This window comes from Pelobates fuscus, chromosome 4 (genome assembly GCF_036172605.1).
Source record: "Pelobates fuscus isolate aPelFus1 chromosome 4, aPelFus1.pri, whole genome shotgun sequence".
Lineage (NCBI taxonomy): Eukaryota > Metazoa > Chordata > Amphibia > Anura > Pelobatidae > Pelobates > Pelobates fuscus.
This window is the reverse complement of record NC_086320.1, coordinates 107,267,043-107,339,131: the sequence shown is the minus strand read 5'-3', so window position 1 is coordinate 107,339,131 and position 72,089 is coordinate 107,267,043.

Here is a 72,089-nt window from a genome sequence, read left to right as displayed (position 1 = left end):
TCATTATTTCACCTAAAGAGTTTATTGTCGTAGTTCCTTACATGCCTTTACCTTAACCGTTTATGTATTATGTTATTCACTAGTCTCATCTCATGGGGTGACTCACACTTGATTTATAACTAGTGGTGGAGCTGCTGATATAAATACACAGTTGATAACGTGCAAGCTACACCCTAAACATGACAGCCATCTTTCACAACAATGTACTGCTATATACTCATACCCTCAGTGCAACTAGCCATGATATACGCACGTTCAGCCTAGCATGCTCAAATATAACACACTTCTGTCTAAAAAAAATAAATGAAAATAATAAAAAAAAAAAGAATGCAGCATCCGAATGAATCTAAAATGGATGCTGGGAGGGAGGTCGGAGGGTCTGGGAGGGAGGGTCTGCTGCTGATTGGCTGGAATGTGTCTGCTGACTGTGAGGTACAGGGTCAAAGTTTACTCAATGATGACGAATAGGGGGTGGACCGAACATCGCATATGTTCGCCATCCATGGCGAACCTGAACAAGCTATGTTCGCCAGGAACTATTCGCCAGCGAACTGTCCGGGACATCTCTAATGGAATGGAATTCTTCAGTGCATCAAATGTTGTGTCTACTGTTGCAGTGAAGGACTGCTGATACATCTCAGGTTAACCTACATGACCTCAATCTGATAATGCATAAAACTCCTTTTTTATTTGTCCCTTTGGGCATATTGTAATGCTTGCTGTATGTCCATGTGCAATTCCTAGAAACAAACTCATGACATGTATTATGACTCTCTTTAGTACATTGTGCACTTTTATACAGTGCTGCAACATTTCTCTATCTAGAATGGTCTTTGATTTTGCATCTACTTATTGATAGCCAGAACTGCTGAATGCTGCTGGAGAAAGTCTCAGTCCTCATCTGTTTTCTTCCACTGTAAACTTTTGCTACGCTCATACAGTTTGATTCTTTTCTCTTCTAAAACTAATTTGATACAATCATAACCACACTATGCCAAGAACAAAAACACCTCTTGCACACATTAAACACTCTTTGCCATGTTTCCACTCCTCCTCCTACTAACTTGACTGATCTAAACATTTGCAACTAACTTTATTGAGAAGATTGCTGCAATCTGCAGGCAAGGAATCTCAAATTTCTTTCCTACCCATACCAACATTTCCTCTAGTCTCACTTTCTCGTCCTATGCTCATTTACACCCAGTGCACAAAAAGAGGTTTCTGCTCTGCTTCACACCTCCCACCCCTCTGCATGTTTCCTCAGTACTATTCCCTCACATCTTAATCTCACTCTATCTCCTTATCGTGCTCTGCCTTGCACTTAAATATTGAGGCTATACCTCTCATCTGTTTGTTTTCCTGCATACTTCAAGCATGCAACCATTACTATGATTCTAAAAATGGTCCACCTTTACCAAAACTCCCTTTTTAATTACTGCTCTATCTCCATTTGCCTCCAAGATCCCTGAGAGAGTTGTGTACACAAGACTGACCAATTTCCTGGAATCTAACTCTCTACCTGACGTGCTTCAGTCTGGATTCCACACGCATCACTCAGAAACAACCCTTACTAAAGTATCCAATGACTTAAGTGCTGCAAATATTAGTGGTTACTACTCCCTTCTTATTTTCCTTGACCACTCTAATGCTTTTGACAATGTTGAGCACATTGGCGTGCGCAGTCTATTTCATTAGGGTGTGCAACCTAAAGCACAAACACACGCCGCATGTATGTATGTATATATATATATATATATATATATATATATATATATACACACACACACACATGCACTGCTGTTTGTGTGTGTGTGCTGTTAGTGTGCTGTGTGAGGGTGCTGTGTGTGTAAGAGTGCTGTTAGTGTGATTTGTGTGTGAGGGTGCTGGTAGTGTGCTATGTGGGTGAGGGTGCTGTTAGTGTGCTGTGTGTGAGGGTGCGGTTTGTGTGTGAGGGTGCGGTTTGTGTGCTGTTTGTGAGGGTGCTGTGTGTGTGGGTGCTGTTTGTGTGCTGTGAGTGAGGGTGTTTGTGTGCTGTGTGTGAGGGTCCTGTTAGTGTGCTGTGTGAGGGTGCTGTGTGTGTAAAGGTGCTGTTTGTGTGATGTGTGTGTGTAAGGGTGCTGTTTGTGTCGTGTATTTGTGAGGGTGCTGTTAGTGTGCTGTGTGTGAGTGTGCTGTTTGCGTGAGGGTGCTGTGTGTGTTTGTGAGGGTGCTGTTAGTGTGCTGTGTGTGAGGGTGTTGTGTGTTTGTAAGGGTGCTGTGTGTGTGTGTCTTTGTGAGGGTGCTGTTAGTGTACTGTGTGTGTGAGCGTGCTGTGTGTGTGAGGATGCTGTATGTGCGAAGGTGCTGTATGTGTGCTGTGTGTGTGTGGGTGCTGTATGTGTGTGGGTGCTGTTTGTGTGCTGTGTGTGTGAGGGTGCTGTGTGGGTGCTGTGTGTGAGGGTGCTGTTTGTGTGCTGTGTGTGTGAGGGTGCTGTTAGTGCGCGCTGTTTGCGTGTAGGTGCTGTGTGTGTGTGTGGGTGCTGTATGTTTGGAGGGATTGTGAAGGTGGGGGCAGATTACTAAATATCCCCCCTCCCTTCTTACCTTATGAAGGGAGGGGGGATCCTTGCTGCCATGTGCCATCCCTGGTGGTCCAGTGGAGAGTGAACACTCAGATCTCGCAAGAGGAACCTGGCGGAGCTTCTGTCTAGAGCTCCCCGGGTCCTCTCCTGCCTCCCTCCATGCTGCTGTGGGGCGGCCCATGGAGGCTTAGAGCAGAGCCAGCACTCAGATAGCGCCGACTCAGCATGAGCCGACAGGGGAGATCCGGAGATCTCCCCTGCCGGCAGGGGTCAAGTCCTGGGGAATAAAGGGTGGGAACTCTCCCAAGATTCCCACCCCCCAAAAAAATATATATACACTCGTGTATATATATATATATATATGTGCACACACACACTTATACAGACCTACACATATACATACACGCGTACACACAGATACACTCACAAACACACACAGACACACACACACACACACATTCACAAATATTTTTTTTTAATTAAAAAATGTCCATCCAGCCTCCCTACCTGGAGTGCTGGAGTGGACTTGTCCCTGGGGTCCAGTGGGTCGGGCGCCTGTCTCCATCTCAGACGCGGTGAGGGAGCTGTGTGCTCTCTGCTCCCTCTCGCTGTGCGCCGTTTGCTAATGCTACAGCAGACAGCCCGTGCGGCGAGAGGGAGCAGAGAGCACACAGCTCCCTCGCTGCATCTGAGATGGACGGGCTGTCCCCACCCCCCAATGACAGGGGGAACACGGGGGTGGAGGAGGGCATTTGGGGGTGGCAGAGTGCCTACAGGAACAGCGGGAACACCGTTCCCACGCATTCCTGCAGGACTCACCGGTGTGTCGCATCTATGAGATAATGCTCTTTCTTGCAACTTCTCCTACATCTTCCAGTGCTCTTTCACTGTGTCTTTTTTTGGTTCTTCCTCTGCTCGGTTACCATTTTCAGCTGGTGTTCTGCAAGGTTCTGTCATTGGTTCCATACTGTTCTCAATCTATACTGCCTTTCTTGGTAAAATAATCAGTTCCTTTGGCTTCATCACTTTTACACTGATGACATACAATTATATCTGTCTTCTCCTTTCCACTTGATATCCACTCAATCTCGTCCTTTCCATCTCAAAAACATAGTTCGCATTTACCCCTACGTAACACTGGATGCAGCTAACGTGCTAGTCTTACTCACAGCCAGCTTTCCCCGCTAAGTCTATAATGAATGTTGCAGCCAGGTACATCTTCCTGTTCCTCCCACACCTCCCATGCCTCCCACCTCTGTCAGTACTTATATTGGCTTACCCTAAAATATAGGGCCCAATGCAAAATGTTGATAGCTTGGGGGACAGGGCACTCAAATAGCAGATGAAATTTGATGTAGATAAATGCAAAGTTGTGCACTTTAGGGTGAACAGTGCAAAAGCAATGTGCACTCTAAATGGCAGTTAATTAGGCATAACAAAAATTAGAAGGAATTTTTGATTTGTTATAGACAACAAATTAGGCAACAATGTGCAATGTCAATCATCAGTTGCTAAGGCCAGTAAGGTATCGTCATGCATAAAAAGGGGCATAAATTCTCATGATGAAAATATAAATCTGTCTCTTTATAAATCAATGATAAGACCACAACTTGAACATGCTGTGCAATTTTGAGTACTTGTTCTAAAGAAGGATATTGTGGCACTAGAAAAGGATTTTAGATATGATGAAAAGTTAACAAATTTAGATCTGTTTAGTTGAGGAAAATAGCTCCATGAGAGGATGTTATTGCATTACACAAATATATTCAGGTCCAATATAAACCATTGCCTAGAAATATATAGAAATATATCCATAGACAGGACTGTACATAGAACATGAGGTTAACCATTTAGATTGGAAAAAAGAGAGATTTAGTCTAAGACAAAGGGAAGAGCTTTTTTTACAGAAAGAGCAATACAAATGTGGAATTACCTGCCTAAGGAGGATTTTATCAGAGTCTGTACAGATATTTAAACAGCACCTGGATAAATACTTAGGGATAAAGTTTTTAATATATAGGGTAACAAGTTTCTTGATCCAAGTGCCATTCTTGGGTCGAGAAGGATTTTTTTAAACTTAGTTTGTTGCAAAACTGGAAAGCACTTCAAACGTGTCATCTTTTGGATCAACAGCTAAAACTGAGATAAGATTGGATGAACTTGATAGATGCCATTTTCAGCCTATATGACTACGTAACTATGAAGCTGTTAATCCAGGGGACGAGGGAGTAAGGAGAGGCACAAAATGGAGTAAAGACACAATTACCAGTTGGGAAATATGTTTTCAATTATAGACAGCATTATGTAGAAAGATCATACTCTACTTTCATGAGAATCTGTCTGTCCACTCCTTAAGTCATTAAAGGGACACTGAAGGAACTATAACCATTTCATCTTATTGAATTGGATTTGGTGTTTAGTTTTCCTTTGAACATCCCCCCTTAATTTTATTTTAATTATGTGGGTATTTCAGTTATTAATAACAGTAATAATAATTACCATAACAATTCTAGTTTTATACGATTTGATCTGATTATTATCAGCATAGAAAATATAGCCATGATTGATAACCATAAGGGAGGATATGCTATAGGATTGTTGAATGCATGAATGTATGGATGGACTAATGGACTAACAGGACTGCAAAGAACATATAACACTTTGTAAATTGTTTATAAAATACTTTACTTTAATAAAATCACTTTAAAAGTGAATATCTTTCAATAAACAATTTGTTCTCTATTATTTATGTACTTTTTTTCTAAGCAATCATCTTTCTTTCTAAAATTTGCCTTGACTTTAATCACTCCATGTGAGGTAGTTTCTTAGAAACTTATAAAAACAATAAATATGAGCAGAATCTCATTTCAAAGCTAAGACATTAATTCACAAGCACAAAGAATCTGCTGGCAAGAATACCCGTTGCTTCATCTTGAGATTCATGGTCATTTTATTTTGAAAGAAGACAGGATTTTGTTCCACTGCCAATGGCTTAAGTGACACAATATACCATAGGTTGTGTTGTTAATTGAAGTCTTTGATCTCTCTTTGTACAGCACAAAAGGTAATGAAGTACCAACAGGAATGCTGAGTGGATGAGTAATTGCATTTAAGACTTTAGATGGTATTCAACTAATGAGATCTGCCTCCTGAAGATCATCTTAATTGGAAACTGAACTCCTGAAGAGTTTAGATTTTTATGGTTCCACTAACTGCTGTGATGATGAAGGACTGGGAGATATTGGGATGATAGAGGTTGATGAACATGTTGATAATATCCACATTTTCTAAACTATTTACCAAATTTGTAGCTAAGTATAATGTGTTCACAGGGAAAAGATAAACACAAAATACATATTATTTCCCTTGTATAAGATACAATAATATTATATTGGTATGAATATTTAAGAGTGATGATTAGAAGTTGGACTTATGTTTATGTTTAAAAGGGCACTATTGTCACCAGAACAACTAAAGCTTATTGTATTTGTGCTGGTGAGTATAGCCAGTTCCTGCAGGCTTTTTGCAGTAAACACGGTCTTTTCAGAGAAAAAACTGTGTTTACATTACAACTTAGGGATACCTTCACTGGACACTCTTCATATGGCTGCTAGAGGTGCTTCCTGGGGCAGTGCTACACAATGTGTATTTACCCTCTGCATAGAGACAGTGACATTTCCTCATAGAGATGCATTGATTCAATGCATCTTTGTGAAAAGATGCTGATTGGCCAGGGCTGTGTTTGGCTTGTGCTGACTGAAATAATCACTTTTGACTATGTCAGCCAAGTAGGCAGTTCAGGAGCAGAGCCAGCAGCAGCTGCCTGGCCAGAAGGTAAGTTTTACTATATTTAGGAGGGCAAGGGGGGAGCAAAGTGGGCTAGATAATGTTTTTACACTATAGGGTCAAGGAGCACTATAGGGTCAGGAACATAAACATGTGTTCGAGACTCTATAGGGTTAAAACCACCATCTACCCCGCTGCTCCCTCATGCCTCCCTAAATATAGTAAACATCTTACTTGTATTCAAGTCTGCAGCTGCTTACTTTGACCCTGTTTACTTTAGACCTGCCCACTGCATGCTGACATCAGCAGAAGTGGTAGCCTGAGCCAATCACAATGCTTCCCCATAGGATTGACTGAGACTGACAAAGAGGCAGATCAGGGGCAGAGCCAGCACAATTCAAACACAGCCCTGGCCAATCAGCATCACCACATAGAGATGAATTGAATCAATGCATCTCTATGAGGAAAGTTCAGTTTCTGCATGCAGAGGGTGGAGACAGTGAATGTTTGGATGCATTTTAGGCAGCCATGACCCAGGGAGGATCTCTAACAGACATCTGAGGACTGGCCAGTGAAGTTATCACTAGGCTGTAATGTAAACACTGCATTTTCTCTGAAAAAGCAGTGTTTACAGCAAAAAGCCTGAAGGTAATGATTCTACTCACCAGAACAAATTCAATATGCTGTAGTTGTTCTGGTGACTATACACCCTGTTCCAAATTATTATGCAAATTATATTTAAGTGTCACAAAGATTACATATTTTGTTTTTCAGTTTAACTTATGGATGGCATTATGTCTCAGGGCTCTTTTGATCACTGAAAACAATCTCGGACACCTGTGATAATTAGATTGCCATTCACTGATAATTAGATTGCCATTCAGGTGAAGCCAATTTAAGGAAAAACTACTTAAGGAGGGTGTTCCACATTATTAAGCAGAGCACCATTTTCATGCAATGTGGGGAAGAAAAAGGATTTATCTGCTGCTGAAAAGAGTGAAATAGTTCAATGCCTTGGACTAGGTATGAGACCATTAGATATTTCAGGAAAACCTAAGCATGATTATCACACTATTAAAGGGACACTATAGTCACCTGAACAACTTTAGCTTAATGAAGCAGTTTTGGTGTATAGAACATGCCCCTGCAGCCTCACTGCTCAATCCTCTGCCATTTAGGAGTTAAATCCCTTTGTTTATGAACCCTAGTCATACCTCCCTGCATGTGACTTGCACAGCCTTCCATAAACACTTCCTGTAAAGAGAGCCCTATTTAGGCTTTCTTTATTGCAAATTCTGTTTAATTAAGATTTTCTTATCCCCTGATATATCAATAGCTTGCTAGACCCTGCAAGAGCCTCCTGTATGTGATTAAAGTTCAATTTAGAGATTGAGATACAATTATTTAAGGTAAATTACATCTGTTTGAAAGTGAAACCAGTTTTTTTTTTCATGCAGGCTCTGTCAATCATAGCCAGGGGAGGTGTGGCTAGGGCTGCATAAACAGAAACAAAGTGATTTAACTCCTAAATGACAGTGAATTGAGCAGTGAAATTGCAGGGGAATGATCTATACACTAAAACTGCTTTATTTAGCTAAAGTAATTTAGGTGACTATAGTGTTCCTTTAAGAGATTTGTGGCTGATTCAAAGCACATACGGGTTTGTGCAGATAAAGGCACATTGAGGAAGATTTCTGCCAGATCCATGCATCAGATCAAGAGAACAGCTGCTAAAATACCATTACACAGCAGCAAACAGATATTTGAAGCTGCTGGTGCCTCTGGAGTCCCACGGACATCAACGTGTAGAGTCTTGCAAATGTGCGCAAACCTTCTATTCGGCCACCACTAACCAATGCTCACAAGCAGAAACGGCTGCATTGGGCAGAAAAATACATGAAGACTAATTTTCAAACACTGCTGAGTGCCGTGCAACCCTGGATGGTCCTGATGGATGGAGTAGTGGATGGTTGGTGGACAGCCACCCTGTTCCAACAAGGCTGCGATGCGGTGATGGAGTCATATTTTGGGCCGGAATCATGGGAAGAGAGCTGGTTGGCCCCTTTAGGGTCCCCGAAGGTGTAAAGATGACCTCTACAAAGTATGTGGAGTTTCTGACTGACCACTTTCTTCCCTGGTAGAGAAGGATGAACTATGCTTTCCGTAATAAAACCATCTTCATGCATGACAATGCACCATCTCATGCTGCAAAGAATACCTCTGCATCAATGGCTGCTATGGGGATAAAAGGAGAGAAAGTCATGGTGTGGCCTCCATCCTCCCCTGACCTCAGTCCTATTGAGAACCTTTGGAGCATCCTCAAGCAAAAGATCTATGAGGGTGGGAGGCAGTTTACATCCAAACAGCAGCTCTGGGAGGCTATTCTGACATCTTGCAAACAAATTCAAGCAGAAACTGTCCAAAAACTCACAAGTTCAATGGATGCAAGACTGGAGCTGCTATCAAATACGGGGTCCTATTTTAAATGTAACGTGACCTGTTAAAATATTTAAAAAGTTAAAATGTTGTTATAAGTTTGATTGAAATAGCTTTTGATTTCAGTAAATATGCTGCAAACACAACAAATGACAATTTTCAGTTCTTTACAACCTATAAAGTGTTTTGAAACTTACTGTGCATAATAATTTGGAACAGTGCATTGTACGTTTTTTATGTTTTAAAAAAAAAATACTGTTATCATTAGAAGGTTTGTTCATTAAAATTTGCATTGCACTCTTAATAGTTGATAACATGAGAATTATGCTGACTGTTATTTACATCAATTATTTAGGTAAATGAGAAAAATATAATTTGCATAATAATTTGGAACAGGGTGTAGTGTCCCTTTAAAGTTTAAAAAATTCACTAGCGTGTGTTCTAGAAGACATTTCAGAAAATTGCTGGTGTGCTTATCAAATAAATTACACATTATTGCTTTTCATTGACATTGTCCCTATTTAATTGTATTTATAAACCACTAGTTGTTTCATAATTACTCCCAATAATTGCACATTCATCTTAAATGGCAGAAGAAAACATTAAAAAACAAAAAGAAAATTTGCAGTAGCCTTAAATACAATTGTAATTCTAGAAACATCTTAAAAGTGCATAATTTGTAAACATGGGGAGTTATGATATTACACAATTATTGTAGATGAAATATTATTTTATTGTAAATCCAAAATCATTATTAACATCAGTATTTGACACAAAGGCCTTGATTTAAAAAAAAATAAAAAAATTAATAGGATATTTATTAGTTGTTGATTGAGAGAAAAAAAAAAGAATAAACAAGAAATAAGGGTGGTGAACTAAGGACAAAAAAAGAACTACATACACATAACCGTCTAGAGTAGTGCACTAAAGCACGGCTCGAGTAAACCGCAGGTGGGGGTGGGGGGGGGAGGGCGGGTGAGGGGGGAGGGGGGTGCACCGAATAAGGAGTGAAATGGGTTGTACCTTACTTTATGCTCTGATTTTTCAAAATATTTTCCTAGTATAAAAAATGTCTCAGCAGGTGAAAACAAATGACTTCTGTAGAAAAGATAAATTAGCTTGATAACAGAAGCACTAGACAGAGGTAAGCAACCTTTTAGCACCACTGTGCTGAAATAGGATTGTAGCGTGCCGGTCCTATTTTTTTTAATTGAGGAGTGTACGTTGCTGTATTCTGCTTGTGTTATTTATACTGCAGTTGCTTTGTATCGTTGTATTTGTGCGTATATGAGCTATTATATTGTATATGTTCATGATTAGTTTGCGGTATTGTGTATTATACCTATGAATGTGGGCTGTGTAGGGGGGCTGCTTGTGGATTTGTGTGTGTGGATGGATATGTCACATAGTGTGTATCTGTGTGGGGCTGTTTGGGGTATTGCATGTGAGAGGGTGTAAGTGGGGTTGTGTGTATGTACGTGGATTGTAAGTGGTTTTACGTTTGTGCAGATTGTGAATATGTTTGTGTGTGGGCTGTTTGTATTATTTGTATGAGGGGAGGGTTATTCTGCATTTCTGTTTATATCTAGCAGTGTGGGTGGCTTCCCAGGGTTTCAGTGGGGACCAGGCTGGTCAGGTACAGGTAAAGGACAGGAGCTACAACAGCAGCTGTGGGCTGCTCTATTCCAGTGTGGATTCACATTCACAAATCTGAGATCACATTCTCTACGTGCTGCAATGCATAAATTGAGGATTGTCCTTCACCACCTTTTCGTATTAGCAGATATCTGAAGATTCACTGGGACTCCTGATAGGCCCGAGCCTGTTTGGCTCTAGCAGCCTTGAGTGCCGTGCAAAGACACCTTGAGTGCTGTACATGGCACACGTGCCATAGGTTGCCTATCCCTACACTAGATTCTAAGTAAATTAAGGTGTTTCACCTTTATTATATCTATCAACAAATAGATATGATTAATATGATTGTCCATTATCTTTTAAGTTGTCCCCCAAGGTACAGTCGACAGGTAGGGGAAGCCGCCCGTGGTGCCCTGACATAACCCCCCCTTCGAGGACCGCCCGGAGGGCGGGAAGCCGAAGGCTTCAAAGGAAACTGCGCATGAAAGGAGCGGATCAAAGAGGGCACGTTCAAATCAGAGACAGAAACCCAAGACCGCTCCTCGGGGCCGTAACCCTTCCAACCCACCAGATACTGCAACCGACCTTCGAGAGAAACGAGAATCAAGGAGAGCAGCTACTTCGTACACGTCACTGGAGACCGCGCGGAGGGAAGCGGGACACCTGAGAGGACCAGAGAACCGATTACAGAGCAAGGGCTTCAAAAGGGAGGTGTGAAAGGTGTTAGGTATACGCATGGAAGGAGGCAAGGCCAGGGAGTAGGACACAGGATTTACCCTACGCAATACCTTATAGGGGCCAAGGAACCTGGGCGCGAACTTCATCGAGGGAACCCTGAGGCGGAGATTATTAGAGGACAACCAAACCCTATCACCCGGAGCATAAGAAGGAGCCACACATCTACGACGATCAGCAAATTTCTTCTGAGCAGCAGCCGCGCGAGAGAGAGCAGCATGGACCTGATCCCACATCCTCCGTAAGGAGGTGAGGTGCTCTTCCAAAGCGGGCATTCCCTTGTCGGAGAACACACCGGGAAGGACAGAGGGTTGGAACCCATAAGCAACCATTAAAGGACTTAAGCCAGTGGACAAATGAGTCACGGTATTCCTGGCGAATTCCCCCCAGGGAAGGAGATGAGACCAGTTGTCCTCGTGTGCATTCGTGAAGCAGCGTAAATATAACTCCACAGACTGATTTGCCCATTCAGCAGCCCCATTAGATTGTGGATGATAGGAGGAAGTGAACGACAAGGAGACCCCCATCTCAGCACAAAAGCCCCTCCAAAACCGAGAGACAAATTTTGGACCCCTGTTGTCTATACATGGCCTCAAATCGCCCTCTTTCTTGGCAACGAAAAAGAAACCAGCACCAGCAGAAGAGGAGGACCTTCTGATAAAACCTTGACTTAAGGATTCCCGTATGTACTCCTCCATAACCTGATTTTCTTTCTCAGAAAGCGGGTAGACCTTACCCCTAGAGGGCATAGTACCTGGTAACAGGTTTATGGCACAATCATAATCACAGTGTGGAGGTAGCTTATCAGCCTCCCTTTTTTAGAAAACCAATGCGAGGTCTGTATACACAGAAGGGACAGAAACAGAAAGTGGTTTAGCAGTGGGCACATTAAGTAGACATACAGAACGCACACGGGCCATACAGTCTCATTGACAAGATTCCCCCCAGGAGAGTATATCTAAACAACAGCCAATCAAGTACTGGGTTGTGTTTAACTAACCAGGGAAAACCCAGAACGATGGAAGCTGTAGGGGAGTCAATTATTTGGAAGGTTAACCTTTCCCTATGCAAGGCACCCACGGTCATAACCATTTCTTGGGTTTCATGGGTCACCAGGGGTCTTTCAAGTGGTCTACCATCTATGGCCTCAACGGCCAAGGGTGTGGCCTTTTGGATCAGAGTCAAGGCTGTGGTTTTAGCAAAATTCTCATCCATAAGGTTGTCTGCAGCACCTGAATCGGTCTAGAGATGGACACATGTGGAGAAAAGGTCATAACACCCGAGGCCGACCCCTCTCTAGGCCTTAGGTGCTGAAGTTTCCCTGCAGATTAGGGCAGGTTCTTCAGAGATGCCCCCTCTTCCCACAATTAAGGCATAACCCCTCCCTTCTGCGATATGTTCTTTCAGCTTCAGTTAACCCTATAGCACCCAATTGCATGGGTTCGGGAGGTGGTTGACTAGGAGGAGATAATGCTAGTAATGCAGTACTGGGTAAAGCAGGTAGCCCCTGTGTATTCATCCGTCTTTGACTACGCCTCTCTCTAATACGGTTGTCGATAAGAATGATATAATCTATTACATCATCCAGAAGAACAGGCAATTCACTGGATGCTATCTCGTCCAGTATGTAAGCGGCCAAACCCTCCTGAAAGGCTGTTACGAGGGCGTCGTTATTCCAAACCACTTCAGCTGCTAGAGTACGGAATTCAATAGTATAATCCGCTACTGATCTATTACCTTGTCGGACCCTAAGCAGAGCTTTGCCAGCAGAAGCAACCCTACCGGGTTGATCAAATGTGCGTTTGAAAGCCGTCAAAAAGTCTGCAAAGGACATTGGGGATGTATTCTCCCACATGGGATTAGCCCATGCTAAAGCTTTCCCAGACAAGTTAATTAAAAAAAGCAATTGTGTTTCTATCAGTGGGGAAGGAACGAGGATTCATCACCAAATGAATATCAATTTGGTTGAGGAAACCACGACACAAGGCTGGATCACCGCTATAGTGCTGTGGGGGTGTCATGTGAACCACGTGAGCAGGAACGGGTCCTGGATCGGGAATGGGTTCTGGCACAGCAGCAACAGCTTCTTGAACGGCAGGTTGCAAGTGGGCAGTACGAGCCAGTTTGATTTGTAAAGCCTGGGCGAACTGATCCATACGGTGGTCTAAACCATCCATTCTGGCCTCCTGATTCACTAACAACTGTGGAATGTCAGCAGGTCCCATGGTGGCCCTGTTGTAATGTCACGATTCGGGAACCTAACACGCTAACAGGTCACAGAAAGTAAAGGTTGCAATACCGGTCCTTAGAATGGCCGGGTTAAGCACACTAAGAATAGAAACATAGAAACATAGAAACATAGAATGTGACGGCAGATAAGAACCATTCGGCCCATCTAGTCTGCCCAGTTTTCTAAATACTTTCATTAGTCCCTGGCCTTATCTTATAGTTAGGATAGCCTTATGCCTATCCCACGCATGCTTAAACTCCTTTACTGTGTTAACCTCTACCACTTCAGCTGGAAGGCTATTCCCCTCAGTAAAGTAATACTTCCTGATATTATTTTTAAACCTTTGTCCCTCTAATTTAAGACTATGTCCTCTTGTTGTGGTAGTTTTTCTTCTTTTAAATATAGTCTCCTCCTATACTGTGTTGATTCCCTTAATGTATTTAAATGTTTCTATCATATTCCCCCTGTCTCGTCTTTCCTCCATAGTCAGGAGACAAGCCAAGTAAAGGGCCAGAAAACAGGAGAAAGAGAAACAAGCCAAAGTCAAAGGAATGGAGAATACAGGAGAATCGGAATAACAAGCCAAATAATCAGTAACCAGAGAGACGCACGAGCAGGCTGCAATACAGGTATCACAAGACCACAACAGGGCACTGAGAGACAGGAAAGGTAAGTATATAAATCCTATGGTTAATTCTGATTGGATAACTTCCAATCAGAATTAACAATCACACGTGGGAGATATTTACACCTCCCACTGTGATTATGGTACTGTGACTTTAACGCCGGGTCACGTGACCGACCCTGGCGTTCGTAAAAACGTGCGGGCTCCCAGCGTTATGCATGCTGCTGCTGGGAGGCGAGGAGGAGGATGCGAGCGGCACCTGGAGCTGAGTGGACGCCGCTCGCCGACAGGTAGGGGAAGGGGAGACCGCGGGCGGTGAAGGACTGAGGGTGAGTGCTGCAAGCGGATTGCATCCTCCCCTTACAGCCGCCCGTGGTGCCCTGACACGTGTCATCTGCATAGAAATGATATTGAAAGCCAAAGGAGCTAATGAGTTTACCAAGAGAGGCAGTATAGATGGAGAACAAAGGACTGTACCTTGGGGGACAACAACAGAGAGGAGTTGGGGAAAAGAAGCTGAGCCCGAGAAATAAACACTGAAAGAGCTCTGGGAAAGGTAGGAGGAGCACCAGGAGAGAGCAATATCTTGTAGATCGATATTGCGGAGGATGAGAAGAAGCTGTTTATGATCAACAGTGTCAAAAGCTGCAGAAAGGTCAAGGATAATTAGGATAGAGTAGTGACCACAGCGAGTAGATCATTGGATACTTTGGTCAGTGACGTTTTCACAGAGAGCCAGACTGAAGTAGGTCTAGCAGAGAATTGGACTCAAGGAAGTCTATCAATCTCGCATACACAACTCTTTCAAGGATCTTGGATGCAAAAGGCAATAGTGAGATAGGACGGTAGTTGGACGGGGAGTTAGTGTCAAGGTTGGGCTTCTTTAGAATTGGGGTTACAGTTGCATGTTTGAAGGGTGATGGAAATATGCCAGAGGAGAGAGAGATTGAGAATTTTAGTGAGAGGTAGAGAAAGAGAAGAAGACAGAGTACGGATGAGATGCGAGGGAATTAGATCTAGGGAGCAGGTTGTGGGGCGGGAGGACTGGAGCAGAGCAGAAACCTCTTCCGCTGTAGAAGGTGCGAATGAACATAGAACAGCAGAGGGAATGAGGTTAAGGGAAGTATTGTAAGGGAAAGAAGAATGATGAGAGATCTCTTCCCTGATTGAAGAGATCTTGTCAGGGAAGTGAGTTGCAAAGTCTGAGGTGGTCAAGTTAGTAGATAGAGGAGGAACAATAGGGCGAAGAAGAGAGTTAAATGTGTGAAATAGTTGTTTGGATTCATGGGAGAGTGTGGTTATGAGGTCATTGAAGTAATTTACTTTTGCAGAGGAAAGAGCTAAGCTGTATGAGCGCAGCATAAATTTATAGTGGAGAAAGTGAGACGCACAGTGAGACTTTCTCCAACAGTGTTCAGCAGTTCTGGAGCATTTTTGGAGATATCGAGTCAGCTTAGTGTGCCAAGGTTGTTTTTGGGGGCGCTTGCTGCATTTAAATGTAGGATGTGCCATAATGTCTAGTTGAGTTGAGAGGAGAGGGTGGAATTGTAGAAGGAGGTTGCAGAGCTAGGACAGGTGAAGTTTGAGATATGTAAAAGGAGAGTTTGGAGATTAGTGGAGAAATGCTATAGATCATGACATTGGAGGTTTCTGTGAGATTGATATTCAGATGGTGGTGTCAATTGGGTCTTAGGTATGTCAATGTCAAAAGTCAGCTTATGGTGGTCAGACAGAGGAAAAGGAATATTGGAGAGATTAGAGGTTTTACAGAGATTGGTGAAGGCGAGATCAAGAGTGTTTTCCGCTGTATGGGTTGCTAAATTGGACCATTGAGTAAGGCCAAAGGAGGAAGTTACAGAGAGCAGATGAGAGGCATCAGTGCAGTTGGGGTTGTTGATTGGTATATTGAAATCCACAAGTATAAGGGAAGGAGTGCTAGATGAGAGGAAGTGGGGAAGCCAGGAAGAAAAGTGCTCAATGAATAGCCTACGATGACTGGGGGTGGGAGGGGGAAGTCGGTAGATGATAGCAGTTCTTAAAGTGGGTTTAAATAGGTGGACAGTGTGAACTTCAAAAGAAGAAAAGGATAGGGCAGGGGGAGTTATGATTGGTTGAAATGTACATTGAGAATTGTAGCCCACCAAAACATAAAGAGGCAGTAGTAGCGCTATCAGAGGGGGACAGCCAGGTCTCTGTAAGTGCAAAAGATACTCTAACTGCTAGATAGGAATACCAAACAGGAGAGTGTCAGCTGGAAATCTAACTAAAGATAAAATAAAGAGTTAATTAATAGATGGATAAATGAAAATATAAATAAATACCTATTGTCCCAGCTTCAAAACTAAAAAGTAGTGGTCTGAACAAATAGAACATCACTAAAGCCTAATGGCTAAACCTCCAAATCCCTGGTGATTAAAATTTCTTGATAGTTCAGACTCTAGACTTGAATTGTAATTATAGGGTCAATGTCTGAAAAGTAAATATATTCATATGCCGGAAAAATGGTCAAGACCTAATACTGTCCGTACACACTCAGTAAGGCAGATAGCTTAAATAATATGCCTTAAGAACAGGAGGAAGCTACCTTATCAGGACTGAGGATACAGATAATCCCATAAATAGTAAGTGGAGAGGATGAACTTGTGTGGATACTTTAAATCCAAAATCCACACAATATTGCTGTGAATTGGATATTGTTGTTGATAATAATATAACAAGTTGAAACAACGTATGTAGAATGGCACCAGCTCCAAGCAGAGGCTAATCCAGTAACAAGCAATAGGATTCAGTTTGTAAAGTCAGAGAATCTTAACTATTTTGGATGTCAAAGACCTTAAATATCTATTATCATTGCTCCTTCTCCATACTCACAAAGAGCAGTGAGTACCCCACTTCTAAAAGAGGTTCAAGACCAATAAGGAGGAATAAAGCAGACAGAAATAATTAGCGATGCGCTTTTCGGTGCCTTAGTACTGCACCTTCGTCAGGGGCCAACACTGTACTGACCAAAGGGTTTCTTATATATACATATGCCTTGCTGAAAATAAACTTTGAACCAATCAGTGATTGGTACGTGTCCATTATTCGGGTGCCAAAATAGTGACGTCACATTATGCAAATTAGAATTTTAAATGGTCCAATCCCCTAAGAGCCGCTAACTAGCTAGCTCAGCTGCCGAAGTCGGCAGGTTAACTCTATAACTCCCTATTACTTTTGTGTGATCGGGTTAGTGCTGACCAACTTTACTACTTTTAAGTTAAACAGATCAGCTCCCACTCATTCTACTGAGCAGTTTATGCTCTGTTAGAATTGTGAGATCATCATATTACTATCCAATGTATCGCTCAATGTAGAATTGCCCGATGGGGACGAGATGTGTATACAGCTTAAGCTTAACCCTTCCAAAGCCAAAGCTAGTTCCCCTACTGCAATCTCGACAATACCCGATGGGAGAGTAACCCTTTCATTACTGCAAAAACAGGGCTTATATACAGAGACGGTCTATACTCGGACCATCGTATTTGAGGCTGTGGATCGTGATCACCCTATCATGATCCAGTGTACCGACCACTGAGCTAAAGGTAAAAGTGGGTAGTGCCAACCAGCTATACCCCACTGATCCTAGTCAAAGCTGAGACCGAAAGGTGAACAGCACACCTGTATAAGTCGAAAAAAAACATGAAATTATATACGACAAAGAGCCTTGTCAGTAAACATTATAAGGTTTTCTGTGCCTATCGAGAGTGAACTGTAGACTTTGGGTGTCTACAAGTGTATACTTACATACAATAAATATCCCAAGACTGCCTCTGTCAAGTGAATATTAGCTCTAAAAAAAATGTTTATGCTTATGCTTACTGCATTCAGTGGTGTGGAACATGTATGGGGTTAGGTCTCCCACTTTTTATAGTGTAATGAACTTAATACATAAAAACCAAAACCATAAACCTTGAATGTATTCTGATGTTAGGGGTGACAGACATCAGTATTGGACGTGCACAATTCATGTGCTTACAGAAAAGAATGTATTATTTGTATTATTATTTTTTTTTATTTAAATCTAAGAAAGGAATTGGTCCAACTATGTTGCACAACCCAATAGTCTGGTATATGCAAACGCACCATTAACAGTAATTATGGTCTACTAAGTGAAGGGAGTTTAATAGAGGCTATGCCTCTAATACATAGGATATGGACAATTATAAAACCACCAGTAGGTGTCAGCAAGGGGCCAATTTAGATAATTACTCAAAAGTTATGGGTGAACTATACTGTACAAATTTACATATTTACATTATTTACATAAATAGTCAAGTCATATTAGTAGCTTGCGTGCTCGGTAGGTCATGAGGTCGGTGTTTAGTCAGAAATAAACGAGGTGTAGGAGAAGCCCTCGTTGAGGCCAGAGGGGGATAATGTCTTAAGTTTATAAATCCAATAACTTTCACGCTGTAAAAGTTTTTTGTCAATATCTCCCTTTCTTTGGCCCATCTTGACTTTCTCAATTCCGTTAAAGTGTAGACCCTGTGCAGAGCCTCCATGTAGAGTTTTCAGATGTCGCGAAATTGGTGTATCCGTCTGTCTAGTTGGATTTACAGAATTCACGTGTTCCAGAATGCGGTTTTTAAATGGTCTAATCGTCTTGCCCACATATTTCAAATTGCAGCTGCAAGTTAGGAGGTATACCAAGCCTTCTGTCTGACAATTGAAGAAAGTTTTAGCTGTATGGGTTTCTGTGTTGGCTGAATTTGAGAAAGTTTTAGATTGTTTTCTTATATATTTACAAGCCTTGCAGCGACCGCACTGGAACGTGCCTACTGCAGGGGTTTTCAGCCACGTGGTAGTGTTTGTTACTAGTGAATGGTGGCTTGGTACCAAGATATCCTTAAGGTTTCGGCCCCTTCTGGCCGTAAGGGAGACATAGGTTGTCAATACCCTATATCATGGGGAATTGAACTATACTGACCCTCAACATCCAGACTGCACAGCTTTGCCTCCATTGGGAAAGTCATATTGTTGCGTACGTTGAGGGTCTGTTTTGTATCCCTCAGGTAAGACGGGAGGGTTTTGACCAAATCCCTGAGAATATATTCCACATATAAACTACAATTCTGCGTAAGGTTATTCCTACTTGATACAATAGGTCTGCCTGATAGTATTTGCTGCTGTTTATGAATCTTAGGCAATACATGGAACGTTGCTATAGTTTATAGGTTTTCTAGTGAATAAAAATGTATACTCATCGGTGGTTATTAAATTAGATAGGAGTGCCTCGTCTAGGATATTTTTCAGTTCTTGAAGAAACTTGTTGGATCTGATCTCAGAGTCAAGTAATTATTCTCATCATCCAAGATTCTATGTACCATTTGAGTGTAATTGTTCCTATCCATAACCACCGTATTGCCCCCTTTGTCAGGGGGTTTAATAACAATTGAATCATTTCTTTTGAGTGTTTCTATCGCTTTTCTCTCAGAGTGACTCAAATTATTATGCTGTCTAGACGGGTTTACATTTACTCCCATTTAACAATCTCTTTGCAGGTGAGTTCCAAAAAGATATCGATATATTTGAATTCGGGAATGTGTGGAGTGAATTTGCTTTTCAAACTCAAGGTGGTAAAAGGTGCAAACAATTTATTTTTCTGTAGGTCAAGTGGACTTTGTTTCTTCGACAGCCACCACCTGTAGATTTTTCTTTTTGAGGTCTCTGTAAGTGCAAGTAGTGTGAGCGAGTTTGAGATGAAAAGGTTGAGTATGGCTGTTGGTTTTAAATTACTGCAGATGAAGCAGGCATTCCAAAGTGCACATTGAATGTTGGTAAGTAAGGGTAAAGGGCAGGGTATTGTGATGAGGTTTGTGTGGTTTCTGGTTTTCTTAGTGTGTGTAGAGAAGGTGAGAAAGGTAAACTAGTCAATGGTCAACAATAGGTAGGAAATCACGTTGAAATGTGGAAAAGAGATGCATCCTCAAATTTAGCAGGGAATGTTGGCAAGAGTATAAATAGAACAAATTGAAAAATGTATATATGAAATGGTGATCTTTAAGGGATTTTAAAGTCTTATGACAAGATGTAGCATACTAGTCTTCTGATGCATATATATATATATGTGTGTGTGCGTGCGTGTGTGTGTGTGCGCGTGTAAGCCCCTGACAAACCAGAAGGAAGGGATTTATATAGTGAATTATGGTACTTTAAAAAATGATATTTTAGTTTCTTCTTTTGAAATGTTACTATAAGCTTAACGTATTCTTTAGTTTAATGTTAAAGCCCTCTTGTCAAACAGTGTCCCCTTCGAACCATGTATATCTTAAATTCTTTAACTTGGACCTGTGCTAAAGGCATTCATGGCCCTCCTTAGCATGCACTTTAGGATGCAAGCATTTTGCAACATGGATCTCCTCCGCACGTGGCTGGTAGTATTGTGTTTTAACTGGTCATATGTTATTAAGTCATTATAATGTAATTAATACAGGGGATGAGTGAGTAAGGAGAGGCAGAAAATGAAGTAAGGACCCACTTACCAGTTGGGGACTCAGTGAATATGTTTTCGATTATAGCCAGCAATATGTAGAAATATGAAACTCTAATTTCATGAGAATATATTTGTCTACTCCTTTATAAGTCATTAAAGGGGCACTGTAGGCATGCCATGTATGCCATGTATGATTAAATGTCTATGTTTTTCTAATAAACTTTCACTTTTCATGGAATTCCCACAGCATACTTTTTGGGTGCGACTCTTATCCATGCAGAACCTTTTTGCATTGTGCATGGAAATTGCTTTTCTTACACCTAAGCAAGTTTTTTGAATCAGAATGGACATGGTAGATGTAAAGCATTAAACAATCTCTATTTGCATTCCAAATGGAGTTTAAAAGAATGCTTGCTGAAATCAGAGTTATGGAATAACGTATAGCTCAATTAAATAAGGCCCACAATATTACTACAAAATGTGGCCCCCATGGCTTGCTCCGTACTGAATGGACCAAAACCATCCTCTGCTGTACGGGGTCATTCAGACTGCAAAATCCAGACGTTGTTCACCCTTTTTATCAATGTTCAGATTTTTCAGAAAAGGGCCTGAATGAGCCTGAATTTGGTACAGATTTCCCTGTTGCTGCCCAGTCACTAGAAAGGCATCATTCCATATGGCCTGTAAAATAATGATCTGGTTTTAACTTTTTCTTTTGTGATTTTTTTTGCGATTCATATATATTGTATTTGTTAAACAGGAAATTAATTCATTTAGTTGAAAAAAGGAAGATTTAAGTATCATTTTTTCACAGGTATTTTAGTTTCTAGGCCCTACTTATCAGAGCGAGGGGGTAGGCAAGATTTTTGTTATTACGGGTCTAGCTAGGGACTTGGGGACTGCTCGCCACCCCTAGGGGGTGAACTATGGCAAAAAAATATTTGTGGTGGTGGACAATAGTATGTTACCTATTTATTTGTAGCTCCCAATATACCATCTAGAAGTGGTGGCTGGAGCGGACACAAGGTCCCCCCATTTATTTCACAAATTTGCTCCCAAACACATGGTTGAGGCTCTAAACTAAATAATGAGAATGGATAGATTAATGTCCACTATCCTGCTGGCACTCCTACTGGGCAAATAGTACTTCAAAATATTTTTTTTGCAGTAATCTGAGAACGTGCATCCTCCTATATACATTCAGTTCCTCTTCAGTTTAAAATTACTGCTTTGTACATAGTCCAAATTCTATAATGTATAGACTTCGTATGCAAACAGCTCTGATTTTAAATCAGACACTGAATGCTACTGGCTGAATAATACAGTTTAAGTCAGATCAGTAAATATGAGAATATCCATTCTGGTCAGAATACAGACATTTTCACAGAATTTTCTCCATTCTGACAAGATCCGGTGTTTATTGAATAATCCTGTAAGCATTCTTCTTGATATGTTCCGATGTTCACTTCGAATTTAAATTTGAAATAACATTTTCCAACTTTATCACAACTACACTATGCTAAAACTTTATAAATAAAGATTTTTTGTAAAAAAAAAAGCATAATATGGTAAAATGTAAATGTGTGTATTCCTCATCAATGTTGCATTCTATGTTTGGTATTCATTTTGCATGTATTTGCTTATAACTAGCAAACAAATTTTAAAATAAAAAGTTTGTATATGCGTATGTTAGGTGTTATTAACATCGTGAGGTGTCTTGTTTATGCCATTACTATAAAACCATGCATTCATACTGGGATTTTAAACATCATAAATTGTATTTTAAACATCAAAATGGCCAAAATGTTTTGGGGTGGACAATGATATGTCCCTCTATAATTAGCAAATTTTGAAGAAAAAAAGAAAGAAGGAAAAAGAAAGAAAGAAAGAAAGAGAGAGAGAGATACAGAAACAACAGTCTTATTTCCTTTGATAAACCTGCATGCATCTCATGCAGGCTCTAACACAACCATTGATTTATTCCGTGCAAACAATTTTATAGCTCAGTTTCTGTGACGTGTTTCAATACAGGACATTTTGGTTGAGTTGCCTTGACAATGTCAAAGAAAGATTTACAGTGAAAGAAAGGGCATTTCAATTTGACTAAAGAATCAATACTTAGAAACAAATGTACATTGAGAAATTTCTTATTTAAAGTTATGTTATAGGATTAGCAAGGAGAAACTTAGAAACGTAGAATGTGACGGCAGATAAGAACCATTTAGCCCATCTAGTCTGCCCAATTTTCTAAATACTTTCATTAGTCCATGGCCTTATCTTATAGCTAGTATTAGGAACGCTGGTATTTAAAGTCCCCATGCAAGGGGTTTACCGTGACATATTCCAGGGGCATTTCACACTGGACCTGAAAGGGAACGATGGAAAAGTACAAATATATATGTATAGCCCAAATGGGGTAACGAATGCCGAGTTAGGGATGGCCACCACCTCCAGGGGGATTTGCCAATAACCTTTGCACAAATCTAGGGTAGTCAAGTAATTCCCCCTAGGCAATACAATCTAGTAACTCGTCTATCCTGGGCATGGGGTAGGCGTCAGTTACTGTCCTGTCATTACACTTTGGGTAGTTGATACAGAAGGGAGTCGTGCCGTCTGACTTGGATACCAGCACTACCATAGAAGCACAAGGACTCTGAAAGGGCTCTATAACGCCTAGCTTTAACATCTCTTGAATCTCAGACAGCATATTCTCTCTGATGGCCACAGGGATATGGTACAGTTGTTGCCGTAGGGGACTCTTTCTCCCTTGGTCTCAACACGATGGACCGCAGTGGAGGTGTATCCTCGTTAGGATGAAAACATTTCCCTGTATCACTGGAGCAGTTGAGAGGCCTTGGCCTTCTCTGCGGGGTTTATTTTTCACCTAGACTGACTTGTTCTATTGTATTCTATTTTATTGAAGGGGCAGGGCAAGTAAGGTAGGGGAAGACTCTCACTATCCTCGAATGAAGGGGCACACACTGCCGCTACGTCCTCCAACCGCTCAAAATAGGGCTTGACCATGTTCACATGAAAGGATCTCTGTATCCCCTCATGTGAACATTTTCCTACGATGTAGGTAGTGTCTCTTATGCGCTCCACTACAAGAAAAGGTCCCTGCCAGGCGACCTGAAGCTTGTCTTTCTTAGATGGCTTCAGAACCAATAGCTTCTGTCCTATTTCTAGGACTCTATTTTGGACACCACTATCGTACCATCTCTTCTGGTGTCATTGGGCAGCCTGCATATTCTCCCGAACGGAGTCAGTGAGCGTCTGCAAGCGGTCCCCTGTGGGCTTGCGATCTGGTGGTCACTGGGTACGTTTCCTCTGGGTAGGTGTTGGTGAGCTGAAAAGGTTAAGCAGCCCAAGTTATTTCCCAACTACACCTCAGCATGTAGCTCCTTCATTATGCCCACCTCCAGATGCTTAGTTCCCGAGCCCCAGTTAAGGTGCACCCAGGCCGTGGGGAGCTTATGGATGGCTCCCCCTGCCACCCTTATGGCTACTGTCTTGTTGGTGTGAGCCTGAGGATTTTGTGTGGCTATACCAGGGTGAGGGTGGCACCCATGTCTCTCAGGCCCCGTGTATCCTGCCCATCAACAGTGACACACTGGTGATGATGCTCCCGGTTTTCACCAGCAGCCTGGACTGGGTTTGCCTCATGCAGAGTCATCCTCTGCTCCTCACTGTTCTCTTGGTCACTGGGGGCCTCCTGGTGGAAACAATGGGTGGCCACCCTAGTGGGTAGGGGTGCTGGTCTTTCCCAACCTCCTCTGTTCCGGTTAGGGCAGTTGTGCTTATTGTGCCCAGGCTGTTGGCAATTGTGACATACAATGTTAGGACATCGGGTGGGTGCTGGAGCAGGTGTTGGGGTTAAAGGAGCGTGTCTGGGTGGTGGTGGTGTTGTTTGTACCTGGTATGAGGGCCTGAAAGTGGGCCGCCTTCTGCTGAGCTTCATTCGCCTGCCATCCTGGTATTCATCCACCAATTTATTTGCTTCCTCCACTGTCTTAGGTTTACGGTCCCTCACCCAGTCTCTGATCTCTGTTGGAGTGTGATCAAAGAACTGCTCCAGTAATAATAGTTGTAAAGCATCCTCCAGAGAAGTCGCCCGGCATCCTTGCATCCAATTTTTGGCTGCTGAGTGCATTCAGAAGGTCCACTCAGCAAAAGAGTCTTTATGGTTTTTATTGAGCCCCCCAAATTTACTCCTGTTTGCCTCAGGTGTTACAGCATACCGCGACAGCCAAATATCCTTTACCCGCTCATAATCGTGCATGTCTGAGTCAGATACTGCCCGTTGCGCCTCAGCTGCTCTGCCCGGCAGCTTGCTGTCATAATTAGAGTGTTTAGACAAAGCTGGTAAGGAATAGGAAAACAGAATCAATATAAGGATGCACTCTCAGGAAATGAAAACCACAAAAGTGCACATACTGCTTAGAAGAGGGACATATAAAGAGTGAACTAAATTATTACTGAATAGCTTCACCACCGGGAGGCAAATAACACAATGTAAGTGTGACTGGGAAGGGACAGCAGTAAGTGTCCCTTAATCGTGATCTAATACATTTTTATTATAAAAGTTAAGTGCTTTGCAAGGTCCTGTAACTTTATGGATGTTTGCACAATGCACAGGGTTACCATGGATACTAGGGAACCCCACACCCTCTGTGATGTGTGGAACACATCAAATGATGACTGCCCTATTCAGAGAACTCCTGCAGAGGAGATGAACAGGTAATGCCAGGAGTTCGAGAGTGGCACATTGCTCTCCCGAGTCATTGAATGCCAAAGTCTTGTTGTTGTTGACAAGAGCAGATTATATTTTCCAACACTATATTTCTGTACTGTGTCATTAATGATTTTCCAAAAGGTATTGTTAATATAAAGTGCATACACCAAATTAGATAACTTTAATTGTACAGTTGAGCACTTTTGTCTTCAAATAAAATAAGGGAAATGGTGTCCTTTGTGATGTATATAGCAGTTGATCTAGAGTAGATGTTACCTTTGCCTTGGTCTCTGGAGGTGAAAGGATATATACAAATAAGTACAATATTAAAAATGATAGGCTTTAGAGCATTTTATGGGGCTATGAAGAACACCTCCCAAAAGTGATAAAATCTGCAAAAAAATATATATGCCCATGTGTTGCTCTACAATCCTTGTTACAATTTTTCCTATCCCATAGAGAGTGTGAATCAGTTAATATGAGTTTTAAGGTGACTCTTATGTATTCTTCCAGCTAATCACAAAGGCTCTAGCACAAGTCCACCAAAATAATTTAGACTGAAAACAGGAAATTATTTATCAGAACACTGAGTTTTATTGTTCATCAAAGAAAAAAATGATTGACACAACTAATAAATAAAAATCAACAATATTTTATGCAATGCATTTATTTAACCGTTCTTTTATAGTGCAGCAAATACTAGTAACATTAAAGGGTATCTCCAATTATCATAGCCACTGCAGACTGATGTAGTGGTTATGATGGAAGCCAAATCATATTACAAAGCCATTGAAGCAGGAATTACTCTAGTTGTAGGCTGACTTGTGACACTCAATTATGCTGCACCACATGGAGTTACAATTGTGGCCGCAGAGAGGTTAAATTCAGTATTTGCAGTGTTTCATAGCAAAATGCTGCACATATAGACTGTGGGCACCATGATAACTTCAAATCACCGAATAACCTTTAAATTATCAAAAATATTTACACCTTTGACACAGTGCATCTGACTGAGATCCTGCTATGTTAGCATTTTTAATATAGTATTCTTTAAAAAAAAAAAAAAAGAAGAAAATAGAAACGATAAACATATTTGTGTTTTTTTGTTGTTTTTTTGCAAACCAACATATTCCTGTTAGTAACATTATACTTTGGTAATTTAGGGACTGGATTGCTTTCTCCATTAGTTTTAACTTTTTATCAAACCATTATCAAATTCAAAATTTAATTGAATAAAAGGTTGAAATGAAACAATTTGAAAAGACTGAGCTTAAAATCCCCCTTTGTTGGGAAGTTTTTATAATACCGTATATACTCGAGTATAAGCCGACCCGAATATAAGCCGAGGCCCCTAATTTTACCCCAAAAAACTGAGAAAACTTATTGACTCGAGTATAAGACTAGGGTGGGAAATGCAGCAGCTGCTGGTAAATTTCTAAATAAAATTAGATCCTAAAAAAATTATATTAATTGAATATTTATTTACAGTGTGTGTATATAATGAATGCAGTGTGTATGAGAATGCAGTGTGTATGAGAATGCAGTGTGTGTATGAGTGCAGTGTGTGTGTATGAGTGCAGTGTGTGTGTATGAATGCTGTGTGTGTGTGTGTGTGTGTATGAATGCTGTGTGTGTGTGTATGAGTGCAGTGTGTGTGTATGAGAATGCTGTGTGTATGAGTGCAGTGTGTGTGTATGAGAATGCTGTGTGTATGAGTGCAGTGTGTGTGTATGAGAATGCTGTGTGTATGAGTGCAGTGTGTGTGTATGAGTGCAGTGTGTGTGTATGAATGCTGTGTGTATGAGTGCAGTGTGTGTGTGTGCAGTGTGTGTGTGTGCAGTGTGTGTGTATGAGTGCAGTGTGTGTGTATAAATGCAGTGTGTGTGTATGAATGCAGTGTGTGTGTATGAATGCAGTGTGTGTATGTGTGTGTGTAATGCAGAGCCGTGGTGGGGGGTGGGCATTTTTATTTTTTAATTATTATTTTAATTTTTTTGTTTGTTTCATTACATTGTTTTTATTATTATTATTATTTTATTATTATTTTTTATTTTATTATTTTTATTTTATTATTTTTATTATTATTAATATATATAAATGTTTTTGTCCCCCCTCCCTGCTTGCTAGCTGGCCAGGGAGGGGGGCTCTCCTTCCCTGGTGGTCCAGTGGATGGGCACTGTGTAGGAGGGGGCTGTGGGGGCTGCAGAGAGATGTTACTTACCTTTCCTGCAGCTCCTGTCAGCTCTCTCCTCCTCCGCCGGTCCGTTCAGCACCTCGGTCAGCTCCCAGTGTAAATCTCGCGAGAGCCGCGGCTCTCGCGAGATTTACACTGTGAGCTGACAGAAGAGCTGAACGGACCGGCGGAGGAGGAGAGAGCTGACAGGAGCTGCAGGAAAGGTAAGTAACATCTCTCTGCAGCTCCCACAGCCCCCATTGTCTGTATTATGGCAATGCAAATTGCCATAATACAGACTGACTCGAGTATAAGCCGAGTTGAGGTTTTTCAGCACAAAAAATGTGCTGAAAAACTCGGCTTATACTCGAGTATATACGGTACTTTGAAAGAAAGAAAAGCATTGGTACATTACATTGGAACAATATATTGTGTCGATTAAACAGAGAACAATGAAAAATAAACTGTTATTTGAACAATGAAAGATTCCATATGAGTTGTGCAAAATATACTCAAATGTAGAAAATCTACACTAAACAAAATTATAAACGTAACACTTGTTATTTCTCTCAAATATTGTTCACAAATCTGTCTAAATCTGTGTTAGTGAGCACTTCTCCTTTGCCGAGATAATCCATATCGTGGCCAGCCTAAGGCACACTTGTGCAATAATCATGCTGTCTAATCAGCATCTTAATATGCCACACCTGTGAGGTGGATGGATTATCTCGGCAAAGGAGAAGTGCTCACTAACACAGATTTAGACAGATTGTGAACAATATGTGAGAGAAATAGGCATTTTGTGTACATAGAAAAAGTCTTAGATCTTTGAGTTCAGCTCATGAAAATGGGGGTAAAAACAAAAGTGTTGTGTTTATAATTTTGTTCAGTGTATGTTGGTTACAGTGTTCCCATTTTGACAGTATTTTACTATGCAGTTGAGATGCCAATTTCTGCCCTTACTGACCTATATATCATGCTTTATGAAATGCTTGTTATGCAGATCCCCAATTCTTTTTTTTAAAAACATATCAGCACAAGATATTTATTTCGAACATCAGATACTTACATAGTACATAGATGTTGGACAAAACAAGTCAGAGATGTAAATGTGCACTTTTTTATTATTTATTCTTTCACCCTTTACAGAAATTTTGCGAAGATGAAAAGTTTTAGATCTCAGGATCGCTTATCTTTCAGCATTTTACATATGATCTGATAAATCCGCACATTCAGTGATTGTGACAAGTATAGGCAAATTAAAATGGTCAAATACTCTGCCTACGAGTATTAATCAGGACCCCAATGAAACTCTAATAATAACAGAATGTAAGAATAATATTTGAATTTGAACTTAATTCTCTTATATACTAGGTACCATCAAAACTACAAGATATTAAAAACTGCTATAACCACTTGCTTTTTCTGTACTGCTCTGAATGACATCAGAGTATTGCTTAGCACCCCCTCAACCCCCTCCAAATGCTAGAATTCAACAAGCTTTGTACATTGACATCTCCTTTACTTGGTGTTAGGAGTGTATTGCCAGTCAGTAAAACTGCAGCAATTCTAAAGAATAAAATGGAGCTTGACTGTGTTTTCCTTCGGCTTTACGGTTTACATTTTATTTTATGTTTTGTGACTATTGGACTATTTAAGGAAAACAAAATGTGACATTATCAACCATCTCATAGAATTTCAAACTTTCCTTTCGCCTTTGTAGCCATGTTTGAGAATGTGGGCTGTAAAACAGCCTTTGTGTTATATCCAGGCACAACATTGTAAATTGTAAATTGTTTTCTTTTATTTTGTATTTATTTTTTGTATTTCATTTATTGGTGGGATTTTTTTTATTAAATTAAAAAGAAAAAAAGAGAGCAACAGACAAATAATAGAAATAAGTATTAATAATATAAAATGGTTAGCAGTTTTAAACACAGAAATCATAACTCTCTCAATTTTCTTTGAAATGCCCAAACATTTGTATCAGTGCTAAAAATGAATATGGTATATCTGGGTAACACTTTAATTATTGGAGATTTTAATTACCCAGACATAAATTGGGACAGAGGGACTAGTAGCTCAGCAAAGGGAATTAGGTTTTTACACTTGTACAAGCACCAACTAGAATGGACGCTTGTCTGGACCTGGTTTTAACAAACAACGTTGATCTTTTGACCAACATTCAAGTAGGTGAGCACTTGGGAAATAGTGATCACAATATAGTGTCCTTTGAAATAAACTCAAAAAAACAAAAGCACATGGGGTATACTAAAACATATAATTTTAAAAAGGCCAATTTCAATAAGTTAAGGGAAGCTTTACAATATATTGACTGGCATAAACTCTTTAGTGAAAAGAACACTGAGGATAAATGGATCATCTTCCAACAAATATTAGAAAGGTACATTTCTCAGTATGTACCATTGGGAAATAAATATAAAAGAAACAAATTAAAACCAATGTGGCTTAGTAGAGAAGTAAAACAAGAGATTAAAAATAAGAAAAGGGCATTTAAAGCATTTAAATTGGACAAATCAGATGCATCTTATAAAAGATATAAGGAAGCAAATAATGCGTGCAAAAAGGCAATTAGGCTTGCTAAACTTCAAAATGAAAAAATGATAGCTAAAGAGAGCAAAACCAACCCCAAAGCATTTTTTAAGTACATAAATTCTAAAAAACCCAAAAATGAAACTGAAACGGGGGTGTTAGTTAATGAAGACCAGGAAAAGGCAGGAATTTTAAATAACTATTTCTCCTCCGTATATATTAAGGAAGAACACATGGCAATAGATGTGCAAATGATTGCTACTAAAAACTTGCAGAATATTTGTAATTGGTTAACTCACGACAAGGTGCTGCAGCAACTAAAGAAAGTTAATATAAACAAAGATCCAGGGCCTGACGGTATCCATCCACGTGTACTTAAGGAACTAAGTGTAGAAATAAGTGAACCTCTGTTTTTAATCTTTCTAGATTCTTTTCTTTCAGGAAGTGTTCCGGAGGATTGGAGGAAGGCAGATGTGGTTCCTATATTCAAAAAGAGTTCAAAATCCTTGCCTGGAAATTATAGACCTGTGAGCTTAACTTCTGTGGCTGGTAAAATATTTGAAAGGTTATTAAGGGATAATATTCAAGAATTCCTTGAGAAGAACATGGTTATCAGCAAAAATCAGCATGGTTTTATGAAGCACAGGTCATGTCAAACTAACTTGATTGCGTTCTCCGAAGAAGTAAGTAGAAGTATAGATCAGGGTGTTGCAGTGGATGTGATCTATTTGGATTTTGCCAAGGCATTTGATACAGTTCCACACAATAGATTACTGTTCAAACTCAAGGAAATCGGTCTAGATGAAAATGCTTGTTCTTGGGTAGAACATTGGCTTAAAAACAGAGTACAAAGAGTTGTTGTTAATGGTAAATTTTCAAGCTGGACAGAGGTGGCAAGGGGTGTCCCTCAGGGGTCTGTTCTGGGACCCCTTCTATTTAACATGTTTATAAATGATCTTAAAGACAACATTGAAAGTCATGTTTCAGTGTTTGCAGATGACACAAAACTTTGTAAAATAATACAATGTGAGCAAGATATTACTTTGCTGCAGAGGGATTTAGATAGACTGGAGGACTGGGCACTCAAATGGCAGATTAAATGTAATGTTGAAAAATGCAAAGTTATGCACTTCGGCGTAAAGAATACACAAGCAACGTATACCCTTAATGGAAGTGAATTAGGGATAACAACACACGAAAATGACTTGGGAATTGTTATAGACAACAAACTATGCAACAATGTGCAATAAAAAGACTAAAGTGAAAATGGTTGTTCCATTAGAGATGGAAAAAATGGACCCCCATTCCACCAAAAGATATCTCTAAAGTATTAAAATAATAATTATACGGTATAACCTTTATTAGGCCGCTTACGGATAAAACAAAAAACAAAGTGAATTGATGGTGACACACTCGTGAAAATACAAGTGAATTAAAAACTGGGTAGATGCAGTTTGGATATCATCCAGAGGTAGTGGAAGTGGCAGCGATGTCTGAAGTAAATTTAAAGTACAGAGTACAATATGTAGTACAGTATAAACTTAATCAGATGTCACATACGCCACGTTCCTCTAAACCTAAGTATCCACAGTCTGTATGACTTTATAGGTAGCTCAGCTATAGAAGTGGGACTATACCGTGAGCTGGAGAAAAATATGTATCAATACCAACACTCTATGCTTAAATTAAGTAATGGTACATAGGGAGCTGTTTAGTCAATGGAGAATGTAATGACAGCGCCTATGTGTATATTCATATGCATAGTATAGGTTGGTAAGTACTATTTTTATCTAGTGCAAAAAAATCTCCTTATAATTATTAAGTATAACCTAGAAATGAATTTGATAGTGGATAGGTAGTAATTCAATAGATAGAAACAGCAGTGGAGGAAATATCACAGTATATCAGTAGAAGTGTGAATACATAGATATAGATTGAGGATAAGAATGAAAAAATTGGTATAGCAGAATGTACCTGAAGGTAAGTTTGTAGGTGTCCCAAAGTAAATGGTTAAAAATATAGGTCCCATACACAAACTGGCACTTGCCAACCACACAAGTCTCTCCCAGAGACGGAGACCGCTTAAATAAGTATGCAGCCAATATAGGTTGATATTAAAGTAAAGATGCGGTCAAACTCATGGGTAAATTCCCTACACACTGCTGCTTCAAGGCAGCCTATCACTGAAATGAACAGACTGTCTGACTAGCTAAGGAGAGTAGCTACTTCAAAAACGCCCAGCACTGAAAGGGTCCATGCATACTATCAGACTGGCTGAATGGAGTAGCTCGATTTATCGATCTGCGGTCAATATAGGTTGATATTGGGGGGGCGGGGCCTGACAGCTAACATGGCCGGTCGCACATTGTAAGAGCTCCTGCAGCAATAGACAAACTTGTCGAGATACCGACTGACACACGAGTTTTAGCGGCAAACGGAGGCCGGTACAGAATGCAGAAAGGCTCCAGAAACGAAATGATATTTGTCCGGCACCGATGCGCCGCGGAACAGCTTCAACCGACCATGAGGCCTATACCTGAGCTAAGCCTGAGGACTGGGAGAGGCGGCCGATCTCCTGGCACAGGCCATGCTCTCAAGCAGACACCCATCACAGCACTGCTACCCCCCCCTCTGGACCGGCGGGGGTCATCCCGGTCCTCGCTGGGGGCGAACACCCCCATAAGCACACCTGACAAAGCGGCAAAACCTTCCATCACACGGGACCTTGTAGGCCCAGCCAAGATGGCGGCGCGGACGCGGCTTGAGCTCAGGCACACGCACGCCAAACCACCCAAGCACACAGGGGCCTTCGTGGATCGGCTACGCACCTATTTCTGGGTGCTGCTTAAAGCCCGGAGACAACCCTTTAAACAGGCGATGAGAGAGGTAGCGGCGTGGATACGCCCGACCACCCGACGCACCCTACTGTGGAACCCCCCTCGCAACGCCAGAGCGGCCTCCAGTCTAAATCGGAGCCGAAGCCCTGAAAGGCGAGAACCAGCGACGGACCCCCCGCATGGCGAAACCCACGACCAACATATGATCCGAGCACAGGCCATAGGCACACACACCACTGAGACCTGTAAACCCGGAACACCGAACTCTGTCGGGACCACAGCCACTAAACAATTGAACACTCATTTGTACCTGGGAAGTATCCAGCACTCTAAGGGCATAGGCTGAACCTTCATGGGCACCCCACAGGCTTAACAGCCAAATTTTTCCTGGCGACATGTGCTGGGCTCCTGGACTACCCCTACATTGTCTCGCATCACGCAAGTTAACACCAGCTGGCATTACTATGTGCCCACTTACGTTTGCTTTCCAATATTGATTTGACACTATAATTTTGCTACACCTTTATGCATACGATGAGAGCCTGGCTGTGCAACCAACAGTTCATGCACTCGCATTAATTATGCCGCTGGTAGGAACTGGATGATCCTGGGACTGTACCTATATTCCGAGCCTTGCTCAGAGAGAGGCGGCAGCTGCATACTCAAAGGACTCTGCATTGCTCTCTATGTTTTTTAGCTTCCAACTAACGGTATTACATTGTGATTATTGTGCCCCTAGCAGTGACATGTCTAAACAAACACTATTCCCAGTGGGGAGTACCTTTGCATCAGCGCTAGTGCACCCCAGGGTCCAGGGGCCTTAAGCATTAACTGACTGAATGCTGGGATGCCTATCGTTTACCAGGGTTTGATCCATAGACAACCCTTACACAAAACATATGCACCTCTCTACTGTATAGATGCGTAGTCTCTCTTCACATATTACTATAGACATAGGCTACTCAAATAAATCTACTGCTTCACATGTTTCAGTTAACGTTCCTGTCTCATTAAAACCTAGCCTGACGTACTATGACTTTGGGTTTTTTAACCTACAGCGAACTTAGACGTGTTCTCCTTAGATGTGTCTTGTAAGCAATGTTTACTCATGCTACCTTCATAACTATATTGACATAAGTTACCCTCTTTATGCTAACCTTCCTAACTACTTTTCACTCTATTGAAACAATTGTGTAGTTGAACTTACCAAAATATAAATATGTGCGAACCCTCACGCCAATGTTTATTCTATGTACAAACCGTGACACGCTGTTGTGGCGTATATTGATATGTCTGTAACCCCCCGCACAACAAAAATAAAGAATTTAAAAAAAATATATAGGTTGATATTAAAGTAAAGATGCGGTCAAACTCATGGGTAAATTCCCTACACACTGCTGCTTCAAGGCAGCCTATCACTGAAATTAACAGACTGTCTGACTAGCTAAGGGGAGTAGCTACTTCAAAAATGCCCAGCACTGAAAGGGTCCATGCATACTATCAGACTGGCTGAATGGAGTAGCTCGATCTAGCTCCTATTATTATTGAGTGCTGCTGCGATCACTATCATGCAGGCGGTAGCCGGGATGCAGACGGCTACTCTATAGTGGGGGACTTAGCATCATAGGAGACTATTGAATTGAATTTAATATTCAGGCATATGCAATACCAGACTGCCTGCATGATAGTGATCGCAGCAGCAGCACTCAATAATAATAGGAGATAGATCGAGCTACTCCATTCAGCCAGTCTGATAGTATGCATGGACCCTTTCAGTGCTGGGCGTTTTTGAAGTAGCTACTCTCCTTAGCTAGTCAGACAGTCTGTTCATTTCAGTGATAGGCTGCCTTGAAGCAGCAGTGTGTAGGGAATTTACCCATGAGTTTGACCGCATCTTTAATTTAATATCAACCTATATTGGCTGCATACTTATTTAAGCGGTCTCCGTCTCTGGGAGAGACTTGTGTGGTTGGCAAGTGCCAGTTTGTGTATGGGACCTATATCTTTAACCATTTACTTTGGGACACCTACAAACTTACCTTCAGGTACATTCTGCTATACCAATTTTTTCATTCTTATCCTCAATCTATATCTATGTGTAACGGACCGTTTCAGCATGAAAGGGGAAAAATCCGTTTAGGCAATAATCCCCTTTTCTGGATACAGGCACAGCTACTGCAGAACACCACACTCCCGATCTGGATACGAAATAACACTCCGAACTGGAACAGCTGAACAAGAAAAGCATACAATCGGCTTACACTCTTGGCAGTCAGCTTACAATCCAATCCCCCCCAAGAACGAGACGGCACTTCATTTTGAGGGTTAAGCAGGAACTCAAGACTGGGACACCCAGTCTGGCTTTTATTACCAACAAGTACATACAGGACACTCCCAGGGGGAGGATGAAATTAACCAATCACATGGATGTACCTCCCACACATTTCCTTCCCTTAGATTAACACTTAACACAATTATACTGTACACCTTTTTCCCCAATTCCTGGATGTACCCCAAATACATATGCTACACCTCCAAAACAGGTATCCCCTGATAGCCCTTATTCAGGGGGACAACATATGCAAGAATCAGCCCATTCGGATAAATGGTTCAGGAGTTATGGGACTTTAAAGTATTTACCGACCGCATGGGTAAAGTATCCGAAAACAGTTCCATGCATTTTGGCCCTGCGGTCGGTCACAAACAGGTGAATGAAACATACGAATTACTGGTGTTATAGAGACTAAGGGGAGTTCGTATGAATCCCCTAGTTCGTACGTTTCTTTCTACCGAACGGCGGGCCGTTCGGTAGTTTCCCCACTAAATCCTGGAAGTCTGGAGGTCTCAGCGGTGTTTGCCTAGTCGAGTGTCCGATTTCAGTTCCAGACACTCGATGGCAAAACACCGCTGTTCGGTAGTTAAAGATGGCCGCCGCCACGTGTTGGTTTCCTGAATGGCGGCCACCCAGAGGACAAAGACCACACTGCACTGATTGCCAATTACCCGTTTGCAACATTGTTGCAAATGGTAATTGGAGGCACACTTAGTCCTGGGTGGTCTGGTTGTTCGGTAGTTTCCTCAATACAAGGAATGGAGGGATTCTACCGAACAATCAGAGGAAGGCTGCATATATATATAACCCAGGTTAACTGCATACATAAATACATATACAATATACAGGCAGTACAATAGGATATGCTTCACAGTCTTAAAGGGACAGTAGTCCCAAAATGTCCATCGCTGATTTTAAAGGGCCAGTAGCAGCAATATAAATTAGTACATGCCCAAATATAGTCTTTAAAGTGCAATATGTCCAGGGGCCATAGTCAGCGGGCAGGAGGCTAGCAGCCAGGCTTCTCCAGCCCACAGTGGCGAAGTTGGTTTCGCCACAATTCTCCCCTTTACCAATTAGACTAACAGGGTATCTGACCTCCTGCCGGTCAGTGCCCTGGTTAGTCCAGCAACCCACCCACAGAACAGAAGTAGTAGAGCAGCCCACCCATAATAAACAGTTACCACACTTGGGTGAGGGAGAATTTTGTCCAAGTTCAGGTGCCTCCCCACGGCTGGGTGAGAGACTGATAGGCTGCCTTGGTGGGTTGCTGAGGGGGCAGAGACCAGCGGTACTCTGTCCTGTTGCCAGCACTACCACGGGAGTAGTCTGGTGGGAGCCTGGCTGCTGGAGACCGACTGTCTCCCCTTTAGATATATCGCTCTGTGGCTGGGGGACAGGACCGACCGTCCCTACCCCTGGGGCTGTAAGTGCAGAGACTACGGTCCCATCTGCACAGATGTGGGGCTTAACATCTCCCCTTGGTGGGTTAGGCTGCCGCTGGAGAGAGGGTGTAACAAGCTCCTCTCTCTGGACGGTAAACTGCCGCTGGGGAGGGGAGTTAGCAGGCTCCTCTCCCTGCCACTCTCTCTGCTGGTGGAAAGGGGGACCAGCTGTCTCCCCTTTCATTCTCTTGTCCGGCTGCTGGGGTGCGAGACTGACTGTCTCTGCTCCCTGCAGGACACACTGCCGCTGGGGAGGATGGACGACACCATCAGCTCCCTGGGATACACACTGCCGCTGGGGAGGAAGGGCGACACCTTCTGCTCCCTGGGACACACACTGCCGCTGGGGGGGAAGGACTGCACCTTCTGCTCCCTGGGACAGACACTGCCGCTGGGGAGGATGGACGACACCATCAGCTCCCTGGGGCACACACTGCCGCTGGGGAGGGAGGACGCTGCTCTCCTCTCCCTTCGCTTTACACTGCGTTCTTGGCATATCACTTTGCTGCTGGGGGGCAGGAACAACAACCTCTGCCCCCTGTAACTCAGCCTGCCGCTGGGGAGGAAGGACTGCACCTTCGGCTCCCTTGGACACACACGGCTGCTGGGGAGGATGGACGACACCATCAGCTCCCTGGGGCACACACTGCCGCTGGGGAGGGAGGACGCTGCTCTCCTCTCCCTTCCCTTCACACTGCCTTCTTGGCATATCACTTTGCTGCTGGGGGGCAGGAACAACAACCTCTGCCCCCTGTAACTCAGCCTGCCGCTGGGGAGGAAGGACTGTACCTTCGGCTCCCTTGGACACACACGGCTGCTGGGGAGGATGGACGACACCATCAGCTCCCTGGGGCACACATTGCCGCTGGGGAGGGAGGACGCTGCTCTCCTCTCCCTTCCCTTCACACTGCCTTCTTGGCATATCACTTTGCTGCTGGGGGGCAGGAACAACAACCTCTGCCCCCTGTAACTCAGCCTGCCGCTGGGGAGGAAGAACTGCACCTTCGGCTCCCTTGGACACACACGGCTGCTGGGGAGGATGGACGACACCATCAGCTCCCTGGGGCACCCATTGCCGCTGGGGAGGGAGGACGCTGCTCTCCTCTCCCTTCACTTCACACTGCCTTCTTGGCATCTCACTTTGCTGCTGGGGGGCAGGAACAACAACCTCTGCCCCCTGTAACTCAGCCTGCCGCTGGGGAGGAAGGACTGCACCTTCAGCTCCCTGGGACACACACGGCTGCTGGGGAGGATGGACGACACCATCAGCTCCCTGGGCCACACATTGCCGCTGGGGAGGGAGGTCTGCAAACCCCCTGGCCCGCTCTGATTCCCACGGCAAGTACTCTCGCACTGCTTTCTTCACACGCTGTATTAGATCCTCTGAGAGGTTGGGTCCGCATATAGCCAGCACCGCGGTGACCTCTCTGTCATACGCCTCTTGAGTGTAGCTGGGTGCCATGCTTGCTCTGCTGCAGTTGGTTCCTTGTAGATAGGGGCGCTGTACGGGTACTGGCGTTGCCCTCACTTTGTAATCCAGGAATGGTGTTGTCTGTAGCTGTCCCTCTGGTTGTAGGAACGATCCCGCCGCTTGCCACCAATTGTAACGGACCGTTTCAGCATGAAAGGGGAAAAATCCGTTTAGGCGATAATCCCCTTTTCTGGATACAGGCACAGCTACTGCAGAACACCACACTCCCGATCTGGATACGAAATAACACTCCGAACTGGAACAGCTGAACAAGAAAAGCATACAATCGGCTTACACTCTTGGCAGTCAGCTTACAATCCAATCCCCCCCAAGAACGAGACGGCACTTCATTTTGAGGGTTAAGCAGGAACTCAAGACTGGGACACCCAGTCTGGCTTTTATTACCAACAAGTACATACAGGACACTCCCAGGGGGAGGATGAAATTAACCAATCACATGGATGTACCTCCCACACATTTCCTCCCCTTAGATTAACACTTAACACAATTATACTGTACACCTTTTTCCCCAATTCCTGGATGTACCCCAAATACATATGCTACACCTCCAAAACAGGTATCCCCTGATAGCCCTTATTCAGGGGGACAACATATGCAAGAATCAGCCCATTCGGATAAATGGTTCAGGAGTTATGGGACTTTAAAGTATTGACCGACCGCATGGGTAAAGTATCCGAAAACAGTTCCATGCATTTTGGCCCTGCGGTCGGTCACAAACAGGTGAATGAAACATACGAATTACTGGTGTTATAGAGACTAAGGGGAGTTCGTATGAATCCCCTAGTTCGTACGTTTCTTTCTACCGAACGGCGGGCCGTTCGGTAGTTTCCCCACGAAATCCTGGAAGTCTGGAGGTCTCAGCGGTGTTTGCCTAGTCGAGTGTCCGATTTCAGTTCCAGACACTCGATGGCAAAACACCGCTGTTCGGTAGTTAAAGATGGCCGCCGCCACGTGTTGGTTTCCTGAATGGCGGCCACCCAGAGGACAAAGACCACACTGCACTGATTGCCAATTACCCGTTTGCAACATTGTTGCAAATGGTAATTGGAGGCACACTTAGTCCTGGGTGGTCTGGTTGTTCGGTAGTTTCCTCAATACAAGGAATGGAGGGATTCTACCGAACAATCAGAGGAAGGCTGCATATATATATAACCCAGGTTAACTGCATACATAAATACATATACAACATACAGGCAGTACAATAGGATATGCTTCACAGTCTTAAAGGGACAGTAGTCCCAAAATGTCCATCGCTGATTTTAAAGGGCCAGTAGCAGCAATATAAATTAGTACATGCCCAAATATAGTCTTTAAAGTGCAATATGTCCAGGGGCCATAGTCAGCGGGCAGGAGGCTAGCAGCCAGGCTTCTCCAGCCCACAGTGGCGAAGTTGGTTTCGCCACACTATGTATTCACACTTCTACTGATATACTGTGATATTTCCTCCACTGCTGTTTCTATCTAGTGAATTACTACTTATCCACTATCAAATTCATCTCTAGGTTATACTTAATAATTATAAGGAGATTTTTTTGCACTAGATAAAAATAGTACTTACCAACCTATACTATGCATATGAATATACACATAGGCGCTGTCATTACATTCTCCATTGACTAAACAGCTCCCTTTGTACCATTACTTAATTTAAGCATAGAGTGTTGGTATTGATACATATTTTTCTCCAGCTCACGGTATAGTCCCACTTCTATAGCCGAGCTACCTATAAAGTCATACAGACTGTGGATACTTAGGTTTAGAGGAACGTGGCGTATGTGACATCTGATTAAGTTTATACTGTACTACATATTGTACTCTGTACTTTAACTTTACTTCAGACATCGCTGCCACTTCCACTACCTCTGGATGATATCCAAACTGCATCTACCCAGTTTTTAATTCACTTGTATTTTCACGAGTGTGTCACCATCAATTCACTTTGTTTTTTGTTTTATCCGTAAGCGGCCTAATAAAGGTTATACCGTATAATTATTATTTTAATACTTTAGAGATATCTTTTGGTGGAATGGGGGTCCATTTTTTCCATCTCTAATGGAACAACCATTTTCACTTTAGTCTTTTTCTTGTAATGTCATATGGGGTTCATGCCCTCCTGATATCTCTGTAACCCTTTAGGAATTTTGAAGTGGACTTGGTCCACCTCTAATAGTTCCTCTCTTGTTTTAACAATGTGCAATGTCAATCAGCAGTGGCCAAGGCCAGTAAGGTATTGTCATGCATGAAAAAGGGTATTCATTCTCGGGACGAGAATATTATTTTGCCTCTTTATAAATCACTGGTAAGACCACATATTGAATATGCTGTGCAATTTTGGGCACCTGTTCTAAAGAAGGATATTATGGCACTAGAAAAAGGGCAGAGGCGGGCTACAAAATTAATAAAAGGAATGGAACATATCAGCTATGAAGAAAGGTTAACAAATTTAAACCTATTTAGTTTAGAAAAACGTCGCCTGAGAGGGGATATGATAACATTATACAAATATATTCGGGGCCAATACAAACCATTGTGTGGAAATCTATTCACAAACCATACTTTACATAGGACAAGAGGCCATGCGTTTAGACTGGAAGAAAGAAGATTTCGTCTAAGGCAAAGGAAAGGTTTTTTCACTGTAAGAAAAATCAGGATGTGGAATTCTCTGCCTGAAGAAGTGGTTTTATCAGAGTCCATACAGATGTTCAAACAGCTACTAGATGCATACTTGCAAAAACAGAATATTCAAGGATATAATCTTTCAATGTAAGGTAATAACTGCTTGATCCAAGGATAAATCTGACTGCCATTCTGGGGTCAAGAAGGAATTTTTTTCCTAGCTTGTTGCGAAATTGTGCTTCAAACTGGGTTTTTTTGCCTTCTTTTGGATCAACAGTAAAAAAACATGTGAGGAAGGCTGAACTTGATGTACGCAAGTGTCTTTTCAGCTATGTAACTATGTATAAACTATAAAATAAAATAGCTAAATCCAGTTTTTTTTAATGCACATAGAATTGTAGTCTGTGTCCACTTGAAATGAATATATAATAACCTGTGAATACCATATTATAAAATATTTTTGTAAAGCTGTAAACATTTAGCTTGTATATATTCAATTATAACAGAACTCCAGGTTAGAAGAGAAAAAAAGAACAGCAAAGAAGCATGGCTAAATAAATTTATTAGAGAGAAAAAAAAATGAAAAAGAATCAAAAGATATTCACAAAAAACAAGATACATATAGATGCATGTGAATGTATCATGTGGATATATAAATGCAACAACATTCCACGGGTCCTTCATACACATAGTCATTGTTACTGAAAAAGCCTCTCAGTATGTATTTATTACATAATAAACAAGTAGATATAATTTATACCCTTACATTAACACATGATTATGCTTATTGCTAATTGGTGATGATGATATTGGTTAAAGGGACACTATAGTCACCAAAACAACTTTACAGATCATGCCCCTATAGTTTCACTGCTCAATTCCCTGCCACTTAGGCGTTAAATCACTTTGTTTATGCAGACTTAGGCACACCTCCCTTGCACAACTTTCATAAACACTTCCTGTAAAGAGACATCTAATGTTTACACTTCCTTTATTTATTGTTTAAGTTAGGTTTTTTTTATCTTCTGCTCTGTTAATAGCTTGCTAGACCCTACAGGAGCCTCCTGTGTGTAATTAAAATTTAATTTGCAGAGCAGAAGATAAACACTTTTAAAGTAAGTTACATCTGATTCAAAATTAAACCATTTTGTTTTCATTCAGGCTGTGTCAGTTACAGCCATGTTAGGTGTGGCTAGGACTGCATAAAGAGAAAGAAAATTGGTTCAACTTCTAAATGACAGAGAATTAAGCAATGAGACTATATGGCAATGACCTATACACTCAAATAGTTTCAATCAGCTAAAGTTGTTTTGGTGACTATAGTGTCCCTTGAATTAAATTGAATGTTCTTAAATTATATTTGATTACAATAACAGAATAAAATCCACACATGAATAGTAAAGAGTGATAAAATTTCTAAATATGTATATTTGTTTACTGCATGATGTTATTTGCGGCTGCTGGGTTTCTGTCTACTTCCACTAGTCCCTATTCCACTTTCATATTAAAGTAACTCAGCTTAAAAAAAAAAAAATTGAAATAGTATATGTAACTGTTGTACTAGTGCCCTTCTGCAGCCCCGTTTTTTGTTGTTGTTGGTTTTTTCCCCCTTTGTCAAATTTTGTATCAAATAATTACTAGAGTTAAAATTTGAATTATCAATGCTATTTCTGACATTTTCAAGGTAAGCAACCCTAACATGCTCAAGAACCTTGCCACACCTAGCCTTTTCTGATAATGATCTCCATGGTAAAAATATAAATCCTTGATAAAGGCAACCAGTTGGTGCCGAAATGTTGGGTGAGTTGGTGACTTGTGTTTCTACCTTGGGGCTTGTAAGATTTTTTTCATAAAGTACTATTGTATTACTGTTTGCCTCTATTTCTGTCACTTTGTTTATTCTTGTTTTTTGTTTGATATTGTGATTTTTGTTCTACTTAACCCCTTAAGGACACACGACATGTGTGACATGTCATGATTCCCTTTTATTCCAAAAGTTTGGTCCTTAAGGGGTTAATAAAGTTGTATGGTACTTAAAGATGGAAGTTGTTATAGTGTGCATTCTGTATTATATATGTATTTGGATATTTAAACACGTAAGGGTGTGTTTATTTAGTTTGCACCTGGCTTATGTATATTCAATCGTGTCTCTCCATGGGATATTGGTTTTTGTAAAAATATAAATCCTAAAACAATGGAATAAGTTAAATAAACATAGTTCATATTCCACAGCCGCACTCGGAGGCAGCGATGTACCAGGCCGCAGCGAGGGCCAGTGGCCTAAAGCTAAAATGGCGGAGACCACATGTGAGGGAGCCCACTCACAAAACCCTGAACAGACCGCGGAACCCCAGCTGGACAGGCATGCCGGGAACACAGCATATAATATCGATAACTTCAATTTGAACTTTAACCTCGTTCCGGAGGAGGAGTAAGAGGCCTAAATAACAACCGGGGAGAGTTACCTGCCGGCCTCCAAACGGAGACCACAAGATAACGACATTGTGGAGCAAGACCGGGACCAGGCCGCTGGCGGGAGAAACATCTCACCACCGCACCACAGCTTGATTCACCCAGGCAACACCTGCCTCCCTGCTACACTCCCGACCGACAGAAGAGGCCCCGCACATACACAACCCGGTCTTCTATGCGGATCATGTATGCGGCCCCTACCTGGAAGGGCAACAAGAATCAATGGAGAGACTCTCCGGGCAGGGAAGCAGAATCCCTCAGCATGGCATTGGACGACCATAGGACTGAGCACAGGTACCACGGTACCCTAGCAGCACACCTCAGTGCCCACACCTGGTGCCCAGATTCACCCTAGTTTACCTCCCTACGTTAGCATGTTCCCTTCCTTAGGCTACCACAGCGGGACTTAAAACCTGATTTTCCTGGGGGGCCTCCCTGGAGAAATTTTACTCAATCGCAGTGACTATAGTTACCAAGCCTATGTCGCAACAGACAATCATTTTCTAGCACTGTTTTCATGCTTCACACCTACCTTGCATACTACCATATAAAAATGTGCATTGGTTTCTTTTGTCTTGCCTTAACAAGTCACTGTCTGATTTCATAGAGTGTGTATATGCTATTGGGGCAATGCAGACGCAAATGTAACCATTATTAAGCGATGCCCCATAACTTGCTAACCTCATGTACTAGAATGCCTACCACATAAGATGGGCATTTTATAGCTTGTTAGCCTCGCTGCAGATGCCTACAAAATGTTGAATGTTGCATAGGTAGTGCGACCTGTTGCAATATAATGTCACTTCCTTATTAATCTTCTGACTGCATGCTAGCATCTGAGCAAACCACCAGCTAGATCCTAGATAATCTGGTACTTACTCCACAGTAAAGCGCAGCAGCAGTTTTAAGTTTGTATATGTTTCCTATATGCAGTGACGTAACCACTGATTGTTAGCTACTTAAAAATGTAAATAGTTCCTGAATAGCAAATGTCACAACCTGTATTGCATATCGAAGTTATTTTTACCTTGACACCGCTGTTGTGGCGTACCAAGGCTGTTTTGGCACTCTTTGTATTTTTTTTTTGTATTTTTTATATATATATAAAAACGAGAAAAATTCTTGCACTCCAACAAAACAGTAAAATGGTACCTGGTGCTCTGGTAGCAAAAATAATATATCCAAGAAATACCGGCACTCCAGGAATTCTCAATAATACAAGTTTTCTTTTATTCAGTTCAGGACGTCAACGTTTCAGCTCCTCATGGAGCTTTCATCAGGACAACATAAACAATGTAGTGTACTTACATATTCAGGTGTTATATAGGGAGAATCTAAATTAGTGTACTTACATATTCAGGTGTTACCCCACCATTACCGCCATCGAACGAACCCCGGTTGCTTTCGCATCAACACACTTTACTTCCGGGTACCTGACCCACCTGACCGGACCCGAGGTATCTGATTCGCCGTACGTCGTTGCCGGGTAACTAGGGACGCCAACGTCACTTTAGTCAAACCCTTCACTTACGGACCCCGGCATGAACCAAACCTCCTAAGCCCTTCAGTGTATATCTGTGTTGCCGTGGCAACCGGACCGTAGACAGTCGGGAGGGGAGGGGAAAACTGGGGGAATTTATTATACGAGCAGTAGCAGATAATCATTAATATCTAGAAGATACTGGACAGAGCATGTTGATGGCATGTATTCAAACCGATTATGTGTTATATCCTATCATTAGTGAGTGGCAGAGTCATAGCCTCAAATATCAAGTGGAGACTAAACTGTGTGACAATATGTGAATGACATTACCAACAATCTATTAGAGTCTATATGTTCTCAGTAGTGGGAGGCAATCTGTCTGCCTGTGGTATGCTGTGTAAGCAAAAATATAACAATGTATATCTAGAGAAGGTACAACTACCTGCTAATAAGACAGGAATGTGTATCCTGATATGTGATGCTCTGCCTGTGTTCTAGAAAAGTGAAATCATAAAAAAAGCACGCTAAACATTTAATAAGAGTGCAACTAGTGAAGAATTCAATAAATAATGTCCTATTATGAGACATAATATTCAATGTAAGGAAGACCTATTAAATAAAGAACTATATCAGTGCCTAGTGAAAAAATAATAAGCATAAACGATTGACCCATATGCAATAGGCCCAGTCTAGATATGTGAGTGTGGGACTATTTCCCCACACCCCTTTTCCTGCTCGACCCCTATGTATATACAAGTAACAAGAATTGTTTTTATAATGACTTAAAAAATTCTCTTTATATTCAATAAAGTATAAAATTTTGTAAAAAACAGTACTAAATTATTACTTGGACACCGTCCAATAGTGGTAGGATACACGTCCCTAAACCTCAAATAATAATGAGATGCTCTGTGCTATAGTCAGCCTAGTACTAGGGAATCATAGGAACATAGTGAAAGAACATTTTTCGTTCAGGCCCCTGGGCGAGATAGTGTCCAACCGTGTTATCCAGTACGTTTCTCTCTGTAGGAGGAGTTTGCCCCGATCTCCCCCCCGGAGTGGGGTCGGTACATGGTCAATAGCCACACACCTGAGAGAGGCCAGGGGATGTGATAATTCCAGAAAATGTCGGGCCACAGGTTTGTCCGACTTGCCATCACGATAGGCCAGTCGGATACTCGATCTGTGGCCCCTAATTCTCTCACAGAGTGCCGTCTCTGTCTTGCCGACATAATTCAAGCCACACGGGCAAGTCAACTTATAGATTACAAAGTCACTCCGACAGTGAATTCGATGTTGAATTCGAAATGTCTTACCCGTGTGGGGATGGCTAAAGGTTTTAGAAGGGATGATGTGTCCACACGTGACACACCCCAAACACCTTACACATCCCGTATTCTTAGAGTCTTTAGATGTCGGCTTATAACAGTGTGTGGGGTCTGTATTCACTAACATGTCCCTTAAGTTCCTGTTTCTTCGAAAACAAAATAATGGTTTCTGGCGGAGGCTCTTGGGAAGGGATGGATCCAGTGCAATAATGTTCCAGTTTTTCCGGACCGATGTGGTTAGTTCCGTGCTGGCTGTATTGAAAAGCATTGGGAAAATCGGTCTTAGATTGGTCAATCTGTCGTCCCGTATTTCAGGGGACGTGTGGGTGCTTCTGGCTTTCTTAAGAGCCTCTTCTAGTACGGTACGGGGATATCCTCTAGTTTGAAATTTCTTGTACATGATTTCAAGTTGGAGGTCACATTGGCTCGTTTGGGAGTTGTTACGTAACACTCTCAGGAACTGGGAGAACGGTAATGACGTTTTTAGATGCCTAGGATGGAAGCTCTCGAAGTGTAAGATAGTATTACGGTCAGTTGGTTTGGTGAAGAGTTTATACTCCAACTTTTGATTGATGATCATGATTTCAACGTCAAGGAACTGAACGCTTTGTTCATCAATGTGACTGGTCATCTTGACCGGAGTTGGTAACTCATTAAGGCCTCTTGTGAATTGGGCTGCTTCCTCCAACGTGCCGTTCCATAAGATGAGGATGTCATCGATAAATCTGAAATATCTGATGACTTGTTCCTCATATTGTTGCAAAATATATTTCAACTCATATTGATACATGTATGCGTTCGCATACATGGGGGCCATAGCCGCCCCCATAGAGGTCCCCGCTACCTGCAAGTACCATGAGGTCTCAAAACGAAAATAATTGTTCTGCAACGCTATATCCAACAATTCCAAAACATATTCAATAGTTGGACCATGGTAGTTTGGTGATTGTGTGAGAAGGTCCCGCATTGCCTGTACACCATCCTCATGTGGAATGATGGTGTACAGGCTGCCGACATCCATGGTAATCAAGACTCCTTGGAAAGTTCCCACCTGCTTCAATCGGTGTAGAAGATCTGGAGTATCCTTAATGCATGTTTCTAGTGCCGTCACAGGGCCCTTAAATAAGAAGTCCAGGTATTTGGCTATCGGTTCTAATAGCCCCTGTACTGCAGAAACAATGGGGTGTCCCGGAGGATTGGTCAGATTTTTATGTACTTTGGGAAGTGTGTATATTATAGGAGACTTTGGATGTTTCTTTTGTAGAAAATGATATAGCTCCAAGTCTATATGTCCTGCTTGGAGTCCGAAGGTTAGAGTTTCTTCAATTTTCCTTGCTATTGAACTAGTGGGATCCTGGTCCAGTTTCCTATAGGTCTTCGTATCTTTCAATTGAGATCTGATTTCCTCCGCATATTCCTCATAGTTAAGAACGACAATACCTCCCCCCTTATCTGCCGGACGTATCACTATGGTCGGGTCTGTAGCCAAATTCTTAATCAGGGCCAAATTTTCATTAGACAGGTTGTAGTGTTTTGGTTGATGGCTCTGTAAGATAGAGTTTGTATCATGCTTCACTGTTCTTAAGAAAGACTTGATGGCCACCTGAGTTGTTGGTGGATCAAACACACTAGTTGTTTTGAATCTATAGGTTGTTGCGCTGTTAGAAGAGGTTTGTGGTTTTGTGTTACTGAAGAAATCTTTAAGTCTTAAATTCCGATCAAACTTAAATAGTTCGACCTCCCATTGGAAATGGTTAGGAGGGGTAGTGGGTATAAAGGAAAGGCCTTTACTCAGAATGTCAATTTCGGTCGGGGTTAGTTCCCGTTTTGATAGATTGAAGATGGGGATTAGTTGCGCCTCGGAGGTTTGCCCTTTGGACCAGTGGACTCGTCCTTTCTGTCCTCGCCTGGTGATGGTTCTTTTCCTAGCCTGTGCATGCTCCTTGTCATCGTGGTCGGTAATCTGGTTGTATCTTGATGCATTGCCTCGTCTAAAAAATGGGCTGATGGTCCCACCTGGTTCCCTTCACCTTCTGAGGCGGACTCCCCAGACGTTATATCAATAGTCAGAACATTCGGTTTAGTTATCCATTTGCGGTATCTCCTCGGTCTCCCCCTGTACTCGCCGGACAGCCATCTGTACACTGAGGACTCTTGATAGTCCTGATGGACCCTTTCCATTTTCTGCCGTTTGAACTTAATCAACTGATTTTTATATTTGAGTAGTTCCTCACTCAATTTCAGTGTGATGTTATTCCCTTCTTGTGTATCAAGCAGTAGTGCATATTCAGTTTCCACTATCTGGATCTTCCTTCTGATATCTACCAGGTCGTCTTTAACATCTTGAATTGTTATCAACATGAGGTCCAAAGAGCACTTATTCAGAACTGCCGTCCAGTCCTTGCAGACCCTTGCCTTAGTCCTCCCTATAGTGGGGATATTTCTTACTCGAAAACCCCTTGGGATTTGTTTTGCTCTGTGGTAGTCAGAGAGAAAGATTCCGTGGAGATCCAAGTCAATTTCTTTCTTTTTCAACTTTAGAAGTTTGAAGTACACGTCTTTAAGTGTTGTAGTAGTAGGTAATTCCAAACTCGTCGTACTCCAAAGGATCTCTGCAGCTTGTGCATCACTGAATTGCAGTGTGGTAGCCTGAGAATCGCATCCCCCTGCTTGAGTACGGAAGTTCTCCATGTCCACGCAATAGATGGTAAATATAACACAGGTCACCAACTGGTATTAGGGTGGTCGTTCCACTTCAAGTTCCAACTAAAACTTAACTTTTATTAGATTAAACTAAAAAATCAAAAAATCAAATATGTACTGTTGCTTTAAAAATAAAAACAAAGTATTTCCAGCAAAAACAAGCTGAAAAATGCAGAAAGTCCCATAAGCAGCCGCTATCCCTTCAAAGCTGGGGAAGTTGTGCACGGAATGCACAAAAACTCTGTGGGTGCATAGAAAGGGTGTATGCCAAACACCCTGTATGTACAAAAACGAGAAAAATTCTTGCACTCCAACAAAACAGTAAAATGGTACCTGGTGCTCTGGTAGCAAAAATAATATATCCAAGAAATACCGGCACTCCAGGAATTCTCAATAATACAAGTTTTCTTTTATTCAGTTCAGGACGTCAACGTTTCAGCTCCTCATGGAGCTTTCATCAGGACAACATAAACAATGAAACAAGCAAGCTTATATAGGGAGAATCTAAATTAGTGTACTTACATATTCAGGTGTTACCCCTCCATTCCCGCCATCGAACGAACCCCGGTTGCTTCCGCATCAACACACTTTACTTCCGGGTACCTGACCCACCTGACCGGACCCGAGGTATCTGATTCGCCGTACGTCGTTGCCGGGCAACTAGGGACGCCAACGTCACTTTAGTCAAACCCTTCACTTACGGACCCCGGCATGAACCAAACCTCCTAAGCCCTTCAGTGTATATCTGTGTTGCCGTGGCAACCGGACTGTAGACAGTCGGGAGGGGAGGGGAAAACTGGGGGAATTTATACATATATTCTATGGGTTATTAAGATTATACACAATGAGGACATTTACCGGGTAAGGGGATGGTTAACAAAAAATAGAAAAAGGGGAAACATAGACCTGATCAAGTACAAGACACACAGTATAAAGTTGTTCCTTTTTTTAGGTATCTAAAGCCAAATTATTATTATTATTTATAAAGTACCAACAAAATTCCACAGCACTGTACCATAGGTGGACTAACAGACAAGTATATGCAACAAGACGAGTTGAACACTCAGCAACATGTTGAGCATGTTGAGGTCCCTGTTCAAAAGAGCTTACTTTCTAGAGGGAGTGAGTTAAAGTGGCAGAAGTGGTAAGGGTGGTATGTATTTAATGTATTACTAAAAATAGTTTATAATTGATGACATTGTGGAAGTAGAGGAAGTAGAGAGGGGTATCAAGGTGTGGGGAGGGAAAGCTATTAACAGTTTAAATGACATGCTTTCCTAGGGAAGTGAGTTTTTAATCATCGTTTGAAGGATCTGAGACTAGGACTAGGAAAGATTCAAGCTGCATGAGCATAGCATACATTTATAGTGGAGGAAGTCAGATAAAGAGTGTGACTTTCTCCAGCAGCATTCAGTAGTTCTGGACCATTTTTGGAGGTAACAGTTGAGCTTATTGTGCCGAGGTTGTAACTGGGGTTGCTTACAATGTTTAAACATAGGAGGTGCCGTGATATCTAGTTCAAAGGAAAGGATGGAATCGTAAAGGGAGGTTGCAGACCTAGGACAAGTGAGGTTTGAGATGGGTAAAAATAGAGTTTGGAGGTTGGTGAAGAATTGCTGTATGTCAAGAAAGTGGAGGTTTTCATAAGACTGATGTACCGAGGATGGTGTGATTTGGGTACAGGGTATGCTGATATCAAAGGTCAGTACATGGTCATCAGAAAAGCGAAACAGAATATTGAAGAACTTAGAGGCAGTACAGAGATTGGTGAAGATGAGTCTGAGAGTGTTTTCCACTGTATGAGTTGCTGAGTTGCTAGAGAGAGTAGTAGAGAGGCAATAGAGCAGTTGTTGATCAGGATATGAAAGTGCCCAAGGATATGAGAAGGAGTGCTACAATAGAAAATATAGGGTAGCCAGAAGGATAAGTGTTCAATGGTCAGAATGAGCAGAGGGGATATAAATGATGGCAATTCTCAAAGGTGTAGGTTTAAATAGGTGGACAGTATGAATTTCAAATGAAGTAAAAGATAAGGCAATGAAGATTGGTTGAAATTAACATTTAGGGAAGAGAAGGATGTCAAAACCACCTTCTTTACAGTTGTTAAGTCCGGGAGTGTTGGAGAATCATAGGCCACCAAAACATAAAGAAGCAGGGGGACAGCCAGGTATTAGTGAGTGCTAGTATAGTGAGAGATTTTCAAATGAAGATGTGATGTATAGCTGTATATTTCAGTTAGCTGCAGACACAGCGGGCATTCCACAGTGCACATTAAACATTGGTAAATGAGGAGAAATGAGTATCTGAGTTCTGTTCAGGTCTGAGGAAGGAAACCTTTAACTCAGGCTGTGGGAGAGAGATAATAGGGTCCGATAGACCTGCAATAAAGTTATAGAATGAGTATATGCATCTATGCAAACATATAGTGAGGGTTAGTCACTCAAAGCAAACATTTTGGTAGATGTCAATAGAAGAAGGGGTGGGTGCAGAAATCACAGAGAAAAGTCATTAGAGGTATCCATGTCAGTGAATAAAACAATTAAGTTAACAAGTCAAATATATGGAGAATGACTGGTAAAATTTGCTTTAGCATACAGGACAAGACATAAAGGTAAAGAGAAAAAAAAAAAAATATATATATATATATATATATATATATATATATATAAATAGGTTATGGTGGGGAAAAAAATGTGATTGAAAACCCCTTCCACCTGAAGTCTGTGGATAGTTAATACAATGTTAAACAAAAATCTGCACACCAGTCAAGCCATAAGACTTGCTTTTCCCACAGAAATCCCAAAACTGTGCATATGCCCACCCAGAATCCTTTGCGGTTGCAACATCGCTGCAGTTTTGGGATTTCTGTGGGAAAAGCAAGTCTTATGGCTTGACTGGTGTGCAGATTTTTGTTTAACATTGTATTAACTATATATATATATATATATATATATACAAAAAATGAAAATTCGGGCACTCTGCCGAATCAAAATATTTTAACGACCATGAATGAACCAGGGTGCTTCCCAGCGCTCCATATGTAACAATATAAGAAATGACGAGAGCACTCTCTGGATTTGATGAAGAATATTCAGTCTTTTCAAATTTGCATGAAAAAAACAAATCAACGTTTCAACCACTATCTGGTCTTTATCAATCTTATCGATCTTAATAAGATCAAATAGTGATCGAAACGTTGATTTGTTTTTTCATGCGAAATTGAATACACCTAATCTTCTTCATCAAATCCTGTGTGCTCTCGTAATTTCTTATATATTATATATATATATATACTCAGTTTATAATAGAGGTAACAAGGTTACAATAACAAAATAGTGGATAATAAAAATAAATAAATAAAATAAAAATACACACAGGTAGGTAAAATACAATCAAATGATTATGTGTAGCACACAGTCTTGATATGTTCTTCTAGAAGGCTATATTTTGCTCATAGCAGTGGATCAGCTGATAAGACATCATGGACATCTAATAAATATGGGTCAAAATATAACCTTCTTTGTCTTTAGATACCTGATAAAAAATCGATTTCAACATGATATTTATGCAAGCTGCTTTTTTTCTACAGAGCAAGGGTCCATGCATTAATACAGTCATCATCTATATAATGAGTGGGGATATATAGTTAATGTATTTAACAGTTTGGGCAGTAGGTGGAGCTGTTACAAGTACACTTATAATGATGTACAGTATTTCTGTTGTCTGTATGCCTATCTGACTCTGATTCTTACTAATAGTTAAATTGTTTATTTTACTACACGTTGTTTTTTTGTTTTGTTTCTTTCACATTCATACTTTATTTCCTGCATTTTTAAAGTGCTCTCTTTATTTTTAACACTCAAAACTGGAACACATGAATGCTTACACATGATGCCTTTACAGACCTTTTCACACAAAAAAAATACGATTTGTCTAGTTTCTTGTTTTATTTTCAATGTAATAATTTTTATGTCAGCTGGAAACTGACACATCAAGTTTTCCAATCCTGAAAACAGACAGTCGGGAAGAGATTAGCTTTAATAGAACTCATTCACTAAAATAGGAAATTGTAAATTAAAAATTAAAAAAAATCCACCCTTAAATGAATCAATACTTGTCTTTTATATTTTTTGTACCTGGATCTGTCTATTGCCTACTTATAAATAGTAAATATAGTTATGTAATATGGTTAAGATTCCAAATGTCACTCATTCTCAGTAAGAATAGCACTTTTATTTCTTTGCCACATTTAACAACACATTAAACATAAAACATACCGGCTATAAAAATAGAAATGTTATAATTTAAGTTAAATTGTGTTAAAAGAAGGCCAAAAATAATATGGAGTTTTTTTTTTACACCAGCCAAATGTTCTTTACATACAGTTAATAACACCAAAATATAATAGAAACTGCTGAGTTACTATAATTAATCACCCATGTAATTTATGTTCTATTGTTGAGCTACACTTGCGTTTGTAGGTATTACGTGATATAACATTTTCCTTGCTTCCCAGAGGCAAATCTTCAGTTGGAGTGTACATCTGATTAAACATTTCAGCCACTACTTTGCCAGCTGGAATATGAAGAAGTACTAGTGCTGCGGGAGAAATTTCAAGAATCAATAAATGTTCTTATGTTTAAAGCAGTAGGTGCACTGGCAGAGAAACTATTTCTACTTTTTATAATGCAAGAGCAATTTAGATCATTTGTGATAGAAAACCGCAATAGGGAACATTTGATAGATATTTAATAGCTCTACGGGATTAATCCAATAAACCTTGAGACAATTACAGTATTTATATTTGCAATAAAACTGTGATGTCTTTTCTCCTCCAAAGTTTCCAAAGGGTAAGAAAAACAATGTTTAACTTTTGAAACATACATAGGATTTTTCTGATTTACAGTATTTTTTTTTTATTTCTATTGATTTTAAATATTATATATAATCAAAATGTATATATATATAAAAAAGCAAAATAGTTCCTGCACTCACGCTATATCACCCCTTAGTAGCCGGGTGCCAGCCAAATGTGGCTAATGTATCCAGGAAATTCAAATAGATGGCTGCACTAATAGATGTTTCTGGTATAAAAGTCCAAAGTTTATTGTAGAGTCATTTAAAAGATCGACGTTTCAGTCCTTCTAAGAGGACTTTCTTCAGGATCATAGAAACATATAACAAACATATAGCGTTTTTATATAAAACATAATTAGTTAGATTAGGTCAATTGGCTTACCCCAGGTGAACCGTGCCGTCTGACTGGCGTCCCTGTGTCTCCAGTGCGCATGTGCGTGTGTGTTCCGCCCTGTGTAGTGACGTCATCATGTGCCGACGTGATCGTTCGTTGCCATAGCAACGCAGGCATGCAATACGTCGCTATGGAAATAAAATCAACCAAACATGCGGAAATATTAGTGATTGTACACACTGCTCACTAAATGTGATCAATATGGTAAATGTTCATTAAGGAGTGTATATATTACTAAGTGAAAGTGCAAAAACACAATCTTATATTAAAGGATAGTGAATAGTTGTCCTCTGGTATGATAACATGGCAAAGTGCCAACAACTAAATTGCCCTAGATTGCAAAAGCATAAATAAAGTGCTAAAGGTAATATATATCATGACACCAACTAAATATGCAGTGAATAACTATGTGTATAACATATAGGTGCTAAAATTAAAAATTTCAATTGTGAAAGGTGCTGACCCGTGCTCTTAACGTGACATAATACTATATAAGTGTTAAGTATATATTGCAAACACATAATATACATAGTGTCCAAACTTTGTACATCAAAAACAGGACCAACTATATCATGTTGTACAGAAAAAGCCTCACTTATAAAAATATATAAATATATATAAAAATGTAGATTAATGATCAATCTGAGATATGCATATGCTATAGGTTTAAACTAAATTTCTTATTAAAGAGATATCTATCAATATATTTCTCTGTCCGTTGCACATTTTGCCATTAACTAGGTTGTGTGCTAAATCACTGTTAATAATATCTCAGATTATGGGGGGCGTGGCCGACCGCCGAGCAGCATGGCAGCATAGGAAACTGCTCCGGCACCCGGGCTCTTACAATCTGAAGACATCGTCTCCCAGACACCTAGAAACTAGCACAAAACACAGGATGGCGAACGTTAAGGGAAAGAAGAACTCCCAGAAAGCAGAAAAATTAAATTTTTTCGCTTCCAAGAACGCACACAGCCCGGAGATCGACCGCGGCCCAATCCAAGATGGCGCCGACGGACATCAGGCGGGTAACGCTCCAACCATGGGGCCCTCTCATATGACCCAGGATAACATAACCAAGACTTACCTGGATGAGGCAATGGCAGCCATGGCAGAAAAATTGATACAAACCTGGCAATCCTCCATTGGACTACTGCGTAAGGAGGTGCACGATATCGGAAGCAGAACTGCACATGTGGAAGCCAAGCTGAGTGAATATGCCACAGCACACAATGACATGGCCGATCATGTCACAAGGCTGGAGCAAAAAATCGAAACGATGGAAGCACGCATGGCGGATGCTGAAGACCGCTCGAGGAGAAACAACCTCAGACTAAGAGGTATTCCAGAGAGTGTCCTGCCAAACGACCTACAAGTCTATGCACAGGGCCTACTAAAGGCCTACGCCCCAGACATACCCACGGATATGTTTCTACTTGATAGGATCCATAGGGTGCCCAAGCCAAGAAACCTACCTGATTCCGTCCCACGAGATGTCTTAATGAGGGCACATTACTTCCACATAAAAGAAGCAGTGATGAGAGCCAGCAGAAACAGCACGGAACCACCTGCAACCTATGCGAAAATCAAGATCCTGGCGGACTTATCGGCAGCAACACTCAAACGCAGAAGAGAATTCCACCCGGTGACTGAGGAGCTGCGTCGCGCAGGGATCAAGTACCGCTGGGGATATCCTACTAAACTACTAATTACCAAGAATGGCGAACTTAAAGCGATCAATACACCAGACGAAGGCTCCCGACTGCTAAAAGAATGGGGACTCCCCTCAAGCCCTTCCACGACTCAAGCGGGCCCAACAGGACGTCTGGTACCAGACTGGCGTCAAATCCCTGAACGATCCAAATCTCCATGAACTGTTCAGAAGACTAGGCCGTTAAGGCCGTATCCAGGGACACGTGAGATGCCTTTATATCCTGTTCTAATTGTTATATCTATTCTATCTGTTTATTAAGTACTAGTTATACCTGTTACTTACATACTAGTTAATTTACATGTGTAATATTGCTTTGATTATGCATATCGTTCAATATATAACTGAGCTCCAACATGTATGCTTTCCCAAGGCTGGTGGGAGGAGGGCCCTCATAAGTGAGAGCCAGGCTAACCCAGAGTAATAGGGGGGACCCATATAACACATAATATTGACGGAACAAGGACAGATTCATTAGGAGAATCCTACCACCCCACGGGTAAATGCAACGTAACTACCTAACACAAACTGGGAGGGCAGCCTGAGAGGCTAAAAAATAAGGAATGCACGCATAAATGATTTGTTCAATACACGCAAAATAACAAAAATGTAATATATATGTGTATACTATAAATTGACACACATGCACACGTTAGGTATCCTTGCCAGTCTGCCCTCCCTCTGACGCGCCAATACGCTCTCAAACGTTGTGTTGAGCAAGCTTTGCACCAGCGTAACATGGTGTAAAGAGAGCTTAATGGGTCAGGGGCGGGTCTTATAGCGGAGAAAAGGGAGATACATGGAGAATCACACCACAAATCACCCCGCACAAGATACAACCAAACTCCCCCTGAGCACACCCACCAGCGTACAGGCAACATGGGTAAAACAGACCCATTACGGAAACGCAAATCTGTGGAGACAAGATTACCATACCTATAAACAAGAGCCTAACGGCCACACTACTAAAGACGCCGAATACGCGTCCTTCCCCTGTGGCACAAAGCCACAATACCATGACCCATATTAGGGTCTATTTGTATATACTTTGGTTTTTACCCTCCTTCCCCACTACCTTATATCAACTCCCTACTCCCAGGTGCGATACTATACTTATGCAGGAGAACACCGATCACCCTCAGCTCACCCGATTTCACCATGTACACAATGCAGACAAACAATCGAACACCTTCCATCATTTACCCATCATATGAACATATACTCTCACAACTGTAGGGGACTGAATACCCCACATAAGAGACGCATGATGCTGGAAGAAGCAAACAAAATTAAAGCGGACATTATATGCTTGCAGGAGACCCACTTTGTCACATCAAGGGTGCCTGCCTTCGATCTCCGACATTATCCTCACCAATACCATGCAACCCACTCCTCCAAGTCGAGAGGAGCCTCAATCCTCCTTCATTCCTCACTAACTGTTGAAACATTACAAGTACTTAGGGACAAACAAGGTAGATATGTGATAATACACTGCCTTATAAATAACTTACAATATGTTATAGCAAGTTTTTACGCCCCCAATGCACACCAACGGAATTTTATCCATAAGATGCTCTCTGCACTTCCTCCTAACCAAAATGCCCCGCTTATAATGTGTGGAGACCTCAACCATCCCCTCGATCCACATCTGGACACTACATTGTCACCCACGACGCCACGATCTAGAGCACTTAACACAAAGCAAAGCAATCAATAAACTATTGGGGGATTATGGTCTTTACGACTCATGGAGGACATGTCACCCCTCCGAGAAAACGTTCTCCTTCTATTCAGCAGTACATAAATCATATTCCAGGATTGACTTCATATTTATCTCGGGTACACTGACCCCTAGGATGACACACAGCGAGATTAGAGATATAACATGGTCGGACCATGGCCCAACCACACTAGGACTGACAGAGGAATACCCACACAGAGGACGGCCACCGTGGAGGCTAAATGACTCACTCTTAAAGGACAAAACATTCTCCCATGAAATAACAGAAGCATTAACAACGTACGTCCACATAAATGACACCCCAGATGTCCAACCGACCACTGTGTGGCAAGCCCACAAGGCAGTCATCAGAGGGCTCTTTATTAGCAGAGCCTCCTATCTACATAAAAAAACACAACAGGAACACTTACACTTACTGAGAACCTTGAGGGATGCCACAGCGGCAAACATAGCAACACCCTCACCACAACATACAAAACTAATCCAAGCCACCACGTCAAGCCTAAACCACATAGCAATCTCCAAAACAGCGCACATATTGCACAAACTAAAACAGACCACATACTCACAAGGAAACAAAGCAGGCAAATACCTAGCAAGCAGGTTACGCCAAAAACAATCTAATGCCAAAATTCCTTTTTTACTTACACCCCACGGATCTAAGATCCACAACCCACAAGAAATCAACGACACTATGGCAGACTATTACCACACACTATATAACCTAAAAGACGACCCTAGCCTACACCAACCCACACCTCAGGACATCCAGAACTTCCTACAAATGTCCTCACTGCCTACCCTATCGGAACAACAAAAACAAACACTACAACACCCAGTCACACGGGAGGAGATACAGAAAGCTATACACTCACTCCCACAGGGCAAGTCACCGGGGCCTGACGGTCTCACAAATGCCTACTATAAGACGATGACAAAGGTCCTAACCCCATACCTAGAAAAAACCTTCAACAATATCATCACGACAGGCCAAATGCCCCAAGACATGCTTATGGCACATGTGGTTACGTTACCCAAACCGGGCAAACCCCCCAATAAAAGCCAAAATCTAAGACCAATCTCCCTGCTTAACACAGATATCAAACTATTGGCTAAGATCTACTCAAACAGACTGTCAAGCATCATCCCAACCCTAATAAACGACGACCAAGTAGGATTCGTCAACGGTAGGCAGGGAGCGGATGGGACACGGAAAATACTAGACCTATTACAAAGGAGAGGCGGAGGGGGGGCCCAGTGTGTTATGCTGTCATTAGACGCTGAAAAAGCCTTCGATAGATTGCACTGGCCCTTCCTCCAAGCTGTTTTGCTTAAATATGGTTTTCCCGACACCTTCCTGAGACTGGTGGGGGCTTTGTACTCTGAGCCAACAGCGAAAGTCACAAACGGAGGTTTTAGCTCAAAACAATTCCATATCACGAATGGGTCACGACAAGGCTGCCCATTGTCACCTCTCCTATACATACTCTCACTAGAACCGCTTACACAACTCATTCGAAACGACCCGAACATCCACGGCATCACTGGCCCAGGGAGGGAACATAAAATCACGCTCTTCGCAGACGACATTCTTCTGACGCTAGAGCAACCACACATATCCCTACCCAACTTCCACCATATACTAACCCAATATAGCAATTGCTCCTACTATAAACTTAATATGAATAAGACACAAGCGATGGGACTGAATATACCGGCAGCAGAATTAGAGAGACTGCGCGCATCCTTTAAATATGACTGGCGAGATGACCACTTGAAATTTCTAGGGATCAACATTACCCCGAATTTGGCGTCTCTCTACAAATTAAATTACCAGAAACAATTGGTTGAAATAAAAAATTTGCTGCTCAGCTGGAAAAACAAATTTATATCCTGGACAGGGAAAATAGCTGCAATTAAAATGATAATAGTCCCCAAATTGCAATACCTATTCAGAACTCTACCCATAAAAATACCATCCAGATTTCTACAAGAGGCACAACAACTACTCTTAAACTTGATATGGAATAAACGGAGAGCAAGAGTAGCGAAAAGCACATTATACATGCCACGCAAACAAGCTACTACAAAGCAGCAATCATTAGCCCCATACTGGCAGCCTGCCACCGGAGTCAACCAACTCAGTGGATGACTTTAGAGGCGCAATCTGCTGATAACATACCCCTCAATATACTAGCATGGCTTCCTCGACACAAGAGACCAGACATGGCCAAATTACTCCCAACCACAGCCCTCACCCTATCAATATGGGACAAACACTGCCGCACACTGGGCTGGTCACATAAAATATCGCCCGCCATACCTATAAAAGCACTCTCCCATGTGATACCGAACTTCAACTATGCTCTATGGCACCGGAATGGTGTGACACACCTACACCAGTTGCTTCAGGGAAATGCACTTAGACATTTCGGGGAACTATCATCCTCATACGAGCTGCCACGGATGGCTTCCTTTTCCTATAGGCAGTTACAATCCTGGCTCAACAAACAAGAATTGACAATAAATGATAATGTAAAGGGGCCACAGCTGACGAGGGTAGAGAAAATATGCTCACGTCTCTCAACCCCCAAAAAACTGATATCTGAGCTATATCAAACAATGCATCCCCCAAGAGACCTCGCAAAACTCTCCTTTATTGTAGCATGGGAGAAGGAATTTGAGTACACCCTAAGTGCGGAACAATGGGGGGAGATCCTCCTAGCACATCCCTCGCTTTCTAAATGCACATCCTATATGGAACTGTCTCGAAAAATCTTATACCGATGGTATCTGGTGCCTGCACGCCTAAAAACATCATACCCGCAAGCCTCAGACATCTGCTGGAGGTGCCAACAACACAAAGGCACAATGCTCCACATCTGGTGGAAATGCCCCTCACTAACAACATTTTGGGACGATATAGCCAACATTATTCACGACAGCACAAAAATACTGTTACCTCGCACACCAGAGCTATACCTCCTTCAGCTCTTTCCAAGTGGTATCTTACGCAAGCACAAATACTTAATATATCACATACTTCTGGCTGCACTCACAGTCATTAGCAGAAACTGGAGATCTACCACACAACCCCTAATATATGAATGTATCCAAACAATAAACATGACTAAACGTTACGAACTCGCAACAAGAGGTTTAGAAAACACAAAACAACAAACTTGGTCACAGGCATGGGAAGCCTGGCAAATGTATATAGACAATAAAAGCCACCCCAAATGAGAGACAGTGATAACAATCTACGGATCGACAGCTGTGCCCCTCTAATTATGATCATGTAAACAGAAATGCACATTTGAACGGTTATGAGCTTTGACTTAAACCTGGTTGTGATAAAACTTTCTCCATATATATGAGAAGGGCTAAAGTTCCTGCAAAAGAAATACCAGCAGCCAATCACCTGGGACACCTAACTCCCCCTCCCTTCCCACCTCCTTCCCCCTTTCTTCTTCTCAACTTCCCCAACCACCCCAAGGTTACCCCCTGTTGATTTTCTTAGTGGTACGCCAGACATTAACTTCTTGAGCTTTATAAGAAGAAAGTACCCAACTGTCTGGGCACCCTAGAGGGTTAAAACGAGGGCTCCTTGAAACCATGAGATACCCAAACAAGCGTATACACAAACTGTACTTACCAACCAACTGTTCAAGTGTTGCACTTGTATACCTTTGTGAAGTGATGTTAATTGAGTTGAATGTGAATTGTAAAAAGCCGATCAACACCCCACATCCCTCTTTTTCTTCTGTACCCCAAAAAAACTCAATAAAAATTGTCAATGATAAAGAAATAATATCTCAGATTATATCATATAAACTCAAAATTAAAACCATATAACAAGCTGGAGCGCAGTTCTCGTCAAGAAACTTAATTCATGCAAATAAACATTTTTCCCAAATTTTTCTTTTTTGGGAAAACATTTTTAGAAGCTTATTTTGAAGAAGATGTATATAAATAAATAAAGATAAACAATGAAACATTAAGTCAGACACTTAAAGGGATCATGTCAAGGACTTCTGTGAAATCTGATTCTGATGCATCTCTGGAATACAAGACTATGTTTCCACCGAACAGTTCATCATAACTACAGGAAAGAATGAAAGGAGATGTGTTCATTTAATCCCTTTGGAGAAACCGTATCTAACTCAAAAATCCAGAAAGTCTCTCTATTCAACAATAGTCTTCCCCGGTCTCCAGCTCTGTTTGATGCTGGAACATGCTCAATGGCTACAAATTTCAAAGTAGCCAATGGATGTTTCATCTGTAGGAAGTGTTTGGCTACCGGTTTATCGTACACTCCGTCTCTGTATGCCAACCTGATGCTCGATCGATGTCCCCTTATCCTTTCACATAGTGCCATTTCTGTTTTTCCTATGTATACTAAGCCACACGGGCACGTTAGCTTATAGACAACGTGTGTAGTTTTACACGTTATGGTGCTCTTGATGGAGTATTGCTTGTTCGTGTGCGGGTGTACAAAACTTTTTGCTGGCGTCATGTGTCCACATGTAACGCACCCGAGACATCGAACACAGCCTCGATTATGAGTAGAAATGTTGTCCGTGTAGCTTAGAACAGGATCCGTGCATACTAGTAGATCTTGTAAATTTTTGTTCTTGATCTTTTGAAGCATATAAGAGGTTTTTCATGGAAAACCTTGGGGAGAGTGTCGTCCGATGCCAGAATTCTCCAGTTTTTCCTTATAGCAGACGAAATTGATTGAGTGGATTGATGGTAAGTAGTGGGAAAAACTATTCTCTGAGCTGGTACTTGTTCTTTGGATGCTCGAGGCTTCCTGGCTTCTACCAATGCTTGATCTAGAGTAGAGCGCTGGTATCCTCATTGTAAGAATTTTTCTGTCATTTCTGACAGTTGTCTTTCTTTGGTAATTTCATTGGAATTATTCCTTATTACCCTCAGATATTGCGCTTTTGGGAGTGATTTCAATAGTGATTGAGGATGGGCGCTATTCGCATGCAGAAGTGTGTACACATAGTTATTCACTGCATATTTAGTTGGTGTCATAATATATATTACCTTTAGCACTTTATTTATGCTTTTGCAATCTAGGGCAATTTAGTTGTTGGCACTTTGCCATGTTATCATACCAGAGGACAACTATTCACTATCCTTTAATATAAGATTGTGTTTTTGCACTTTCACTTTGTAATATATACACTCCTTAATGAACATTTACCATATTGATCACATTTAGTGAGCAGTGTGTACAATCACTAATATTTCCGCATGTTTGGTTGATTTTATTTCCATAGCGACGTATTGCATGCCTGCGTTGCTATGGCAACGAACGATCACGTCGGCACATGATGACGTCACTACACAGGGCGGAACACACACGCACATGCGCACTGGAGACACAGGGACGCCAGTCAGACGGCACGGTTCACCTGGGGTAAGCCAATTTACCTAATCTAACTAATTATGTTTTATATAAAAACGCTATATGTTTGTTATATGTTTCTATGATCCTGAAGAAAGTCCTCTTAGAAGGACTGAAACGTTGATCTTTTAAATGACTCTACAATAAACTTTGGACTTTTATACCAGAATACCGTGAGTGCAGCCATCTATTTGAATTTCCTACAAAAATTAAAAACTATATATATATATATATATATATATATATATATATATATAGTTTTTAATTTTTGATTAACATATATGTATTGCCACCAAAATACGTTCATAGTCAAGTATGTCTAGGAGAACAAGTATAATGCATGATGGTCCTGAACCGTCCTAACTTCAAGATTTACTTACCCGATCGCCGTCGTTCCCCCGGCGGCGATCGGCGGTGCTCCCGGTGTGGGGAGACTGCCTGCAGCCCAGACAGTCTCCCCATGGCAGATTAGGACCCCTGTGGCCATGTGATCGCTCAACAGGGCGACCACATGGTCACAATAGGTGTCCATGTGTCTGCCTGCAGGGGGACTGTCTGTGCTGACAGGCAGTCTCCCTGCCAGTGTAAAATCAGAAAAAAAATTAAAGTTAAAGTTAATAAAAAAAAATAATAATTATATATGTGTATATATATATGATATATAGACATATATTATACCTATATAATATATGTCTATATATCATATATATATAATGTCATACTAAGTGTATTTTTATATTAATGTGTACATATATTAATATAAAAATACACTTATAATTAAATTACACACGTATATATATAATATATATAATAACTATATATATATATATATATATATATATATTATAAAATACAAATAATCCGTAATTTAAATTAAATTGAACATTTAAAATAATAATAAAAAATTAAAAAAATATATATATCTATACGAAATTTTATTCTAACTGTATTTTGATATTAATATATATATATTTATATCAAAATACACTTAGAATGAAATTGTATATATATCTATGTATATATAAATAAATAAAAAGAATACCAACTATTCATATGTCCATATACAAAATCACATAAATAATTATATAAATATACATGTAGACTTCAAATATATAAATATGCATATATATTTAAATTCTACGTGCGTATTTATGTAATATTTTTACATAATTAAGTTATTTTATTGATTGCAATTTAAGGGACCTGCCTGCCAACCCAGGCTGAAAGTCCAGAGAATTTAATTTGCTATCACTGTATTTTACTCTGTAACGTTCTATGACACCCTAAAACCTGTACATGGGGGGTACTGTTTTACTCAGGAGACTTCGCTGAACACAAATATTAGTGATTCAAAACAGTAAAACATATCACAGCGATGATATTGTCAGTGAAAGTGACTTTTTTTGCATTTTTCACACACAAACAGCACTTTTACTGATGATATAATTGTTGTGATACATTTTCCAGTTTTGAAACACTAATATTTGTGTTCAGCAGAGTCTCCTGAGTATAACAGTACCCCCCATGTACAGGTTTTATAGCGGTTTTGAAAGTTACAGGGTCAAATATATGGGTAAAATATTTTTACATTGAAAATGTCCAGGTTGGTTACGTTGCCTTTGAGAGCGTATGGTAGCCCAGGAATGAGAATTACCCCCATGATGGCATACCATTTGCAAAAGAAGACAACCCAAGGTATTGCAAATGGGGTATGTCCAGTCTTTTTTAGTAACCACTTAGTCACAAACACTGGCCAAAATTAGCGTTCAATTTAGTTTTTTACTTTTTTCACACACAAGCAAATATGAACGCTAACTTTGGCCAGTGTTTGCGACTAAGTGGCTACTAAAAAAGTCTGGACATACCCCATATTGAATACCCTGGGTTGTCTACTTTAAAAAAAATATGTACATGTAGGGTGTTATTAAGCGATTTATGACAGATAATAGTGTTACAATGTCACTATTGATACATTTTAAAAATGTATGTTTTGAAACCGCAATATCCTACTTGTACTTATAGCCCTATAACATGCAAAAAAATAGCAAAAAGCATGTAAACACTGGGTATTTTTAAACTCAGGAAAACATTTTGAATCTATTTAGCAGTTTTTTTTCATTCGCTTTTCTAGATGAGTAGAATATTTTTCACATAAAAGTCAAAAAACATGTATTTTTTTAAATTTTTCATCATATTTTTTCATTTTTTTAAAATTGAATTACATGAGATTATATAAATAATGGTATGTAAAGAAAGCCCCTTTTGTCCTGAAAAAAACAATATATAATTTGTATGGGAACAGTAAATGAGAGAGCAGAAAATTACAGCTAACCACAAACACCACAAAAGTGTAAAAAGATGCCTGGTCGCAAATGTACAACATCGCAAAAACAGTCCGGTCCTTAAGGGGTTAAAAAGGTTAAAAAAAAATTAACTGTTTTAGTAACGTTTAACCCCTTAAGGACAGACGACGTATATATTCCGTCATGATTCCCTTTTATTCCAGAAGTTGTGTCATTAAGGGGTTAAGTAAAAAAAATGCCACCCCCCTTTACCCAGTCTAAATCAAAATTAACCCCTTCCCTGCCAGTTGATCACTGCTTACAGTGATCAACATACAGATCGCAGTATTATACTGTGATCTAATTTTTTTTAACTCCTGAGGATTAACTTTTATTTATTTTTTTAACCCTCAGGGGTTCAATTTATTTAATTAATTCATTTAAATATTTTATAATTATATATTTTGCTAGCTGGGGTGGGTGGGAGTTATGGGAAAATGGGGAATTTACTGTTAGTGCTGCTTACTGCTAGTTAGGGGTTAACGGTAAAAGAAAAGTTTAGAAAAAAATGTAAAAGTGTAAAAAAAGTTAAGAAAATGTAAAACATAAGTAAAAAAAAAAGTTTAAAAACGGGTTTTACAAAGTAAAAAAAGTTTTACAAAGTAAAAAAAGATTTACAAAGTAAAAAAAATACATAAAAAAATGCTCATTACCACTACACTTGGTACAAGCTAGCGGAAAAATTATCCCACGCTAAGGTTCAAAATATGCCTTTTGAATTACCCTGGGATGTCTTCTTTAAGAAATGGTATGCCTTTATGGAGTAATTGGATTATATAGGTTTGTAAAATACTCTAAAATGGGACATGGACACAGTGTAAAAATTCAAAGTTTGAAAAAAGCTGGAATGGCTGTGTCTCAAATGTGTCCCTCCAATGTCCACATATACCTGGCAAAGGTACATACGGGGATATTGCTGTACTCAGCCGACATAGCTGAGTAACATATTAAGTATTATACAGTCGTAGTACACAAAAGGTTTGAAAAATATACTGTGCAAACTCACTTTGTGTGTCAAAAAGGCAGAACAAATGCTTTTTACCACTACACTTGGTACAAGCTAGCGGAAAAAATATCCCACGCTAAGGTTCAAAATATGCCTTTTGAATTGCCCTAGGATGTCTTCTTTAAGAAATGGTATGTCTTTATGGGGTAATTGGATTATATAGCCTTGAAAAATACTCTAAAATGGGACATGGACACAGCGTAAAAATTCAAAGTTTGAAAAAAACTGGAATGGCTGTGTCTCAAATGTGCCCCTTCAATGTCCACATATACCTGGCAAAGGTACATACGGGGGTATTGCTGTACTCAGCCGACATAGTTGAGCAACATATGAAGTATTATACAGTCGTAGTACACATAAGGTTTGAAAAATATACTGCGCAAACTCACTTTGTGTGTCAAAAAGACAGAAAAAATGCGTATTACCACTACACTTGGTAGAAGCTAGCGGAAAAATGATCCCATGCTAAGGTTCAAAATATGCCTTTTGAATTGCCCTGGGATGTCTTCTTTAAGAAATGGTATGCTTTTATGCGGTAATTGGATTATATAGCCTTGAAAAATACTCTAAAATGGGACATGGACACAGCGTAAAAATTCAAAGTTTGAAAAAAACTGGAATGGCTGTGTCTCAAATGTGCCCCTTCAATGTCCACATATACCTGGCAAAGGTACATACGGGGGTATTGCTGTACTCAGCCGACATAGTTGAGCAACATATGAAGTATTATACAGTCGTAGTACACATAAGGTTTGAAAAATATACTGCGCAAACTCACTTTGTGTGTCAAAAAGGCAGAAAAAATGCGTATTACCACTACACTTGGTAGAAGCTAGCGGAAAAATGATCCCATGCTAAGGTTCAAAATATGCCTTTTGAATTGCCCTGGGATGTCTTCTTTAAGAAATGGTATGCTTTTATGCGGTAATTGGATTATATAGCCTTGAAAAATACTCTAAAATGGGACATGGACACAGCGTAAAAATTCAAAGTTTGAAAAAAACTGGAATGGCTGTGTCTCAAATGTGCCCCTTCAATGTCCACATATACCTGGCAAAGGTACATACGGGGGTATTGCTGTACTCAGCCGACATAGTTGAGCAACATATGAAGTATTATACAGTCGTAGTACACATAAGGTTTGAAAAATATACTACGCAAACTCACTTTGTGTGTCAAAAAGGCAGAAAAAAATGCGTATTACCACTACACTTGGTACAAGCTAGCGGAAAAATGATCCCATGCTAAGGTTCAAAATATGCCTTTTGAATTGCCCTGGGATGTCTTCTTTAAGAAATGGTATGCTTTTATGGGGTAATTGGATTATATAGCCTTGTAAAATACTCTAAAATGGGACATGGACACAGCGTAAAAATTCAAAGTTTGAAAAAAACTGGAATGGCTGTGTCTCAAATGTGCCCCTTCAATGTCCACATATACCTGGCAAAGGTACATACGGGGGTATTGCTGTACTCAGCCGACATAGTTGAGCAACATAATGGTATGCCTTTATAGTGTAGTTGTAATATGTAGCCTGCTCAAGTGCTCCAAAGTGGGACACGGACGCATCAACACCCTCCATGAAAATTCACACTTAAAAAACTTAACTTGTTCCTGACAGCCGCTAGAGGCGCATCTGAGATGCTGGATGCGAATTTCGCATCCATCGTGCAGAGCGTCCCTAGGAAAGCATTGAGAAATACTTTCTATTGACAACTTAAGTGAAACATCCTCAAGATTTATTAAAAACAAAGTGTCTAACAGATACAGTGTCTTCCACATCTTATATACATTTCTTGATATTAACACTCTTAATGTTCCCAATTACCTTTAATAAAATAAATAAATAAGAAAACGAAAAAAGACCAATCTGTCTGTCTCTGATTAATTTCAAACTAGGAGAAAGTTCCATTTAGTCGATTGAACACACTATTGCCCGTGTTGCGCTACCGGACGCTTTTCCAATGACTTCATTGCGTCAACGTCGACACGATGACCTAATCTGAAACCGCTAAATTCTCCAATGCATACCATAGATAAAAAAGTATTCTACAAAGCAGGGTTAGTTACAGTGATCAGAAGAATTGTCTTCAAAAACAAGATAAATAAGAAATTAGCCAAACAGTAATGTAAATACTGCTTTCAAGTCTGAGTCAACTTTGAGTGACTCAGGAGTATGTAAGTGAACTGTCAATTTGTTTTTGTATATATACTTTTACTTTGGCATACTACACTATTAGTTGTGCTCTTGTTTTCCATTACAGATGATATTCCTTGAGGGGTAATGTGTTGTATTTTGTGTGTTGGGTAGTGATGTCCCGAACTGTTCGCTGGCGAATAGTTCCTGGCGAACATCGCTTGTTCGCGTTCGCCACGGATGGCGAACACATGCGCTGTTCGGTCCGCCCCATTCGTCATCATTGAGTAAACTTTTACCCTGCCTGTACCTCACAGTCAGCAGACACATTCCAGCCAATCAGCAGCAGACCCTCCCTCCCAGACCCAAACACCTCCTGGACAGCATCCATTTTACATTCATTGTGAAGCTGCATTCTTAGTGAGAGTAGGGACCGTGTAGCTGCTGCTGATTTGATAGGGAAATTGATAGCTAGGCTAGTGTATTCAGTGTCCACTACAGTCCTGAAGGACTCATCTGATCTCTGCTGTACGGACAGCACCCCAAAAAGCCCTTTTTAGGGCTGGAACATCAGTCTGCTTTTTTTTGTGTAATGTAATTGCAGTTGCCTGCCTGCCAGCCTGTGTGTCAGGCTCACAGCTTATACTGTGCCCACTTGCCCAGTGTCACCACTCACTCACTGGTGTCCCAATAGCTTGCATTTAAAAAAAACAAAACTTTTTGGACTGTAATATAATAGCAGTCAGTTTCCACCAGTGCAACTCATATCTGGTGTAACAGTAGTGAACATTTAAAAAAACTAAACAAATTTGACTGTAATAGATTGAATAGCAGTTAGTTGTCTGCCAGCGTGTGTGTCAGGCTCACAGCGTATACTGTGCCCACTTGCCCAGTGCCACCACTCATATCTGGTGTCACAATAGCTTGCATTTAACAAAAAAAAACTCTTTGGACTGTAATAAAATAATATAATAGCAGTCAGTTTCCTTCACGAGTGTGCGTTTCTGGGCCTGCCAGGGCACAGTGTCACACCAGTGCAACTCATATCTGCTGTAACAGTAGTGTACATATAAAAAAAAAAATCTTGACAGTAGTGTACATTTAAAAAAAAAATACAATTTTGACTGTAATAGATTGAATAGCAGTTAGTTGTCTGCCAGCGTGTGTGTCAGGCTCACAGCGTATACTGTGGCCACTTGCCCAGTGCCACCACTCATATCTGGTGTCCCAATAGCTTGCATTTAAAACAAACTACACTTTTTTGACTGTAATATAATAGCAGTCAGTTTCCTTCACTAGTGCGCGTTTCAGGGCCTGCCAAGTGCCACCACTCACTCATATCTGATGTCCCAATAGCTTGCATTTAAAAAAAAAAACTTTTTGGACTGTAATATAATAGCAGTCAGTTTCCTTCATGAGTGTGCGTTTCAGGGCCTGCCAGGGCACAGTGTCACACCAGTGCAACTCATATCTGGTGTAACAGTAGTGAACATTTAAAAAAAAAAAAAATTGACTGTAATAGATTGAATAGCAGTTAGTTGTCTGCCAGCGTGTGTGTCAGGCTCACAGCGTATACTGTGCCCACAAGCCCAGTGCCACCACTCATATCTGGTGTCACAATAGCTTGCATTTAACAAAAAAAAACTCTTTGGACTGTAATAAAATAATATAATAGCAGTCAGTTTCCTTCACGAGTGTGCGTTTCTGGGCCTGCCAGGGCACAGTGTCACACCAGTGCAACTCATATCTGCTGTAACAGTAGTGTACATATAAAAAAAAAATCTTGACAGTAGTGTACATTTAAAAAAAAAATACAATTTTGACTGTAATAGATTGAATAGCAGTTAGTTGTCTGCCAGCGTGTGTGTCAGGCTCACAGCGTATACTGTGCCCACTTGCCCAGTGCCACCACTCATATCTGGTGTCCCAATAGCTTGCATTTAAAACAAACTAAACTTTTTTGACTGTAATATAATAGCAGTCAGTTTCCTTCACTAGTGTGCGTTTCAGGGCCTGCCAGTGCCACCACTCACTCATATCTGATGTCACAATAGCTTGCATTTAAAAAAAAAACTTTTTGGACTGTAATATAATAGCAGTCAGTTTCCTTCACGAGTGTGCGTTTCAGGGCCTGCCAGGGCACAGTGTCACACCAGTGCAACTCATATCTGGTGTAACAGTAGTGAACATTTAAAAAAAAAAAAAAAATTGACTGTAATAGATTGAATAGCAGTTAGTTGTCTGCCAGCGTGTGTGTCAGGCTCACAGCGTATACTGTGCCCACTTGCCCAGTGCCACCACTCATATCTGGTGTCACAATAGCTTGCATTTAACAAAAAAAAACTCTTTGGACTGTAATAAAATAATATAATAGCAGTCAGTTTCCTTCACGAGTGTGCGTTTCAGGGCCTGCCAGGGCACAGTGTCACACCAGTGCAACTCATATCTGCTGTAACAGTAGTGTACATATAAAAAAAAAAAATCTTGACTGTAATAGATTGAATAGCAGCCTGTGCCAAAAGAAACTGAGTCGTGGGAAGTCCAACACCCACCTACAAACGCCTATGGGATCAACACATGAGTACAAGCAGCACACAAACTCAAAGCCGCCATCCTCCTCCTGGTCCAGCATCTTCAGCCACGTTAAGAACTGCTGTCCTCCTTGCCCCCTCTCAACCATCCGCCCCTCCGTCTCTCGCCTTGAGCAGTTCCTGCTCATCTGCCCGCAGTCAGGTGTCTGTCAAGGACATGTTTGAGCGTAAGAAGCCAATGTCAGAAAGTCACCCCCATGCCCGGCGTCTGACAGCTGGCTTGAATGAACTCTTAGCCCGCCAGCTTTTATCATACAAGCTGGTGGAGTCTGAGGCGTTCAAAACATTTGTAGCTATTGGGACACCGCAGTGGAAGGTACCCGGCCGAAATTTCTTTGCACAAAAGGCAATCCCCAACCTGTACTCGATTGTGCAAAAGGAAGTAATGGCATGTCTGGCACACAGTGTTGGGGCAAGGGTCCATCTGACCACTGATACCTGGTCTGCAAAGCATGGTCAGGGCAGGTATATCACCTACACTGCACATTGGGTAAACCTGCTGACGGCTGCCAAGCATGGAATGCGTGGCTCTGCAGAGGAGTTGGTGACACCGCCACGACTTGCAGGCAGGCCTGCTGCCACCTCCTCTACTCCTCCTACTCCATCCTCTTCCATAACCTCCTCGGCTGAGTCCTCTTCTGCTGCTGCATCTTGCTCCACATCAACGGCACCCCCCCAGCTCCCCAGGTACTGTTCCACATCCCGGATACGGCAGTGTCACGTCGTCTTGGGGTTGACTTGCCTGAAAGCAGAGAGTCACACCGGACCAGCACTCCTGTCCACCCTGAACGCACAGGTGGATCAGTGGAAGACTCCGCACCAACTGGAGATCGGCAAAGTGGTTTGTGACAACGGAAAAAATGTGTTGGTGCCATTGCATTTGGGCAAGTTGACACGTGCCGTGCATGGCACATGTGTGTAATCTGATCGTACAACGCGTTGTGCATAAGTACCCAGGCTTACAGGATGTCCTTAAGCAGGCAAGGAATGTGTGTGGCCATTTCAGGCATTCCTACACAGCCATGGCGCACTTTTCCGATATCCAGCGGCGAAACAACATGCCAGTGAGGCGCATGATTTGCGACAGCCCGACACGTTGGAATTCAACACTCCTAATGTTCGACCGCCTGCTCCAACAAGAAAAAGCCGTTAACAAGTATTTGTATGACCGGGGTGCTAGGACAACCTCTGCGGAACTGGGAATTTTTTTGCCACGTTACTGGACGCTCATGCGCAATGCCTGTA